We start from the raw sequence: 72,089 nt of genomic DNA on the forward strand, positions 1-72,089 counted from the left end.
ACTCTACGAGTAACGGGTATAACAACCACTTATCCATCTCACGTTTAGACCAGATAAAAATAACAATACTCAGACTTGGACACACCAAAATAACCCACATACACTACATCGATCCAAACCATACCAATACCTGCCCATTCTGCAACGACATTGTATCACTTACTTTCCACTTGCAACGCGCTAAACATGCAAAGACAAAAAATATTTGATAACACCGACCCACTTGAATCACTTTCCAATCCCACACCACCAAACATATCAAAAATTATACAATTTCTAAAAAACACAAATTTATACCACCGCATATAAGATGATTCTACCTAAGCTAAACAATAGAAATAAATACCTATAAGAAACCCTAAAAAATAATATTATGTACAATTCGAGCTGTAGGGCCACGTCGCCATTGCTCAACATCATTGCAGGCTCATAACTTTAATTATTTGTTAGCTCTTTATAAATAAAAAAAAATTCGGAAATAATAAAAAATTATACATTGTCTGAATTATTTTCTATATCACTGTGGACGGCAGTACACGTAGTGGCGAAGCGCGCAAGAGAGCGTGCGAAGACAACTACTATATATAGCCGCGGAATTGAAATTCTGCCATTATGGTCCTATCACAACGAGTGATACACCAATCGAAAGGTATTGCAAAAACTAAGAAGATTGCATACCAAGACTTTCGAAATATAGATTTTTTGGGAGAAAAAGCGGTGAAAGTGTAAAAGTAAAAATTAAGAAATTTGGAGCTGCTGGATACGGTGGGGATAAAAGCCCCCGGCTGTTTAGCTAGTTTTATTCTTACTGAGAATACGCGTCGAAAATCCTATGTTCCGTTCAAAAGTAATTCAAAAAACAAGAATTTCTTCTTCCCAAAACGAAAATGTTTGTCCCTTTGTTTGTGGGTTTGTATGCATCCCATCTTAGTTTTAGGGTCTTGGAAACCCTATGGGTGTATAAAGTAGCTTGAAATAGAATACGTTTGTTCTACGACTTTTGGAAAAACCCGCTAGTTTAGCGGAAAATAAAAAAAAGCCCGATTTAAAATGCTTATAGTATCTAAACAACTAATGCAACAGAAACGTGCTATATATCTCAGAAAAGATAATTTACTTTGCTAAATACCCTTAGTACAGTAAAATTGTCTGAATATAATAGATTTAGAGTTATGACAAAAATTTATTTCTTAAAACCACTTTTTGACTATTTTCTCAAAATCATATAGCCTTTGAGATTCCTAAGCTTTTGATATAACACTTTTTGCCCTAAAAAATTACCGTTTGGAAGATATTAAGCGATAAAAAGTGCAACTCGTTTCAGCTCCGTATACGAAATATTTCATACTTATTGGAATAAACAAGAAAAAACCCAATTTGATGAAAAATATTCTTATTAGATTTTTTCAAACGGAAAATCTGTTATGGTTTTAGGGTCCTTTACTTGAATGAAGCTAATCGAAATAGGAAACTTGATCTATTTGTTCTACCACTTTGGGAAAAACCGCTAGTTCGGCGGGAATCTGAAACTATACAGCCCTTGAGATTCCAAACTTGTGCTATTAAAATAGGTAATTGAAGCGATAAAACTTGTTATTAAAAAGTTTAATATTCATGGGGACGACTCCTAGTCATGGTATTGGGGTACTTAAACTCTTGTTTTTTTCCAGCTCGTCGCAGAGCTTGAGGTAGCTTTCCCCCTTGCTGTACCGAATCGCCAGTTTGAGTGCCTTCCTTGCACTCCTAAATCTCGAGTTGCAGGCTGAGAGGTTTGCGGTGCCTCTCGCCCTTTGGACTAACCTCCTGGCTCGAAGGCAGGTCCTGCGCAAGCTAGCGATTTCCTCACTCCACTGTCAGCAGGATGGCCTCATAGTCGCTGGCCGTGAACACCTCGCCTATCCTCCAGCGTGTGCTACGTGATAAGGAGCTGCTCGCGAACGATCGGTCGATGATTGAACCGGCCCCAGCTCTGTTGAAGGTGTGCTGGGAGCCCTCGTTCAACAGGACGATGTCCAGCGACGCAATAGCTTCAAGGATGATGCGCCCCCTGGCGTTTGTATGGAGGGAGCGCCATTCCTCAGCCCAGGCGTTAAAGTCGCCTCCGATCACCACACTGCTTCGTCCTCTCAGGTCGCTGCTCAGCTCGTCCAGGATCCTGCTAAAGTACGTCAGTGATAGACTGGGGGCCAGGTAGCAGCTGTAGAGCCATGTGCCGCCTACGATCGCTCGGACGAACCCCTCTGCTGCCCTCATGTCCCGCATGGGTGGTGCACCCACTCCGCAGAGCCACACTGCCGCTTTGCCTGTGCGATCCGTGACCCAATCGTTACTGCTTTTTACTCTGTAGGGCTCACTGAGTATCGCCACCTCAGAACGCAGTTCGCGCACCGTCTGCTTCAGGAGGTCCTGCGCGGCCCTGCAATGGTTCAGGTTTAGCTGGATCAACTGCATGGCGGTCGAGGTCTCCCTCTCCAGCTGGTTGTGGCTAAGCAGAATCTGCTTCCTGCCTGGAGCCTGGCCTCCTTCTTTCCTGCCGCAGAGCAGATGAAGCATGAGGGCTCCTTGCTGCACTTGGCTGCCTTGTGCCCTTGTTCACCACATCTTATGCAGTAATCTCTCCTATCCACTAGGCTCTTGCAGTTAACTACAATATGCCCGGGTTCCAAGCATTTGAAGCATCTTCGGGGACCTGTTCTTTCCCGGATTCTGCAGATGGTCCATACAATCCGCACTTCGCCACGATGAAGGACGGCTTTCGCCAGGGAGTAGGGCAAGCTGATCACTGCCGACTGCGACTCCGCGTAGCCTCGGCGCAGACTCCGGACTCTGATGCGTTCCGCATCGATGCCATACTGGCTCGCAATCGCAGCGCAGATTTCCAAAACGAGCAGTTTAGTCTCGTCCGACATGGCTCGCACTGATGCTGCGTCGCCTAGCACCCTCGCGATGCTCTCCTTCATGGCTTCTGCGCTTTCTGCGCTGCCTTTGGCCACCTAGAGCAGTAGGTTGCCGTTAATGGTGCGGCGTACCTTGGATACACAGCTTCCCAATTCCGACAACTGTTTGTCTTCCCTTCGAGTCACCATGGCTAACACCTCGCTGTATGATTTCCCGCTCGCCTGGACAACAAGCGTCGGGTCTGGCGTGACGAGTGGCCCTCGGCTTTTTCCTGACCATCTCCCACCCGGCGACCGGAATTGTGGGGCCCACGATCTTACTGGCGCCAGCGTTCGTCACCTCTCTTTCTTGTGCCCCTTTTGGAGGGTTCATTCGGGTTCTCCTGGGAGCTTTGGCACTTTTCTGCTGCGTTGGGCGCGTGGATGGTTTGGCCAGTTGAGCTGCGGATCCTCCAGCCACAGTCGGCTGGCTTATCCTTCGCCAAGGCTCCGTTTGCGCTGCAGCATCTCTCCTCTCCTGCAAGCTTCGAGAGCATTTCGAGCACACGATAGCAGCATCCTGGCCATTCTCCCTGCTGCTGTCGTCCTTGCCGCCCTCTCTGTTCGCCTCTAGGATGCTCGTGTGAAGCGCCTTCATGCGCACGAACGTCTCCCTCGTGGCGACAGTTATATGGCGAGCCGTCTTGTCCATTATCTTGGTGGATATCTCCTGCTAAAGCCTCCCCAGCTCCAAGAGATCCTCAAGGCAGGTTGCCTCGTGTGAGGCCTTGCTCCTTTTGGCCGGCATTGCTGAATGGTCCGTTATTATGATAAAATCGTGTACTTCGACATAGGCCCGAAAATTTTTTAAACAAACAATAGCTGCTAAACACTCGTGTTCCGTTACTGAGTAATTTTGTTGGGCCTTGTTTAATTTCTTGGAAACAAAAGCGATGGGACATTCATCTCCTTCATCAGATAGGTGAACCAAGACCCCTCCAACTCCTGTTTTGCTGGCATCGCAATGTATGAAAAATGGTTTTGAAAAATCAGCACTTTTAAGAATATGGGCTTCAGTTAACCTTGTCTTCAAGTCCTCGAAAGCTTTTAATGCTTGATTCAGCGGAGCTGTCAATGCCGCAAAGTCGCCTATAAACTTCCGCTACCATCCGCATAGTCCTAAGAAGCTGCTCAAAGTCCTGAGAGTCTTGGGCACGGGAAACTCAGTAATGGCGGCTATTTTCTCTGGATCCATTCGGATTCTGCCATCTTCCACTTTATGCCCCAGGTATTTCACCCTTTTGGAACAAAACTTACATTTACCGATGTTAATCGTAAGTCCAGCTGGCTTTATCTGAAACGCTTCATCGCGTAAAACCTCGAGATGCCTATCCAAAGTGTCTGAGACAATTAGCAAATCATCTAAGTGCACAAATACTTCGTAACGCAGCTGAGGGCGTATAACCTTGTCCATTAGTCTGGACATGGTCTTCGTGGCGTTATAAAGCCCAAATGGCATGACTTTAAAATGATAAAGCGGTCGTCCTGGCACCGTAAAAGCTGTCTTGTCCCTTGAATCTACCTCCAAGGGAACCTGCCAATAAGCTTCTTTCAAATAGGGGCTGGTTATAAATTCGTCCTTCGACTAAGTATTCCGATAATTTGTGGAAGTGGATAGGCATCCTTTTCAGTAAGTGCGTTTACCTTTCTACTATCCAGACAAAGGCGAAATTTTCCTGGTTTCTGCACTATGACTATGGGTGACGACCACGAATCAGGTTCTTCTATCACTTCTTACTCAATCATTCGGTCTATTTCCGCATAAATTAACTTTTCCATTACGGGTCACACAAGATAATGCCTCTGTTTGATAGGTTTAGCCGGACCTACATCTATTGAATGGGAAATTAAATTGGTCTTTCCCAGCCCTTCGTGAGCAAACGACGGAATCAAATTTACCACGTTTGATAACTGCCTTTTCTCTACCTTTGATAAGTCATGCTCTATAGCTTTCAAATCTAACTCAGACACATTTGGTAAATTCGGCAGCAAGTCAAATTTGCTCCAAAAATCAATCCCCAAATACAGATCTTGTTTTACCGTGGGGACAATATATATATATCTATATCCTCAGTCCTTCGGTCGTAGACCACTGGAAGACAAACTTTTCCCACAACTTCTTGCCTATTGCCGTCAGCGATGCTCACTTTGAAATATATTTTCTTAAATGGTATGCCCTCTTCTAAAAACTGCTAAGCTAAACTGCCGCCAAAGCAGCTAACAGCCGCTCCCGAATCCAAAAGCCCTTTCACGAAACGCTGAAGTAATTGCACTGCCACAAATGGCGGCGAATCCTTGGAACAATCTTCTAGGGAGTTTCTTTCCTGAATATGCCCTTTTAACTGCCTCATCTCATTCCAAAAGTCTTGCATTCGTTGAGCGCTACGGGACTTAGTTTTTGTAGCCTCGTCGAAATCTACTCCATAATTTTTTCTTCGATTTCATCGCCTTCGGACTATGATGAGTCAAGTTCCTCATCTGGTTGTTCTGGTCTGCAATCGTATTGCTCATCTGCAGGACTCCAAACGTTTTCGTTTTCGGTGAAATCTAAGCTGGAGATAGGGGACGGTTTGGGGATGGTTGCTGCTGCTGAGCACGCAAAGGCTTCTGTTTGTGTGCGTGCTCCCTGAGCGGCTTTTTGACAAGCACCTTGAACATTTAGGCCTAAGAGTATTTTGCAAACCGTACCCAAAGCCAAACGGTCGTTGTTTTTCAACTGGACAATTTTTATAAAGATGCCCTTCTTTATGGGAATTCCAGCAAATCACGTTCAACGCCTCTATTTCTCCATTAATATCTACTTCACTGACTTCTTCTGTGCCAAAATCCTCATCTAATTCCAACACATCTGTTTGTGCCCAACCGAAGTAGACACCTGCAGGACGATCGCGTCGCGGCAATGGTAACGATGGTTACTACAATGCCGGACCACAGGCAATGCTGAACTGCGCTGAGGGTGAGCTAACGTGGTTAGCTGCTAGTTGAGATAGTGTATTACGAGCCCTATTCCTAGAGGTAGGAAGTAGAACCGCGGAGTTATGAGGTGTGTTGATAACTGATTTATTCTTCATTTGTACATTATTATATACTACTTGGAACACGGAAGTTAAGTGTAATGATTAGTGAAGTAAGCTATATTCTAAAGTAGGCCAGGGAATTATGATTATGGTAGCAGTTGCGTAGTTGGCTCGGCTGACACCGCAAATGTGCTGACTGCATTGGCGGGTCAGCGTATCGTTGTAACGGTGAGATGGTGAGTTAGTGAGACATATAATATGCTGACCAGCAATTCTCATCTGCAGTGAGTGCTACTGAGCGCCTGGTACTGTTCCCAACTTGGCTACTGCTTGATTTGTTGGGTGTGGTTATGTTGAGTACCTTTGGGTACGAACATTCTCCCCCCCATTGAGGGGTACCCTCAATTAAAGGCGTGATGTTGGTCAGCCCTTGGCCGAATTGTATAGAAAGCACCTAACAAATCATTGACCAAGGGTGATCTTTCCTTCAACTGCGGCTGTTCCTGTTTGTGATTCAGGTCCTTCACATCTTCTTGATGTTGCTTAACACTCCCCTTTGCGATAAAATTTACATTACCGTGGGGACTGAAATTGTGCCCTCGTAGAATTTGATCATTTGGCACGTCTATGGTATGTGGACGTTCTGCAACAAAACTAAGATCTTTCTTGGTTAAGTTTAGAAATGTTGAACCAAAGTCAGCCTTCTTGTAGGTTTTGAATTGATGAGACGTCGGTTCTATATTCATCGGATTTTTATCTTTCGTTGGCTCATAAGCAGCGTTCGGTCCTGCAAATTCATCTCTGTTTTCTATTAGATTGGGGTTGATTTCCGTATCAGATGAGGTTTCTTTATTGAGATAACCTGTGATTACATAACCAAGCCTTGTGCCTTGTGCCAAAGGTTTATTAGGTCCTAGTTCAAGACGTTCACCGGTAATTACACGAGAAAATACTTCAGCCCTTAAAGTTAGGTCAATGGGTCCTGGTTGCCGAAAGTCAGGATCTGCTAACGGCAGTCCCTCGGGAATATTAAGATCGGTTGTAATCGGTACTGACGGTTGGTCTGTAATGACTGTGGGCATAATAAATACCTCTAATAGTTTTTCAAACCCTGATGTACAGGATGAGAGCTTTAGTGTTGATCTAATTGCTGTTGATATCTTTCCTCCGATTCCAGATATTTCAATCGGTGACCTTTGTTTAAGAGATAGCAGATCTGCCATTCTCCTTGAAATAAGATTCACCTGTGATCCACCATCTATTACAGCGCGACATGTTTGTAATTGACCGTTTGGCCCTTGTAATGAGACCTTGGCGGTCGCGAGCAAAGTATATCCTCCTTCGTGGTCGTAGCCTGCAACGGTTACTGCGCCGGCCACTGGATTGCTAGTCGGTCCTTGGTGTAACAGTGAATGATGCCGTTGCTGGCAGACTCGACAAGTGGTCGGTGATCCACAGTTTTCAACCTTATGAGCTGTAGACAAACAATTTGTGCATGCTCCTACTTGAATAATGGCTTGGCGCCGTGTTTTGGGGTCCATTTCCTGGAAACGGCTGCATGCTCTAATATGATGTGGTCCTAGATGACAAATCTTACAGCTCTCTTCGTTGTGAACTGACTGATAGCGGAGTGTTGCTGTGGGTTGAGCGCTTATCGTCTCCAGCATGCAAGCGCGCCGCTCAATAAACGTCAGTAGACTCCATAACGTTGGAATTTCCGTTGGTGCATCCGCTGAATTTTCAAGAGCAGCTAGAGACTGCTGGTCTAGTTTTCTTCTGATAAGAAAACATAGGATTGGATCCCAGGATTTTGTGCTGATATCAAGGTTTTTAAGAGTACTCATTGAATTTTTTATAGTGTCATGCAAGGCCCTTAGTTGGCGCGAGGAGCCGTCTATAGGCTTATGGTCAATAATTTTTGCAATGGCGGCGAATACTAGTATTTTTCCGTTCTGGTACCTGGCCTTTAAACGCAACCAGGTGTCGTCATAGCCACCCTGTGAGAAGGCTGTGTCTGTCAAGACGTTTCTCGCTTCACCACGAAGCGAACTCTGTAGAATATGTAGTTTTTGACTGGCCGAATATGGTTTGTTATGTACCAATTCCACAAAGAGATCATGGAACCGTGGCCAGTCTAGATACTCGCCGTTGAACTCCGGAATGCTAATTGGCGGAAGTGCCAAGTTTAGGCTCATTGGCGCGTCGTTTTCTCGTAGCAGGTTCATTTCGTATTCCTCGTATAATGTGTGGAATTGGGCTAGCTCTGCTTCTGCCAGAGCTGCGGCCCCAGGTGTGCTATCCAATTCGTCGTGGGCTTGCCTTAGTAACGCCCAATGGAGATCCAGGTGCCTTTGTAGGGCTGGGGTGACAGTTGGGGCGTTCGAGGCTAATGTTAATGATGACTCCAATTCGTTGCATCTTCTCTGCAACTGTCGGATCACCGTGTCAATTGTGGAATCTCCTTTGACTTGATCTCTTGTTGTGATCTTGATGTTGGCCGAAGTTCGTCTGGGGGCCTTCGGAAGCCCGCTTCCAGTCGGCGTTGTCCAGAAAGATATTCTGATATTTTTCGACCAGCTCCTTAAGTGCTACTAGTCGTGAAGAGTACTCACTTCCAGTGGGTAATGCCGCTTGTTGGACTTCTTCATCTAAGTCGCAAAACTGCTGCCAGAGATCGTTTAACTGAGTTAGCTTACCGGAATAATAGCCGTCTCGGTGGCGTCGGTCGACAGAATCCTTGCCATAATTCTTAATGAGCTGTTGGATTTTCCCTTGCAGCTCGTTTTGGGTGTCTAGTAATCGATTGTGTAAATCGATTCTTGTGTGACTTGTTTCCTCAATGAATGAAGTAGACATATTGTGTGTCTTGGAAACACAGAATCTTGTGAAGCTGGATGAAGCTGAGTATCCTGTGAAGCTGGAAGAAGCTGAGTATCCTGTTAAGCTGGATGAAGCTGAAGTTCCTGTGACGCTGGAAGAAGAAGCGAATCCTGTGAAGCTGGATTAAGCCGAGATCCTGTGACGCTGGAAGAAGAAGCGTATCCTGTGAAGCTGGAAGAAGCTGAAGTTCCTGTGACGCTGGAAGAAGAAGCGAATCCTGTGAAGCTGTATTAAGCTGAAGTTCCTGTGACGCTGGAAGAAGAAGCGTATCCTGTGAAGCTGGATGAAGCTGAAGTTCCTGTAACGCTGGAAGACGAAGCGTATCCTGTGAAGCTGGATGAAGCTGAAGTTCCTGTGACGCTGGAAGACGAAGCGTATCCTGTGAAGCTGGATGAAGCTGAAGTTCCTGTGACGCTGGAAGAAGAAGCGTATCCTGTGAAGCTGGATTAAGCTGAAGTTCCTGTGACGCTGGAAGAAGAAGCGTATCCTGTAAAGCTGGATTAAGCTGAAGTTCCTGTGACGCTGGAAGACGAAGCGTATCCTGTGAAGCTGGATTAAGCTGAGTTCCTGTGACGCTGGAAGAAGAAGCGTATCCTGTGAAGCTGGATTAAGCTGAGTTCCTGTGACGCTGGAAGAAGAAGCGTATCCTGTGAAGCTGGATAAAGCTGACGATCCTGTGACGCTGGATGACGAAGCGTATCCTGTGAAGCTGGATGAGCTAAGGTTTCCAGGGCGGGTGGATGTAGTGAACTTAACGGGTCTTCTCACCAGTCAGAGGTTCAGCTTTTGGTAGGAAGGGGGTTGCTGAAGTCTGATCCTTTGTTGGTAAAGGATCACGTCGGGGTCACCAATGTTTGTGCCTAACCGAAGTAGACACCTGCAGGACGATCGCGTCGCGGCAATGGTAACGATGGTTACTACAATGCCGGACCACAGGCAATGCTGAACTGCGCTGAGGGTGAGCTAACGTGGTTAGCTGCTAGTTGAGATAGTGTATTACGAGCCCTATTCCTAGAGGTAGGAAGTAGAACCGCGGAGTTATGAGGTGTGTTGATAACTGATTTATTCTTCATTTGTACATTATTATATACTACTTGGAACACGGAAGTTAAGTGTAATGATTAGTGAAGTAAGCTATATTCTAAAGTAGGCCAGGGAATTATGATTATGGTAGCAGTTGCGTAGTTGGCTCGGCTGACACCGCAAATGTGCTGACTGCATTGGCGGGTCAGCGTATCGTTGTAACGGTGAGATGGTGAGTTAGTGAGACATATAATATGCTGACCAGCAATTCTCATCTGCAGTGAGTGCTACTGAGCGCCTGGTACTGTTCCCAACTTGGCTACTGCTTGATTTGTTGGGTGTGGTTATGTTGAGTACCTTTGGGTACGAACAACATCTTTCTTGAACGGAACCCTTCTTCTAAAAATGTTTCCCTTTTGCGACATACTTCACGCAGGTGTTTTTTTTTTTTTTTGTTAAGGGTGGTTTAAAGCATCGAAAGCCAACTCGGAGCTGAGCTAGCTTGCCGAAGTCTGGGACTCTAACCCAGTAAAAACTCCACCCCGCTTCCCCGGCGGTACTGCCGTTAGGTATTACTTCGCAGGGGGGGAATGCCCTTAGGGCTCTCTAGGACTCTATCCTATTGGAATTTCGCGTCCCAGCCATCTCTGCAGTTCTGGGATAAGCGTATACGTCCATCGTCCTTTGCTACTATTTACCCACCTCTCTTGCCACTTAGCAATTGTAAGTTCTCTGCACCTTTTCCGTAGGGATTCAGCAGTTGCGACCCCTGTGCTGCCTGCGCGGATATCACGTGATTCCACTGCTAGCAGGTCAATCGGTTTGACTCCCGATATTACCAGCGCCGCGTCATGGGATACCGTGCGGAACGCACAGCATCTCTGTACGGAGTCGGCATCTTGCATATAACTTTCATTTTTTGAGGCTCGGGCCCATATGGGAGCAGCGTATATCAGCGTCGACAGCGTGACAACGCTAACCAGTAATCTACGTCCTGGTTGCCTCAGTCCCCGAGAGTTTGCCATAATTAGCGAATTTGCGGCTGCGGTCCTACCTGCCTTTCTCCTAGCGTACGCTAGATGTTCTTTGAAAGAAAGCCGGTGGTCGATCATGACACCCAAATATTTTAGGCTTGGGCGAGATTTAATTGTGGCCTCCCCAATGTTGATAGTAGCCGTCTCCACTATCTGCCTGCTTCTTATCAGGACTGCTTCAGTCTTGTGCGTTGCCAAGGCGAGTCCCTTGGAGTCGAGCCATGCGCTTGCTCGATTCCCAGCTTCGTTGCAGATCCGCGAAGCCAATGAGTCGTACCCCTTCGGGCATCGTGGTCCTAAGGATCCCATTGTACATGACATTCCATAACAAAGGGCCTAGGACTGATCCTTGGGGGACTCCCCCGCTGACCCTGTGGGTTGATTGCCCGGAATCAGTTTCGTACAGGAGCAGGCGGCCTTCGAAGTAGCTCGCTATTACTCTCTGTATATACACTGGTACATTAAGGTTTCTCAGTGCATTTAGTGTGTGGTGCCAGCTAGCGGAGTTGAATGCGTTTTTAACATCCAACGCTGCCGCTATGCAGTACTGCTTAGTGCCGTACAACCACATTTTCTCCTCGATGGCTTTGTCTGCGATTTCGCACAGTTTACCGACGGCGTCGATGGTGGACAGCCCCTTCCGAAAACCATAATGCATCTCTTACTGTGTTTATGCGATGCCGAATTCACGCTTTCATTTCGCGATTTCAGCCGATTCGTGTGTGCATAAACGCCATTTCGTGAATTCGGCAACACACGAAAGTTGACTATGAATTCAACCTCAAAGCGTGAATTGGTGACAATTAAACTCCGGTAACTCTATATAACTATCGGAGTTGCCACATCGATATAAATACATAAAATCACATTACATTTAACAAATTATTTGTTCATTTAGTGCCAATGGAAACTAGTTTTCATCTTATATTTTGACGGTAAAAAGATGTTATACTGGCTTGCACATACTTTATCTTTAATACTAGCAAGATTATTTCATGCGAATCGAGAAAAAATAATCGATTTAATAATCGCTAACACCTTTTTCCACCGGTCCGGCACCTCTGTCAGCTGAGATTGATAGAATGCATGAATTCGGCGGTGTCGCATAAGCAGGAGCAAATTTTATTTCACGCTTTTAAGAAATCATGAAACCCTTAGCATAAACATAGTATATGAATTCAACCTCAAAGCGTGAATTGGTGACAATTAAACTCCGGTAACTCTATATAATTATCGGAGTTGCCACATCGATATAAATACATAAATACACCTTACATTTAACAAATTATTTGTTCATTTAGTGCGAATGGAAACAAGATTTCATCTTTTATTTTGACGGTAAAAAGATGTTATACTGGCTTGCACATACTTTATCTTTAATATTAGCAAGATTATTTCATGCGAATCGAGAAAAAATAATCGGTTTAATAATCGCTAACACCTTTTTCCACCGGTCCGGCACCTCTGTCAGCTGAGATTGATAGAATGCATGAATTCGGCGGTGTCGCATAAACAGGAGCAAATTTTATTTCACGCTTTTAAGAAATCACGAAACCCTTAGCATAAACATAGTATCTGAGAGGCCGTTGGTTTCGACAAGGGCACCTTCTAGCCGGGAGTGGATTATTCTTTCGAGAATTTTACCCACCGTATCCAGCATGCAGAGTGGCCTATACGAAGAAGGCTCCTCCGCGGGTTTTTCCCCCTTTGGTATGAGTACCAGCCGCTGTGTTTTCCAGCGACTACGGAACGCACCTTCTGTTAGGCATGCATTATACATGTTAACATACTCTTTAGTATTTGCTTTTATGGCAATTTTAAGAACTTTATTCGGGATTCCATCTGGTCCCGGTGCCTTGTCGTCCAGTATTGTCTTCAATACCCGGAGGACTTCTTCGGCACTTGTGAGCTTTATGCTCGCCGTGTTCACGATCAGTGAGGTTCGCATCATACTCTCTTGCTCTGGGAATAATGTTTCCACTATCCTTTTTAGGCTGACTGGGCATGTCGGTGATGGCCTACTAAATGCCCGCAGCCGTTTATATGCGAAGCCCCATGGGTTGGAGTCTATTTCTTCGCATATATTTTTAAAGCACATGCGTTTGCTCCCTCTTATAGTTTTTTCCAGGGCTCGTTTTCTTTCCCTGAAATATATTTGAAGTGCCTCAAATTCGGGCCTTCCTCTTGAGCGTTGGTATGCGCGTCTTGCCCTGTGGCAGTTTTTCCTGACTTCCGCAATGGATTGGTTCCACCAGTATGCAGGTCTTCTTCTTGATGGGATTTTCCCCTTTCTCTGCATAGATGCATCACAGGCTACCTTGGTGTATTCTGCGATGTGGTTTGCCCTTTCTTCAGCTGAGTCGCTTATGGAGAGGTCCTCGAACAACATCTGTACCATCTCCACCTCTAGCGTTTCTATTTTGTACCCTGGCACGGTCTTAGAAACTCGTGGTGGGCCATTTCTAGATTTAATCGTGCAGATTATTGCTGCATGGTCACTACCCGAGTAGGTGTCACTAACCTTCCAGCTGGAGCCCTAGGCCAATCCAGCGTTCGGTTTTGTTCCAGAGTTCAGCAGCACTAGGTCAAGTGCAGCGAAGCTCTCAAGTAGCGCCTTTCCCCTCGAGTTGGTTCGTGGGGAGCCTCACTCCGTAGCCCAGGCATTAAAATCCCCAGCAATTACGGCAGGGCGATTTTCCCGGGCGTCTTCTGCAATCTCTTCGAGCGCAGATATTGCCTGGGGAAGGCTAAGGCTTGGCGGCAGATAACAGCTATAAAAAGCTATACCATTCACATGGGCCCTAGCGAAGCAATTTCCGCTTTTTTTCTTGCTAATCTGTCGCCTTGGATTTCCGCAGCTCCATATTGCCGATTTTTTGCTTTTATTTGCTACCCATTCTCCGGAGTTTTTATTCCTGTATTGCTCGCTTATGAGTGCCATGTCTACGTTTTTCTTGATGACATTTTGCTCCAGCAACGATTGGGCAACCTCGCAATGGTTTAGGTTTATCTGAAGGAACTTAATTTACCCCTAAGCCCTTGCATAGCCCTCCTGAAGTACGGGCATCTCCCACTCATTGCTGGGTGATCGCACTTTCTCCTTTTTGCGTTTGCATAGCATGCAGCAGGCCTTTGCTTTGAAGCCTCTTGCTTGGTGCTCCTTTGCGCTACAGTTGTAGCAGCATTTTGAGCAGTCCTTCTGGACCCTGCAATTCCCTGCTATTTTGTTAAACTCCATACACTTAAAACACCTTTAAGGTGTTAGCTTTGAGCGGACTCTACACCAGGTCCATCCCAGCCTTTCTCCATGAGTCGTCTCCCTAGGTCGGGCATGACTCTAGGTGTGGCGGTTTGGGTGCGTCTGTATGCCGCCCTTAGACTTACCACCGCGGATCCTGGCAGTTCCACATCGAACTGTGATTGAACGGCACATAAAATGTCCGCTTTATCGATGGTCCCATCGATGTCTTTTACCTCGATCAGCATTGTCTCAGTCAGCGCTCTGACGTCAACATTGTTGCCCAGGACAGCCTTCATTGTGGTCTGAAGCTCTGCGGTTTTAGGGTCAGAGACCTTATTTAGAAGGATTAAGTGTTCCCCTTAGCTGTGCGCCTAACAGCCTGTACTGCTTGTCCTAGCTCCTTAAGCTGCGGTTCTGCCTTAACCTTTATAGGCCAGTCAGCTGTTTCAGCACATCCCCCTGCTCTTCGTCAGCAGCTTTTGGGCTGCTTTTTTCTCCTGCGGGGGGTGCCAGGCTGCCTGCCGCTGCACTCCAGCCTTTTTTCTGGCGATCTCGCCTTTTTTTAAAAGGGTCAGCTTCCATGTTGGCCCAGTAAGGTAGACTGGACAATGGTGTGTGGAAGGCGTCGGCAGCAGCCGGCGCCGCCAGGCCTTTGTTTGCCGGCGTGCCTCCACTATTGATTGGCCCAGCCCCTAGGCTAGCGCCAGGGTGTACACAGGATATGTCGACATTTAAGATTTCGTGGCGAATTTTTTTCCTTAAATTATTTCTCAAAATCCTCACCAACTTGCTATTTGACAAGGGCCTTTCCATTTCATCGAGAAAGACATTGATGGCATTGAAGAAACTATCAAAAGATTCATAATTTTCCTGCTTCTTTTGCCTTAATAACTCTTTAATGTCTCCGTCATCCCTGTCATCCTTATCTTAAGCAAAGCTGAACTCAAAGAATCCCAATTTATTTGCTATTTTGTGGTGTTTTCAAAAGAAATCCTACGCCTTCCCTTCAAAAAGCGAGGAGACATTCTTGCACATTAGCTCAAAGTTTCCGTCTAGGGTTTCATTTGTCATGGCTTCTACCTAATAAATAAAATTATCTACTGACAAGCCCCTACACGAAAACTTTAATTTCCAACCGTTCATAATTGGACCAACCTTATCCGGCCGCCTTGAGAGTTCCGAAGATAGACTACCCGAATTTCTCTCAAATTAAAAATTATTGGGGCTGGTTTGCACTGGCTTGGGAGGCGTTTGAGCATCCTGGAATTTCCCTATCTGCTGTCGACAACCCGTTTCCGTCCATCTGACCTGGACTCTTTGGAAGCACTTTGGTGACGCAGACAAAGTTGCAAATGGGTCATCTGGGATTGGCCGCAAAATGTGTTCTAATGCAATTTTTGTGAAAAGTGTGTTTGCAAGGAGTTTTATAGGATTCCTCTTCTGATTTTATTGGACTATTACACAAGGGGCAGTTGGTTTTTCCTGGCCCTGGAGGTGGGTTATCATCCCGTTCTAATCCCATTTTAAATATAATAATATTAAATAATTATGGTATGATGGATATATAAGTGTTTAAAAAAAATTAATGAAGACAATTTCTAAATATATTTGTTTTTAAAAGATAATAGTATAAAAAGCATAAATTGTGCAAAGTAGTATTGTTATTAATGGTAAATAGATTTAAATTTGATAAATAAACATAAAATATAAAAATCTCACAAAAACTTTAAAATCGAAAATCAAAACATAAAGTTGAACTCGTAGCCTAGCTTAGCTACCAGAAAATAAGTGTCTTAAATGTGTATGGCAAATTTACGAGAGGAAAATGTAGTCAAGTTAAGCTGTATGCTTGAGGCCAGTCATCTATCACAGATACTGTTTTCATCAAACATTGCACTATACCCGATTTTAGTGGTTAATCCCAGTTCTGGAACATATAGGACCAAATTCCAAGAAGCGTATTTTGCAGTTGGATTTACTAGGTGTTGGGGCGATGCGGCTTGATCGTTGGAAATAGTTGAAGCCCCAAGACTGAATGGTACCCAAAAAACACGGGAGTACTTTTGGGGTTTTTTCGCGACGAGCGTAGGTGTTTATTAGTACACTTTGAAACATGAACTGCCTAAGCCTAACTTAACTTAAGCGCTCCAGAGCAGAACGGAGACTTAGGGGAGAGATGGAGAGGGAGAGCGGACGGCAGTGCGAGCGCGCGAGATGTAGACATCTGGATAAAACTGCCGCTCGACACTGCCTCCTGAAATTAAACGCCCTTTTGACGTGAACACTAGGTACTGTGAAAAGCTCGGAAGTTTTCGAGAGAATTCTAGGCAATTTAAATGTTGGACCTAAAGATGCTTACGGTCAAATACAAAATTCGAGAATTTCATATACTGAATTCCAATAAGTCTTTAGTCACACTTGAAAAAAAAAAAAATTTAAAAAAAAAGAACAGTTCGTAATTTTGTTAGTGAGTCTCGTCTATTAAATTAAATAATAAATAAGGCCTTAACGTTGGGCGCCAAACATAAGCTAACAACTATATACTCGACCACATTTCCAGCTCGTGCGAAGTATCCAATATTGTAGCAGTGGTTGAATAGTTTTGTTAGGTGGCAAAGGACTAGCATATTACATTTATTTAAAAGAAAATTGCTAGAGGCATCTGGTCCTAGCGTCTTCTTCCTATTGTCTTTTATAATCCAGTCTAGTAACTGTCTAGCATTTGTGAGCCCTAGTTGATCGGCTCCTCTCCAGTTACCATCTGCCCTTGAAATTGGTTAAAGTTTACTATGTTTGATGTGGTACTAGGATTCCTGTCAAATGCTCTGTAAACTGAGCTGTCAATAAGGCTCGCGTTCTGCCGTAATAGTGCGTTTTCGGATGATATGTTGTTATTTTGTTTGTGTATTTTTTCGAAAGACTTACTTTTTCAAACAGAGAGTGTATCACGTTAGGTGATGGAAAATCAATATTGTTTTTTTCGACAGCAGTGAGGTGGATGTCATGGCTTAGGTATTATATGGCTAATCCTGCGTTTGCTAAGTACTTCAAGCTAATGCTTTGGGGTTTAATATGTTTGATTCTATTTTCTGCAAATTTAAGGTGGCTTATTTCAAGAGCAATATTTATTTGTGTGGACAGTTCTCGAATTAGTGATTTAATTTGAATTTTTTCATAAGAAGGCAATGTTAATAGGCGTCTAAAGAGAAGTCGCCTTAGTTACTGGCGACTCTTGAGTAAATTAAGGCATCGGTGACTGAGTCTAATGGTCTTTTTCGGTTTGGTCGGGTCAGTTACTATTTTTGTTATGGCAGATGGAGAGCTAAGACCTTTATCCAGAGCTTGATTAAGATTTTCAATATGTGCATCAATATCAGCTATGCCTAGACTATTATGATTGGGTATTGGCTGTATGTTTTTAAGTATAAGTATAAGTCTTCTTTGAAAGATAATTTCTTTTGTCGAAGTTATGAATACACCTTGGGTCCAAGAGCGCTAGTCGAAAAGGTCCGAAACGAAATTTTAATTCCACACCAAAATGATCCGATGAGACGTCCTTAAGGACTTTGCAGGCAGTACCTAAGTTGGCGGGCAGCTCGGTCAAGCAAATGAAGTAATCAATGGATGTGTCTCTGTTATTTTGATTTGAGCAAGAGTGCTTTGCTGTGGGATGCAGCATGAGACCTGGTTGCTCCAAGAGCCAGTTAAATAGTATTCATCCATTGCGTTGAAGTGGGATGGGCTATGTGTTGGGACATGCCAGGATGAGTGCTAGCATTCAGATCACATCCTATTAAAATATGGCTATTGGGAGATTGAATTGAAATGAAATCTGTTATTTTATTTAGGTCTTCTATGCACAGTGGCTCACTAGGTCGATTGTATAGTGATACAATTACAATGCTTTGACACGGTCCGCCTGATATTCTATAATTTATTTCAATAGCTACTGCTTCTAAACGTCTGAATTTGGTTCCGTTTTTTATGCATATAGCAACCGAAGAACCCCGGTTTTCGGGTCGGTGAACCTGTCTTTGCTCTATTCTTGTGTCCGTCGCTCTTGTTGATTGGCGAACAGACTGATAATGGGTTAGCGTAGTTAGTGCCTGTGGCCTAGACGATGTTCTGCTATTAGCATGGCTTCCGGCCTGTGTTTCTTTAGTAATAGATTTAAATCGATCCTTTTCTGAAGAGAAACGAGGGAGTTCACTTTTTTAAATATACATTTAAGGTGGGTCATTAGTTCATAGATATTTGAAATAAGAAGTCTATGATGATCTCCTGTTTTCGTCGTTTTTGTTCATCCCCGCTGAGGCTCGCTGTCCCTGAATACTTTTTGTTACACTTTGCATGATTATAAAGCATGACATAATATCCTTTCCGAAGGCTTAAACCGTGGGTCTTTTGAAGAATTCGAAGGATTGTGTTGGATTCAGTCTCTTTCGTATGTATTACTGACAGTTACGACATTGCATCAAATAATTTGTTTTTTTTCAGACCTTCTAATGGTTTTCTACAATATAGCAAGATTTTTTGTTAGAAAACTGGTTTCTTCTCCTCAATGTTTGATACCTGCACTAGCCAGAATTTATTTATAAAGAGGCTTTACTGATATAAATTTTACAGTGGGTAGGCTTTCTTAAATGGCAGTTAGTATGTCGTCTACTTGGAAGACCTCATGAGGAAGTTTTTGGTGACTTTTGAGTGTGGTTTTAGCTCCTTAGGGGTGTATAAATAGAATTCGGCTTTGTTTTTTACAGTAATTCCTTAGTGTGTAGGTAGTGTTCTAGGCAATATACCTTTACGTGGAAACCACTGGTCGGCATAAGTATTTTGACAAAACAAAAGTTAAATATACTCATAATTTGAATTTACTTCTTGTAAACTTTAGCATCAATGGAAAGGTAATTTAAATGCCGTTTGAATGATACAATACATTTCTTAACCCATTCAGTAGTTATTGAAATTGACGAACTTTTTTCCTCGACTTGAAAACTGACATTTTTTGATACAAAAAGTTTCTTCAAACAAAAATAATAGTAACTGCAAAAAGAGTTTTTCAAAAATCATTTTGCTTATATTTTTTGTGATTTTTTTAAGGTGACAATGTCATTTTCAAAAAATCATAAAAAATTTAAGCAAAATGATTTTTGGAAAATTCTTTTTACAGTTATTATTATTTTTGTTTAAAGAAACTTTTTGCATCAAAAATTTTAAGTTTTCAAGTCGAGGAAAATAGCTTTAAAAGTAGATTTACACAAATTCGTCCTTTACAATAAATACTGAATGGGTTAAGAAATGTATTGTATCATCCAAACGGCATTTTAATTACCTTTCCATTGATGACACAGTTTATAAGAAGTAAGTTCAAATTATGAGTATATTTTACTATTGTTTTGTCAAAATACTTATGCCGACCAGTGTATATAACTGTATTACAAAATAAAATGAAAAAAATAGTTTACCCTTTTTTCTGGGAATGGGTGGAGCGGGTTAAAGTACAAAAGTTCTTCATTTGAGAATTAAGAAGTTCACTATCAAGAACTTGTTTCTCATTTTGAGCGTTTGAAATTTCTCAGGGTGTTTTTCATACCCGATTGATATGCACACATATCAAATTTGTGACAAAACTATGGTATTTTTAATACTAGTAAGGTAAGTTTCAATATCAAACTGATATGCTTTCATATCAAACTTATATTCTTTCTCATCAAACTAATATTCTTTCATATCATACCGATATCCTTTCATATCAGATTAATATGGTTGTAATATCAATATTAAACATTTCTGTTTTTACTTTTTTGCATCTTGTCACTGACGACGGCAGTTCACGTAGTGACGAGGCGTACCAGGAGAATGTGCGAAGGCGACTACTATATATACACGAAGAAATTAAAATTTACTGTGATCGTTCGATTCGATACATCATACGAAATGATACATCAATCGAAAGGTATCGCAAAAACTAAAAGGATTGCATACCAATTGCAATCAATTGGTTTGGGAGAAAGAGCGGTGAAAGTGTAAAAGTGATAATTTAAAAAATTTGATCGCTTGGGGCCGTTGGAGATAAATGCATAAGTTTATTAGTCTTATTGTATTCTCACTTAAAATACGCGTCGAATGACACCTTATTTGAAAAAGTCCGATGCTCCGTTAAAATTGTATTATACACGAAACAAGATTTTGGCGGACTTCTCAAAATGAAAATTTTATTTTAATTGTCAGTTTGTCCCAAAACGTTATTTTAGGGCCCTGAAAATTCTAGACGATGTTAAACAGCTTAAAATATGAAACTTAAGTTTTACAACTTTTGGCGATTTTTGTTTAAAAAAAATTTTTCCTGCGGCGCTTTACTTTCTCGGGTCTTCGTACTATCTTCGGCATGTACAGTTGCGGCAACAAAAATAGCACCATTGCGTGGGTAGTTCTTAAATGTGATATAAAATTCTTGGAATATATATACCCTTGCAGAGGGTATATTGATTTCAGTCAGAAGTTTGCAACGCAGTGAAGGAGACGTTTCCGACCCCATAAAGTATATATATTCTTGATCAGCATGACTAGACGAGTCGATCTAGCCATGTCTGTCTGTCCGTCTGTCCATCCGTTTCAACGCAAACTAGTCTCTCAGTTTTAAAGCTATCGGCCTGATACTTTCCCAAAAGTCTTATATCTTTTGCAGGTAGTATATAAGTCGGGACCAGCCGGATCGGACAACTATATCTCATAGCTCCCATAGGAATAATCGGAAAAAAAACTTTAAAAAATTATATCTTTGGTGTTTTTTAGCATATAACCTCCTTAGCTTGGAAATAACATTTTTAAATTAGTATTGAGTTTCGAATTAAATTTTATCGAAATCGGACGACTATATCATATAGCTGCCATAGGAACTATCGTAAAATTGGTGGGAAAATAATATGAAACAAATTACAGCTTCGGTGTTCCTTAGCATATAACCTCCTACGCTTGGAAATAACATTTTTTAATTAGTTCTGAACTTCGAATTTAATTTTATCAAAATCGGACGACTATGTCATATTGCTGCCATAGGAACGATCGCAAAATTGGTAGGAAAATAATATGAAACAAATTATAGCTTCGGTGTTTTTTGACATATTATCTTATACTATTGGGAATATCATTTTTTGTATTTTTAAATTTATTAATTATAGCTGCAAGGGTATACAAACTTCGGCTTGCCGAAGTTAACTTTCTTTCTTGTTCCATTCTGATTTTGGTTATAATTAGTGAAACCTATGTACTTACTAAAATAACACTGATAACTGTTACTGTTGTTATTACGTTCGAATTTGTATGGAGAGAGAGTCAAAATAAAGCGGCAACAAAAATAGCACTATTAACACTTCTTCTACGAAAGCTTTACTTGTTCGAAGCTTTATGGAGTTTTTTCTTTTTAGATGCATTTGATATCAGTGCACTTAATTTATTTGCTAAAGTGAGTCGCATATTTCGGTAGTTATGGGTCGTAAGAAGCATTGTTCTGTGGAAAAACGAAAAACAATAAAAAGGTCATTTTCGAAGGCAATACCTATGCCCTCGTTGGGCGAATCATCGGTTGCTCTAACAAAATGATTTGTAATACCCTGGAGGCGACCAAGCGGGTCGCAGGTTGCGGATAGCGAACGGCCTATAAGGCCAGCTGTGAATAGCAGTAGGCTAGGTCAAACGGATTCCGCCAGACCGAAACCTCTGCAATAAACAGCCCCGGACAGCCAGCGGGTATCTGTCGCTGTTTAGCGGCAGTACCGTCGATGCGAATTGTTCAGCCGCATTTAAATAGTTGCTCTACACAACCCCTTTTCCCCAAACGCACAACCTACCTCCTTCCTATCCCATACAACATCTCACCTCGGGCCGGACTAAGGTGTAAATCGGACCGTGCCGAGAGTCAGCCTGGCTGAGGGCCCGGGCTAAAAACTAGCTCAGTCTCTAACGGTGGGCTCAGGGAGATGGCGGCCCCCTACACTATTTATCGCCTTACCCGGGCATCGCGGATGTCTGCCCGGGTGGACCTTCCCTTTCTCCGCAACTCGTGGGAATCAATTATGAATGCCAATAAATATAAAAACAAAAACACAATGGAGCCGGGCACTCCTAAGAAACCCGTGACGGAAGAGAAAATGGGTGCGACAGGATCTTCGAGCGTTGGCTCCGCCTGTGCTGGCACCAGCTCGGGGGCTATCCCAAAAGGGCCCCACCCCAAACTGGGGGTGATAGGTGGAAGACAGTCGGCCGCCAGCACCTCTGCAAAGTGCGCGCCGGCGCCAAAAACTGCAGGAGGTATGACGAAGACGGTCGCTCCAACCACCGAGCAAAACAAACACACCTATGCGGAGAAGCGGACTGCCGCGCAGACACTCCGCTCACACAAAAGGAGCAAGATTGCCAACCCCTCAGCTGAATGGCTGAAGAAGGTGGAATGGGCGAAGACGGTGCTCCCCAACTACGGGCAAGAGAAGCCTAATGCTGTAAGTACACAGCCAAAGAGACAACGATCTCTAGAGTTGCCTGGACCTGCGGCAAAGAGATCTAGGGCCCAACAGAACCTATCATTTGCGGAGATAGCGCGGAACAAGGTTCTGATTGGACTGGTTGACAAGGGAAACCCCGGAGGCCGGATCCCAAGAAACCAGTGGAAGGCGGTCGAGGAGCAGCTAGCGGTCATCTGCATGGCTTTGCTCCGGGACTTCCCCCAACCGACGCCATGTTGCAAGGACGCAGGCTGGTTCCAGGGCAGCGTCAAGGTGGTGTCTTGCGATAGTCAGAGATCAGCTGACCTCTACAAGAAGGCGACGGAGAAGCTCGGAGAGGTGTATCCTGGGGCGAAAATCGTTGCACTAGATTGGTGCGACGTCCCCAGCAGACCACGAGCGAGGATATGGCTGCCGTCGTCCATCAAAGCACCGGAGGACATCCTCTTTATGTTGCAAAGATGCATCCCAAATTTGCCCACGCACGACTGGAAAGTCGTAAAGGTGGAACCTCACGAGGGGCCGATCAGCCAGGCCATCGTGGTACTGAATAAGGAGTCAGTATCCCCAATAGAGGCCGCTCACGGGGAGCTGAACTTCGGATTCAGTGCCATCCGCATCAAAGTCTACAAGGGAGACTCTAACTCGAAGGAGGACCCGACCGGCAACCCAGCCGAGCAGGTCTTTCCCGAGGAGATAGAGGCTCCTGGAGATGATGAACCGGAAGATGGCTACTCAACCGACGCGTCGCTAAGCAGAGGGATGCAGGCGATGAACCCGGCGGACGAAGACGACGGCGACCTCAGCGGCAGCGAGGAAGCGGACGTCACAGTGGTGGAGGGGAACTCGGCAAATGTCGCTAAGACTACTGCAAGTGAACCTCCATCACAGTAAAGCAGCGTCGGCTGCCCTCCTGCTCCGCCTGGCTGACGGCGGGCAGACCTAATACTCATACAGGAGCCTTGGGTGGTAGGAGGCAAGGTTGCTGGACTGGGTACCAAAGATTTCAAGCTGCTGCTTGATACAAAAGAAGGTAAAATTCGAACCTGCATTTTAGCCAAAAGGCACCTTAGCATATTTCTGCTTCATAATTACAGCAACGGAGACAACACCGTAGCAAGTCTGGAGCTTCCAGCGGCTACAATCAGGGTGGCTTCAGCTTACATGGCCTTCGAGAAGGAAGACCCCCCAGACGAGCTTGTCCGGACACTGGTCAAAGATAGCGAGGCGCTCAAAATAGGACTGGTAATCGGCTGCGACGCAAACGCTCACCACACTCAGTGGGGAAGCCCAACAAGCAACAACAGGGGTGAGTCTCTTTTTAACTTCATCCTTGGCTCAAATCTATTTCTATGCAACAGGGGTAATACCCCCACCTTTATCACAAAAAATAGCCAAACAGTCATTGACCTTACCATGGTGTCAGGTAATCTGCTAGAAGCAGTCAGAAACTCGGAAGTCTCAAACGAACACTCTTTCTCTGACCATAGATTTATAGAAACCACTTTATCACTAGACCCTCCTACTCCAGCTGAATTGGTCAACTATAGACGTACCAACTGGCGCGCTTATAGGGAAGCCCTACTAAACATTCTTCCAATAGAACCCCCAAGTGACAACAGTGATATACTCAGTCTTGATAACATAGTAGGGATGTTCACGAATGCCTGCAACTCGGCTTTCGAAGCAGCCCACCCTAAACGCAAACCGAGAGGAACCAAAAAGCCTCCTTGGTGGACACAGAAACTTTCAGAACTCAGATCCAGCTGCAGATCCCTTTTTAACAGGGCAAAAGCAGGAAATGAGGATCTAAAATGGCGACAGTACAAGTTAGAACTAGCCTCCTACAAGAAGGCCATTAGGAAAGAAAAAAGATCAGCTTGGCAGACCTTCTGCTCAAACATAGAGGAAACAGCCGATGCAGCTCGGCTTAGGAAGATCCTCTCCAAAACAACTCCCTCCTTGGGGTACCTTCAAAAACCAGATGGCTCGTGGACAGACTCTAGTGAGGAGTCCCTAAGCCTACTACTAGACACCCACTTTCCGGGTAGTCTCCCGGTAGAACGTCTCCCAGAAAATCATGCAGGTCTAAGCATTGACTTGGAAACGCTTCTTTCCGAACGCAACATAAGTTGGGCCATAAAAAGCTTCAAACCCTTCAAATCACCAGGACCCGATCATCGCTCACCTGCGCACATCCAACACGCAGGTCAACTTGCCATCAACTGGCTAAAGACAATTTTCCGTACCATTCTTAGGATAGGAACGTTGCCATCAACATGGAGGGAAACAAAGGTAGTCTTTATACCCAAAGCGGGCAAAGCCTCGCACACGACGACGAAAGATTTTAGGCCCATAAGTCTGACATCCTTTCTCCTTAAGAGCTTCGAGCGACTGATTGGACTGCACATCAGGTCAGTCATGGACTCGAAACCGTTATCAGCAGCGCAGCATGCATATTCAAAAGGCAAGTCCACCGAATCAGCTCTACACGCGGTAGTCAGCCAAATCGAAAAGTCACTCAATCACAAGGAATACGCACTTGCTGCATTCCTGGACATAGAGGGCGCTTTCAACAATGTTCTCCCTACAGCCATAACCGAATCCCTCACCGACCTGGGTGTTGAGATCCAAATCGTGGAGTTAATCCATAAATTGCTGATGAGCAGAATGGTAACCTCCACGCTAGAAATCTCAACACAAACAAGGTTTGTGAACAGGGGAACCCCTCAGGGTGGTGTACTCTCCCCCTGCTATGGAACATCGCAGTAAATAAGCTGTTGTGCTACATGGAAGGGGGTGGATGCAAGGTTGTGGCATATGCGGACGATGTAGCCATTATTTTCTCAGGAAAATTTCCTCAGACACTATGCGATCTAATGACCGCCAAACTTAAAATACTCTCTGACTGGACAACAGAAAGAGGTCTAGGGGTAAACCCCTCGAAAACGGAACTGGTGCTGTTTACAAACAGATACAAAATTCCTCAACTAAACCAACCAATATTAAATAACTGCTCTCTCTCCTTCAGTGACAACGCCAGGTATTTGGGGTTAATATTAGATAAGCGTCTGACATGGAGACTAAACAGCCAAGAGAGAACGAGGAAGGCAACAATTGCCCTCTACTCCTGCAAAAAGGCCATCGGAACGAAATGGGGCATGTCCCCAAAAATCGTCAACTGGATACACACAGCGATAGTTAAGCCTATTCTGCTCTACGGAGTGTCAATATGGTGGCCCGCGCTAATGAAGCAGACAACCACAACAAACCTAAACAAGGTACAACGAATGGCATCCTTATGCATAAGCGGAGCCCTTCGCACCACCCCCAACGAGGCGCTAAATGCTATTCTGAACCTTCCAAGTCTGGACTTAGCCGGCATGGAACGAGCTAAGATAGCTGCGGTTCGGATGAGGGACTTAGGGCAGTGGAAACCCCAAATATACGGTCATGCCAGGATACTCCAGCAAGACACAATGATCCCACCCAGTACAGATCTATGTAAACCAATTGAATACATCCACACCCCCTTTGAAGCATTGCTCCCAACCAGAGAAGACTGGGAACAAGGCCAGCCGGGCCCTACAGAGGCAGTCAATTTCTACACTGACGGCTCAAAATTAAATAATCAAGTCGGAGGAGGTATATACTCCGAACAACTTAATATCAGGAAATCCTTCAGACTTCCGGATCACTGTAGCGTCTTCCAGGCGGAAGTATTTGCCATAATTGAAGCTTTGATGCTTCTGAACGATGCAAACTGTCAGAATAAACTGATTAACATCTATAGTGATAGTCAAGCGGCTATCAGGTCGATTATCTCGACCAACACAAACTCCCACACCATATCAAACTGCCGCAAATCTCTGCACGAGATGGCTCTGCAGTTTAAAATTTACCTGATATGGGTCCCGGGTCACCGGAACATTACAGGCAATTGTATTGCAGATGAGCTGGCCAGGCATGGCACTACCGTTCCTCTCCTTCCGGACAAGGAGAACATTGGTATGCCGATGGCCACCTGCAAGCTTAACATTAGAAATCAATACAAGAAACTTGCGAGCCTAGCATGGACACATGTTAAGCACTGTCGCATCTCTCGCCAGACATGGCCAATCATCGACGCGAAGAGAACTTCGGAACTATTAAGACTAAGCCGTACCGAGTGCGGAATGGTAATACGAGTGTTAACAGGCCACTGGTTGGTTGGCACACACGCAAGCAGATTGGGCGCGCCCCGAAACGATTTCTGCAGAAGCTGCAGGGACGAGGAGGAAGAGGAAACGGTGGAACACCTGTTCTGTTCCTGCCCGGCCCTGTGCAGATCTAGACTGTACCACTTAGGGAATCCCTTCATGAGCAGTCTATCCGAACTGGCGAACATAAGCCTAAAACGAATAATAAAATTCATTAAAGCAACCGGATGGGAATTATGCTAAGCCAGCTGCAATAATGGCAGCAGATTTTTAAGAAAGGGGATACAGATCCACGCGGTACCACAATGGACCTTTTAAGGACTAAGTGTGTCAATGATTTGGCAGGCGCTCTAACCTAACCTAACCTACCCTAAAATATGATACCAAACCAGAAACACGCGGGAGAAAACTTGCAATGACACCAAAAATGGTAACTCGCCTGGTGCGCGAAAGTAAGAAGGACCCTTTTAAGCCGGCTAGCGAGCTTAAAAAGGATCTATACATATCAGCAGCTATTACAACTGGTATATCCTATTTACGTGAAAACAAATTATACTCACGTAGTCAAAGAAAAGTACCGTTATTGACTAAAAAGAACATCGCAAAAAGAATAAAGTTTGCAAATCAGTACGTAAATTGGTCCCAAGAAAAGTGGCGGAACATATTGTGGTCTGATGAGAGCAAGATTGTTTTATTCGGTGGAAAAGGGTCTCCGTCTTACGTTACACGACCTCCCAATACAGAATATAACCCCCGCTTCACTTGCAAAACAATTAAACATGGAGGGTCCAGCATCATGGTGTGGGGTTGCTCTTCGTATTACGGAGTCGGCCCAATACATTGGATTGGACCTATCATGGATCAAAATGTCTACGTCGATATTTTGGAAACAGTTATGCTACTATACGCGGAGTACAAAATGCCTTTGTTTTGGGTCTTCCAGCAGGATAATGACCCAAAGCATACGAGCAGGAAAGCTCGATCCTGGTTTGAGACCAACCGTGTAAAAGTCATGGAGTGGCCGGCACAGTCGCCAGACTTGAACCCGATAGAAAATCTTTGGAGTGACGTTAAAAAAGATGTTTCTAAGGCAAAGCCCAAACATAATATGGACCTCTGGGCCACTGTGCAGGTGTCGTTTAAAAATATACCCAAGGAAAGATGTCAGGGTCTGGTGAACTCCATGCCAAGACGATGTGCTGCTGTCCTTGCAGCCAAAGGCTTCACAACAAAATATTAATTTTTAAAGACACTATCACGCAGATATCTGGATAATTTTTTTTTTTGATATTGTTGTATTTTTAAGTTTTTCACTCATTTTTCAATTTTGGTGCTATTTTTGTTGCCGACCAAATTTCCTTAAAATTTCGTATTTTGTGAAATACTTTCGAGTAAAGCCTAGTACTCACATCGACGAGAACCGCGAGCTAACCATAGGAGTGAGCGAGAGGCAAACAGGCGGCTAAAGCTTTTCGTCGGTTCTGTATTTCAGCGCGGTACTCAGATGAGCTAAGGAAATACCAGAAAAAATACCAGATGTCGCGAGTGAATTTTAGATAAACGCCGTTGGCCGCGGCCCAAAGAATAGGAAATTTAATCTTTGGCGGTGTTCGTGCAGAAGCGGTGGGGAATTTTTAAAATTAAAAATGGAAGAAAAACACCCAAAACGGCCAAAGGAGGTCAGTGCAGATTAAAAAGGACGCCTAATCCAAGCTGTTGCCCATTATTGTGGGACTTGACCGACAGGAAGCAAAACCACAACAGGGCAAGTCCGCAGAATAGTTGAAGCGCTGGAGGAGATCCACTAGAGAATCCCAGTGGGAGGAACATGGGACATCGCTCGATCTCCGACGAGCTCTCCATTGAGGACTCCTCCTTCACCAGCTGGTGATGGAGCGTAGATAGCGGTTGCGCCGGCTTCTATAGGGAGGAGGAAATAAGGTCGCCCGCTAAGGAACAGCTGGAGGAGCCATCACCAGCCATTATTGGCCAGCTCGGAGCTGGACTACAGATGGCGCGGGAAAGATGGCGAAGCATGTGGGACGAGAAGGAAGCCTTAAGCTTCTAATTTACATAAATAAAAACATTCGTTGAAAATTTCATTTACTTTTATTTAAATTTCTTTGTGCACCAGCAGACTCTTCTTTTTTAAATTGCACCAATTGATTTGTTTTCCGTTTGACAACAAGCCCAGCTGCTTGACAGTAAGACCATAACACATGCATGGCGGGTCAACTTTGAAAACTTCGGACACACAACAAAAAATAAAACTTTTCGACTAGTGAAACTCTTAGCCGATCTGAGTACTAGGCTTAAAGTATCAAATGCATAAAATTGCCTTCAATTTCAAAAATAATATGTTATAGTAATAAAATAAGTGGTTACCCACTCGCTTAAGCCATTATTCTTAATAAAATTTCGATATAAAGCCAAGCTTATGTCATGGTGCTATTTTTTTTGCCGCAGCTGTATGTGTGTACCTTATTTTTTTGTACTTGTATATTTTGCTAAATGGGAAAAAGGAATATAAACACAATATATCGTAAAAAAAAAGTCGAAAAAGGTCCATCACCTAAAATGTTGTTATCGTTTAATCGAAACTATCTGACGCCTTTTTTATGACGGGATATTGCAATATTTTTAAATGTTCACCTCCTATTTAAAATATTTCTTTTAGGTTTTTATCGAAAACCATTAAGTTTTCGGGAAAAATGATTATAACAAAAAAGATCCGTTTTATAAATATCTTTTGTTTTTGTCTTAATTTTTTTTTTGATTTTCCTTATATTTTCGGAAAAAACAGCAAAAAACCAAAAATGTTACGGTTTTACCGTTATTTTCCAAGATCCCGTTATTTGCGCCAACTTTGACTATTTTTCCCGTAATCAAGACCCAAAAACACGTCGATATGAAAAGTTTGAACAAAATCGGGCGTTGGAGCTAAACTGAAGTTTATCCATTAAAAGTTTTTATGCAAGTTCTAAACGTTCTTCGCTAACTGCCGAGCTAATTGCCCTGGAGAAAGCCATCGACTTTGCAAATACAGAAAATTGTATCAAAGTACCCATCCTGACTAACAGTTTGGGTGCGCTGCAACCACTGAAGAAAAGCTGTGTATCCAATTGTATAGCGTTAGATATCCTTAAAAAAATAGAAAACAGTCAAAGTATCCTTTACTTCGAATTGCACCACATACCAAGCCATCTTAATATTCCATTGAAGACGTATCTCACATATTACTAAAATGCTCTAAATATGGATCTATCCGAAGAAATTACCCGCTTTTACTTAAATACAGCGATATTCATCGGTTCTTTGCTCAAGAAGCAATTACAAATTTCACATCTATAACACTGTTCATACGCTCAGCTAAAATAGACTTATGATTAACATATTATAACATTTTGTTAATACATCACATCAAAATTCACATACATCTTCATAAACACATCTCACGACATCTCACATTTATATTTGCTATGAACGATTTCTAACCAGTGTCTTGAAATTTAATTTCACACGTTGGAGTTTACCCGTTTTATTTTGTACGGTACGGCAAAATAAATCTTCCTTAACTTTTGGTTGGTCTGGAAGTAACTTAATACTCAAAGAAAACAAGAAAGGAAGTTAACTTCGGCAAGCCGAAGTTTGTATGCCCTTGCAGTTATAATTATTAAATTTAAAAATACAAAAAATGATATTCCCAATAGTCCCAATAGATAAAATGTCAAAAAACATCGAAGCTTTAAATTGTTTCATATTATTTTCCCAGCAATTTTTCGATCGTTCCTATGGCAGCTATATGATATAGTCGTCCGATTTCGATAAAATGTAATTCGAAATTCAAAACTAATTAAAAAATGTTATTTCCAAGCTGATGAGGTTATATGTTAAAAAACACCAAAGATATAATTTTTTTAAAAATTGTTTTCCAATTATTCCTATGGGAGCTATAAGATATAGTTGTCCGATCCGGCTGGTTCCGACTTATATACTACCTGCAAAAGATATAAGACTTTTGGGAAAGTTTCAGCCCGATAGCTTTAAAACTGAGAGAAAAGTTTGCTTAGAAACGTACGGACAGACGGACATGGCTAGATCGACTAGTCATGCTGATCAAGAATATATATACTTTATGGGGTCGGAAACGTCTCCTTCACTGCGTTGCAAACTTCTGACTGAAATCAATATACCCTCTGCAAGGGTATAAAAGGGGGTAACGGAAAATTACCGCGACCCCCTTTTATTGCCTGTTTTTCCCCACTAATTTTCTTTTGTCTCAGTGTCTCAGAAGTTATTTCTATGCAATCCCGACCCTTTTTGTTTTTGTAAAATGTGTACTACGTCTTCCTATCGTCCAGAAGTGACTTATACGCGATATATGAATGTATATTTGGGTGAACTTCCATTTAGCTCCAACGCCCGAATCGTTCAAACTTTCAATATCCACGTTATTTGGGGTTCTAATTACGGGAAAAATAGTCAAAAATGGCGCAAATAACGGGATCATGGAAAATAACGGTAAGAACAGTTTTTCGTAAATATCTAGATTATATTAACTTAATCAAAAAGTTTGCCAGGGAGAAATTAAAATTATTAAAGAAATGAGTAACTTATGTCTTATAAAGTTTTTCTGTAAAACGTATAATTTTCGTTAAAAACGATTAATAAGATTAAATTTTCACAATGTTTAAAAATAATAAACCGTTGGAGCACACTTGCGTCATTTAGCCCGATATATCGCACGAATGCTTGTTGTTATATCGACGTGTCGATATCGATATCGATGTCACTCGTTGTTTTAGTGATGGTACATTAAGAGCATTTCAGTTGTCGTAGTTAAAAACTAAAAGTAAGAAAACAAAATAAAATTCAAATTATAAAACGGAAATAAAATGTATTAACAAAAACTATATAATACCCATTTCTAATGTCGCAAGCAAAAAATTTTTGTCTGCGGCGCTTTACTTTTTCGGGCCATAGTACTATCTTCGGTATGTATGTGTGTACCTTATTTTATTTTTTTACTTGTCTATTTCGCTAAATGGGAAAAAAGAACATAAATCATAAAAAGTCGAAAAAGGTCCATCACCTAAAATGCTGTTATCGATTAATCGAAACAATCTGTAGCCACTTTTATGGAGGGATATTGCAATATTTTTAAATGTTCACCTATTTAAAATATTTTGTCTGAAACATTTTTTGATTTTCCTTATATTTTCGGAAAAAACCGAAACTAAACCAAACATTTTACGGATTTTACCGTTATTTTCCAAGATTCCGCTATTTGCGCCAACTTTGACTATTTTTCTCGTAATCAGGACCCAAAAACCCGTCGATATGGAAGGTTTGAACAAAATCGGGCGTTGGAACTAATCGGAAGTTTATCCGAAAGTTTTAAAAGCTTTGAACATTTAAAAAAGCTTGTTCAAGCTACTTGAATTATAACGTTTGAAGTTAACGTTCAAATGCTAATGTGACCACGCCTTCTTAACCAAGCAAATCCCAGTAAATGTTATATTTTTGTCGCTTTCTAAGGCTCTAATGAATAAGCCGAGCAATGCCGTGGAATAGCCGCTTTAGTAATATGCGTCAAATTAGCGTCGGCCTGTTAGCAACGAAAACGGGAACGGTGGAAAATGGAACATGGGGGCTCTTTTTATTTTTAAATTTTCTCGCTATTTGGGGACCAAATCGAAAAATCTGAAATGCTAGATTGTTAAGAAAGAAAAGATCTATCGAGCTAGGTAGGTTTGGGACACATCCGAGGCCTATTAATGTTTTTCCCCTCACAGAGGTTGTGCCAATATGCACGATAAGCCAAGCTATTGGGGGTTAATTCAAGCTCCTTGTCTGAAAGTTTCATCAAAATCAAACCCACAGTTTTCGAGGAAATAGCCTAACAGTGACGCAACCTCGGATTTTCCCCATACAAAAAAGGGGGCCAAAAATGAAATTACCTACGGCTCCACTCCTAGAGGTTGTGCCAACATGCTCGGTATGTCGGTAGATAGGGGATAATCTAAGGAGTGTTCTGTGAAAGTTTTATCAAAATCAAACCCACAGATTTTGAGAAAATTGCTTAACAGTTGGGGGTGTTAAAAAGGTTAATAAAAGGCCGTTTAATCCAGAAACGGAACCATTGGATACTAAGACATGAACCACAATGTAAATAGCGTAGCCATGACAATCATTCGACGCTAACTTTCTATAACTTTATACAACTCTCACAGAGGTTGTGCCAACTTGCACGGTATCGCATTCGAAGGGGCATCATTATAGCTAATTTCTGAATAAATTACAGGCAATTCAAACCCACAGTTTTCGAGAAATTCAAGTTTTTTCAATTATAGCTTTTGCCACGCGGTCACACTGTCAAGGCCTGCGATAAATCGTATGCACCCGTGACATCAACCATCAACATATATATGCAAACTTTTATTAATTCATACAACTCTCACAGAGGTTGTGCCAACTTGCACGGTATCGCATTCGAAGGGGCATCATTATAGCTAGTTTCTGAATAAATTGCAGGCAATTCAAACCTACAGTTTTCGAGAAATTCAAGTCTTTTCAATTATGGCTTTTGCCACGCGGTCTTACTGTCAAGGCCTGCGATAAATCGTATGCACCCGTGACATCAACCATCAAAATCTATATGCAAACTTTAATTAATTCAAACAACTCTCACAGAGGTTGTGCCAACTTGCACGGTATCGCATTCGAAGGGGCATCATTATAGCTAATTTCTGAATAAATTACAGGCAATTCAAACCCACAGTTTTCGAGAAATTCAAGTCTTTTCAATTATGGCTTTTGCCACGCGGTTACACTGTCAAGGCCTGCGATAAATCGTATGCACCCGTGACATCAACCATCAAAATATATATGCAAACTTTAATTTATTCATACAACTCTCACAGAGGTTGTGCCAACTTGCACGGTATCGCATTCGAAAGGGCATCATTATAGCTAATTTCTGAATAAATTACAGGCAATTCAAACCCACAGTTTTCGAGAAATTCAAGTCTTTTCAATTATGGCTTTTGCCACGCGGTCACACTGTCAAGGCCTGCGATAAATCGTATGCACCCGTGACATCAACCATCAAAATATATATGCAAACTTTTATTAATTCATACAACTCTCACAGAGGTTGTGCCAACTTGCACGGTATCGCATTCGAAGGGGCATCATTATAGCTAGTTTCTGAATAAATTGCAGGCAATTCAAACCTACAGTTTTCGAGAAATTCAAGTCTTTTCAATTATGGCTTTTGCCACGCGGTCTTACTGTCAAGGCCTGCGATAAATCGTATGCACCCGTGACATCAACCATCAAAATCTATATGCAAACTTTAATTAATATAAACAACTCTCACAGAGGTTGTGCCAACTTGCACGGTATCGCATTCGAAGGGGCATCATTATAGCTAATTTCTAAATAAATTACAGGCAATTCAAACCCACAATTTTCGAGAAATTCAAGTCTTTTCAATTATGGCTTTTGCCGCGCGGTCACACTGTCAAGGCCTGCGATAAATCGTATGCACCCGTGACATCAACCATCAAAATATATATGCAAACTTTAATTAATTCATACAACTCTCACAGAGGTTGTGCCAACTTGCACGGTATCGCATTCGAAGGGGCATCATTATAGCTAATTTCTAAATAAATTACAGGCAATTCAAACCCACCGTTTTCGAGAAATTCAAGTCTTTTCAATTATGGCTTTTGCCACGCGGTCACACTGTCAAGGCCTGCGATAAATCGTTTGCACCCGTGACATCAACCATCAAAATATATATGCAAACTTTAATTAATTCATACAACTCTCACAGAGGTTGTGCCAACTTGCACGGTATCGCATTCGAAGGGGCATCATTATAGCTAATTTCTGAATAAATTACAGGCAATTCAAAGACCAGCGAGAAAGCGAATTCAGCCAAGACATTTACCACAAAAAGGTACTTATCGATATATCGCCAAGTGCCAGGCTACGACCTACAACACTTAATTGAGTCAATCGAATACTTTTGGCCGCCAAATATTCAAAAATATATATTTTTAATATCAAATCTTCATTGTTATATGTATGCACCCCCTAATTGGTATTTATTTCCTGATTATTTTAATATATAATTCATCGAAATCGATCCAGTGGTTTGGTAGAATTTAACATTTTACTGATCTTAGAAAAATATAAAAATTCCCTAGTAGCTATTGTGGAGTTGCCATACTGCCGAATAGAATCCCCGTTACTTTGAATGAGAAGCTCGTGCAGAGAAGTGAAGTGATAGGAAAACAAAAGCTGAAAGCATTGTGTAGCTGACCCCGTTTAAGGAACTCAGAATTTGTACAAAATACACGAATTTGTCATACCCTACAAAAAATAAAATTAAAAAAACTCAATATTTCCCTTAGTGTATTTTATAAAAAAACAATTGTAATGAAAATCGGTGGGAAACAGCATTGTGTAGCTGACCCCGTTTAAGGAACTCAGAATTTGTACAAAATACACGAATTTGTCATACCCTACAAAAAATAAAATTAAAATTCAAACAAGTACCAAATAATTATATACAATTATAGAGTATTTGAAACTTTTACAGTGCATTCTATACACATTAAACAATGAAGAATAAAATATTTGACATTACTAATTTCGTATTATCTTCTCATTCGATTTCAGGTCAAGAAGCTCTTCCTGTCTCTTGTGGAGCCCAAGAACCCCACCGATCTGCCAAAGCTGGCGTAGGGTCTGAAGCGCCTGACCAAGTCCAATGATGCATATTATACCATCCAGAATCGAAACCTATGCTCGCCGATCATACACAGCGCCTGCAGAGTGCCGACATCCTGGTTAAGGATCTGTAGGTGGAGCGGTGGTAGCAGCAACGGGCTAGGGTGAACCTTACCCAGGAGACATCGAACTTGCGATTATTTATAAATCGTTATAAATGCTGAGCCATTTACATACAACACTCGGTAGATTAAGCTTACATACTTATCGTAATCTTAAGTTCAATAACCATTGTGACTTTAACTTAAACTCACCTACGCGCAAATACGGAAAAATCCTCACTAGTTTACCAATTTGTAACACATCTAGTAATCGACTAACTTATATGAACGGAAAAACTATATACACACTTTTAAAGTATCTACTCTAAAATAATACATCTGCTCGGAAGTATATATATATAAATAATAAAATATAATTAGAACACCAGCTACGACTAGGTAGAACTAGAACACTTCCCAACACATGCCCATTCTGCCACCACTCCCCAATATCCAACATATCATTATACACTGTCCTTCCTTATCCCAACCCAGATCAGAATCCTTCCATTCGCTTAACCCCATCAACACTATCTAAACCCAACCCCCGACAACGTCATGAAAATCATCACATTCCATAAAAAAACCAAAATTAAGTTTAAAATTTAAATGTTCTTAATTTAGTTCGCCCATAGTTTTAAATTTCGGCTAGCTTTATATAAATAAATAAATAAATAATTACAACAAACAGAATTTTAAATGTTGAATCTTTTTTATTGTTATGTATGTGTACATGTAATTGTTTTTATTTGTTTTGGGCGGCTTTGGCGGCTTCCTTCTGCAGCCTGATCTCCATCTCTCCATCGGCGACTTCCCTCGGTTGCTCTACGGCTTCCTCCTGCCGCGTTGCTCCGCCATTGGCGCGGTGGTCGCCGCTGGCGTCGCCCTCGGCGCCGACGTCGTCCTGGTGACCAGGAGCAGATTGGCGATTGCGTCGTCGGCGCCGGCGTTGTGACTCCTCGCCATCGCCATTCCGATCCTCGTCACCAGGACGACGTCGGCGCCGACTGGCCGGCTCCCCTCCATCGGCGGAGCGCTCCTGCTGCCGCCGACATTCCAACTCCTCGCCATCCCGCTCCTGGTCTCCAGGACTACGTCGGCGCCGACTTGCCGGCTCCCCTCCATCGGCGGAGCGCTCCTGCTCCCGCCGACGTGCCAACTCTTCGCCATCCCGCTCCTGGTCTTCAGGACGACGTCGGCGCCGACTTGCCGACTCCTCTCTGTCGGCGGAGCGCTCCTTCTGGGAATCCCCCAGATAAAAATTGTTGATTGTCTGAAAAATAAATTTTTATTGTTAATATAATTAATAAGTAAAATCAAAAATAAACTTACGCATTTTATCATAGAAATTTGGCGTGCCATCTTTTATGTACTTCCCGTTTTCCTTTCACTTTACTTCTCTGCACGAGCTTCTCATTCAAAGTAACGGGGATTCTATTCGGCTACACTAGGGAATTTTTACATTTTTCTAAAATCAGTAAAATGTTAAATTCTACCAAACCACTGGATCGATTTCGATGAATTATATATTAAAATAATCAGGAAATAAATACCAATTAGGGGGTGCATACATATAACAATGAAGATTTGATATTAAAAATATATATTTTTGAATATTTGGCGGCCAAAAGTATTCGATTGGCTCAATTAAGTGTTGTAGGTCGTAGCCTGGCACTTGGCGATATATCGATAAGTACCTTTTTGTGGTAAATGTCTTGGCTGAATTTGCTTTCTCGCTGGTCTTTGAATTGCCTGTAATTTATTCAGAAATTAGCTATAATGATGCCCCTTTGAATGCGATACCGTGCAAGTTGGCACAACCTCTGTGAGAGTTGTATGAATTAATTAAAGTTTGCATATATATTTTGATGGTTAATGTCACGGGTGCATACGATTTATCGCAGGCCTTGACAGTGTGACCGCGTGGCAAAAGCCATAATTGAAAAGACTTGAATTTCTCGAAAACTGTGGGTTTGAATTGCCTGTAATTAACTCAGAAATTAGCTATAATGATGCCCCTTCGAATGCGATACCGTGCAAGTTGGCACAACCTCTGTGAGAGTTGTATGAATTAATTAAAGTTTGCAAATATATTTTGATGGTTGATGTCACGGGTGCATACGATTTATCGCTGGTCTGGACAGTGTGACCGCGTGGCAAAAGCCATAATTGAAAATACTTGAATTTCTCGAAAACTGTGGGTTTGAATTGCCTGTAATTAACTCAGAAATTAGCTATAATGATGCCCCTTCGAATGCGATACCGTGCAAGTTGGCACAACCTCTGTGAGAGTTGTATGAATTAATTAAAGTTTGCATATATATTTTGATGGTTGATGTCACGGGTGCATACGATTTATCTCTGGCCTTGAGAGTGTGACCGCGTGGCAAAAGCCATAATTGAAAAGACTTGAATTTCTCGAAAACTGTGGGTTTGAATTGCCTGTAATTTATTTAGAAATTAGCTATAATGATGCCCCTTCGAATGCGATACCGTGCAAGTTGGCACAACCCCTGTGAGAGTTGTATAAAGCTATAGAAAGTTAGCGTCGAATGATTGTCATGGCTAAGCTATTTACATTGTGGTTCATGTCTTAGTATCCAATGGTTCCGTTTCTGGATTACACGGCCTTTTATTAACCTTTTTAACACCCCCAACTGTTAAGCAATTTTCTCAAAATCTGTGGGTTTGATTTTGATAAAACTTGCACAGAACACTCCTTAAATTATCCCCTATCTACCCATATACCGTGCATGTTGGCACAACCTCTAGGAGTGGAGCCGTAGGTAATTACATTTTTGCCCCCCTTTTTTGTATGGGGAAAATCCGATGATGCGTCACTGTTAGGCTATTTTCTCGAAAACTGTGGGTTTGATTTTGATGAAACTTTCAGACAAGGAGCTTGAATTAACCCTCAATAGCGTGGCTTATCGTGCATATTGGCACAACCTCTGTGAGGGGAGCAGTTAACAAAATTGTGGGGACACGATTTTTCAAATGCATTTTTGAAACATTAATAGGCCTCGGGTGTGGCCCAAACCTACCTAGATCGATAGATCTTTTCTTTCTTAGCAATTTAGCATTTTAGATTTTTCGATTTGGTCCCCAAATAGCGAGAAAATTTAAAAGTATAAAGAGCCCCCATGTTCCATATTCCACCGTTCCCGTTTTCGTTGCTAACAGGCTGACGCTAATTTGACGCACATTCTCAATTGAAGGGGTTACATTTACGGCACGCCCACAACAACGGCAGCGAATCTAAAATGAAATTTAATTAATGCTTTTTGTATTTAAATCCCTGACTTTTATTTCAATTCTAATAAATTATTACTCCACGTTATGTCCAAAAGTTTTTTATTTTAATTTTTATTGATAAAGCTATAACATGATTAAAGTCTAGCATTCGTCCTTGCAAGTACTGCCGCACGTTCCGATGGGTAATTTCGGACAGTCTCGTGTACCGTGGCCTGACTGTCGGCAGTCATTCTCCTTGTATATAATGTATAGATCACAACCTTATAGCATTGCTGGATGACTAAAATTTCTTCAAAATTTTGGAAAGAATGTCTAAGAGGCTTATTGGCCTGTAGGACCCCAGTTCAGTATCTGGCTTGCCTCGTTTCGGGATAAATATGACTGCGCATTTCCACTGAGATTTTTTTTTTTTATATGATATAGTTTTTATTTTATGGTAACATAGGGTGAGTTAAGAAATTAAGTAATAATTCTTAGGCGCCGAGGCTGCTCGTCCAACACACTGGAGGGAAGTGGGTTAACATGAACTTCTAATTTGTCCAGCTGTCTCCTACTGTGCCTCGCCACTTCTTCATTCACAGAGGGAAGCTCAAGGTCTCGATGGTCGTGTTGCGCACGTAGAAAGGCGCGTTGAAGATTTGCCGAAGAATTCTGTTTTCAGCCCTTTCCGTTTTTTGATGTGTGTACTTGCGAAAGTGCACTACAGCTCAATTCCGTAAGTCCAAGCTGGTTTTATAATCGTTTTATATAAAAGGAGTTTATTTCTTGTGGACAGTTTTCTTCTCCTTTGGATCAGCCACCGCAGTTGACGTTCATAAGCTTGGCTTTACCAACTATGTTCGTTGTTGATCCTCAAGTGACCATTCGCGCCGTTACAAATTGACTTTCGTTCGGACCTCCAAGGGCATGCGTTTACCGTTACTATGTTCTGAATACCTGGGCCCGAAATTTAATTTCTTTCGAGATTCTCTGGTGTATCCGATTTTGGGACAGATCTAACATTCAAAGTTGATCTCACATGCCAGCAGAAGTACACAATCTTAGAGCACTGCTGGGGTATTAGATCCATGCTGTCCTCGTCGATAAAAAGTTCAATCTCGTTTGGACAGAGGTCTGCCACGAGATCTCCGTTGGGATCATCGCAGGGATCCACAGTGGGAATCGGATCCCTCCGCTTTTATTTAACGTGGCATGTTCCGCAATGAAGGGATTACAACCACGGCATTCTAATATACCCACAAGCGAGTATATAATGCACGGGTCTAGATTAAGCGCCAAACCAACGCCCCGGACTAGAAGCTATAGCTATATACATAGCAACCATCCCAGTAGCAATTCGAGTGCTTACTTGTTGGGCAAGCACTCCCCCTTGCGTAGGGGCGAGATCTATCTAAAATCTCTACCGTTCTGTGGGTCACAGCACCCGAGTTGTATAACGCAACATCCACGTCGAGCCCGAGGACTCTACCCGCGATATAGGTGTCAACCACAGCCACCACGATACTCCCACAAGGGGGCCAACCTCAATGAGCAGCCTTGGAGCTGCTCAACCCGTGGTACCGAAATTACAGGCTCGGTGAGCCTCACCCCTTCAGCTCCGACAAGCTCGGATGGGGCAACCATTTGCCATATTAGTCGCCTCCTACGACAAGCTATGACAGGCTGTGGCAGTATTCTTCGCCACTACCACACGGCAGGGGTTTTGGACTAAAAGTCCCTCCTCCTGCGGAACGCCTCGTCAGCAAACGTGTTGAGTCGTCGAGTCCTGTCCTCATCCTCCAGAATCCTTCCAAACGTCCAGTTTTCACCATCTCGCTGCACTCCAAGTCCATCAAGGTCGCGCAAATCTGCATAGAGGGGGCAGTCACACAAGACGTGCTGCCAATCCTCAACTGGATCGCCACATGATCATGCGGCAGAGTCCGAGAGCGCTCTATTATGCAGAAATGCGTTTAACGATCCGTGTCCAGTGATCAGGAATCCGGTGCGCATCGGAAATCCGAAGTGTGGATTCCGAAATGCCAGAGTGACATCTGGGATGAACTTGTAGGTCACCCGTCCAGATGCATCTACGTCATCCCATCTGTCCTGCCATCTGTGCAGTAAGCACTGCTCCATACGCACCATCTTCTCTTCCCAGCTCAGACTCGTGAGGTCTTCGCCATACAGCAGATCGTATTTCCCAGCGGGTATCCACGCTTTAGTTTGTATTTAACTGCCATTTGCATGGCAGCTAAATCAAACGGGGGAACGCCAGCAAGAACCTGCAGTGCCGCAGTGGACACTGTTCGGCATACCGGAAGGCTTCCCATAAGGATTAGCCTCTGGCAAGCAAGGAGTCGCCTCTTGGCCACAACTTGCTGCGTCGTAGTGACATACCATACCGAGGCACCAAATAGCGCACAGGGCACCATGAGTCCGGCATAGATGGTCCGCCTGGCTCGAGGACTGAAACCCCAGTCTACTCGAAGCACACGCGCCAATGCTGCAACGACTCCAGCCATACGCTGTCGAAGGTTCCCGACGTGCTCGAGAAATCTCAAGCCTTCGCTGACTGTGATGCCAAGGTACCGGCAGCTGCTTACATACGGCAAGTTTGCTCCAGCAAATTTTACCGCAGGGGGGCGACTTGGTACACGCGAAGGGCCACGCGTAAAGTGTTCGCTTCCTTTAAGCAGCATAATTACCGTCTTACTGGTGGAAACGGCAACGCCGACTTCCATCCCCCACGTTTCAACGATGGACATTAGTTGCGCTCCTTTTGTCTCCAGCGCGAGTCGGGAGTTTCCCTCGACGAGAAGCAGCAAATCATCCGCATACGCACTCAGTGTGCAGTACGACTCAAGGCGCCGGATCAGTACATCCATCAGCAGATCCCAAATGAATGGGCCGCTGATTGACCCCTGCGGACAGCCTCTAGTTACGGGGACATCAACTTCCTCGTAACTGCTTCGGATGACTGCTCTTCTGCCTGAGAAGAAGCTCTGCCACAAGCCCATCTCTCGGCATCCCAACTCCGCCAATCGACGCAGTGCAGCACTCCATTCCACATTGTCAGAGGCTCCCTTGAAGTCCACGAAAATGCCGAGCACGTATTTCGCCGGGCTGGCGTGAATACTGCTCTTCACGTGCATCCAAGCATCCTCCACACAACGTCCTTGGCGAAAACCGAACTGCCACCTGCAGCCTTCCGGAAGAACTTCTCTCACACGATCTACCATGATGGCCTCCAGCACCTTTCCGAAAACCGGAAGCAGGCAAATGCCGCGGTACGACGATGGCTCACACCTGTCCTTGTCGGGTCCCTTGAGCAGAGCTACCACACGAGGGCATTTCCACTCAGCAGGGAAGTACCCCGACCGGATGCAGCTGGAATACATCGCCGTAAGATGCTGAGGTATGGCGCGCCACACAGCCTTGCAAATCGTACCGTTGATGCCGTCCATGCCAGGCGAGCGTTTGCTCTTCAACCTAGCGACACAAGCACCAATCTCAGAAACTTCCAGGGGCGGTGGGAATTCCTCCGCTGAGGCAATCGGTGCATCGGACTCCGCAACTGGGAAAAAGTTGCGGAGGAGCACACGCGCACAGTCACTCCAGTTGGTGATTAGCTCGCCATTTACGCGAAGGCACCCAATCTCCGTCCGTTTCTTGCGACCTCGGCACATCTTGTAGACGCGCCCCCAGGGATCGTGTGAATTTTCTCCCACGAAGCGTCTCCAGCTGTCCTCCTTCGTCCTCAGGATGAGCTTTTTGTAGGCGGCCGAGGTAAGTCTCAGCTCGCGCACAATAAGCTCGGCCACGTCGTCATGGCGACGACGTCTGGCATCCTGAAGTCGGCGCCTAAGTCTCCTGACTTCGCGGCGCATCGCACTAAGGTCAGCGGTCCACCAACCTGGTCTCGATCTTGGCGATCCTTCAGTCCTCCTACCCAGAACAAGGTCACGGCTTCCTTCTCCACAATCCACTGAGACAGCAGCTCACCCCGATTATAGTTTGCAAGTCCCTCAGCGTGAGGAGGGAGCTTGCTAAACCACATGGGGGATGCTGCGTTCGCATCAAGGCCAAGGATTGCGGGGGTTCTGCTGGCCAGCAGCAGGACCGCATCCAAGTACGCGAGGTACGGTGGTAAATCGGCATCAAACTGACAATATGCGGAGCATAGAAAGATTAAGCCAAATCTTCCTTTAATGCTCACACATACGCCGTACTCCGTGGTGAGGGGCTCCACTTGCATGCAGGTGACATCCTGGTGATAAACTAGGATGGCCGCCTTTCCTCCTCGATCGGTAAAACTCCTTATACCGTCAGGCAGCTCATCCATCTTCCCGTCGTTCACATATGGCTCCTGGACCAGTGCGAACAGACTCTTGCTTTCAAGCAACCGGACTCCGAGCTATATGGTCGCAGCTCGTCCTCGACCACAGTTAGCTTGGATGAACCTAAACATTAATGTCTAGAGTTCACCCTTGCAAGCACCGCCGCGTATACAGGACATCCAGAGGACAGCATGTGGTGCCCCGACTGGTAGCCCTTAAAACGCCAATTCCGGCAGTCCACCGGGTTCTGACATGCGCGCGCACTGTGGCCAGTCTGTCCGCACTGCCGGCAGACATTCTCCTTATACCGGCAGTCCTTGATCTTGTGGTCAAATCCAACGCATCTGTGGCACCAACGCCCGGCAATTATAGGCGAACCAGCCAATGTAGGCCTTTCCGCCATCGAGCACGTCGAGGGCCGTGGTGCTGACTTCCAGCGTCACATTAACTGTGGCGCCGTCCGCCTGCGACCACGACTTCTCCAGTCGAACCTGCTTTTTGAACAACTCCAGACTCATCTTATCAGCGAAGTTGTTTTTGTACAACTCGCTCATAAACTCATCCGGCGGCGTCGCAGTGTCCACGTTGCTGACAACGATTTTTGGCGTTTGCGCTGGGCTTTGTTTAACTTCTAGGCCAGCCTCTACAAACTTCTTGTTGGCGACCACCTTTTGTATCTCGCCGGACGATGGGGTGCGGATGATGGCACCGCCACGCGCCAGCCCTCTCACCTCATGCAGACGCACTCCTAGCGAGGGAGCAAGCTCCTTACCCGAAATTTTCGGGTCGGAGCTGTGGACAATGGCCGACCAGGTCTCGCGCGGTTTTCGCGGCATCGGGACCGGAACGGCGGATGGCATCGGGAGGCTTGGATACGCAGAGGCATATGCAGAGGGCATCCGCGGGGCAGCAGGTTGGGTAGTCGGCGGCGGCGGCGGTGGTGCGTTCTTGGACTGCCGATATCGGTCCTCCAGGACCGCGTTACGCAGCGTGAGCGCCGAAATAAGGGCCTCATATTTGGCCACGACGAGTAGCAGCTCCCTGGTGGAGCTCCTCACGATAACGCTGGTGTCAAGTATAACCTCGGTGCGAATCTTCGCGACTTCCGCGGAAATTCGTCCGGGGCCACCCCTCACCACCTCCATGGCGTGGTCATACTTCACGACGTCTCCAGCAGCGGCGGCAGTAGCGGCGTCAGCAGCGGCGGCAGTAGCGGCGTCAGCAGCGGCGTCAGCGCTAGTAGCGACGTCAGCACTGGCAGCGCGAGCAGCGCTAGCAGCGACGTCAGCGTCGGCAGATGCAGCGGTAGCGGCGGGAGCACCGCGAGCAGCGGGAGCGGCCGGCGGCGGCATCTCCAGAGAAGAGAGCGTCTCCTCTACTAGGGGCTCTGGCCCGCCTCCAACTCCATCGACGGCAACAATTTTCGCCTGCGAAGCATCCCGTGCGGCAGCACCTCGTCCTCGCTTCCTCTTCGGGCGGCCTTTTCGTCCAACGCTGACGCTTCCGCGACTGCTGGCAGATTCACTGCCCGAGCATCCACCCTCCGTCTCCATCGGAGATGGAGCCATCGCACACCTACCCTCTAAACTTTCTCGAGCAAGCTCACTTACCCGATAACAGAAAGCTTAGGCAGTACACGCACAGCTGATGCGCGAGAGAAATCACGCGCGGGTGAGGGAACACCTGCGCTCTCGCGAAAGCTCTCTCACGAAAGCGCTCTCTCGAAAGCGCTCTCTCGAAAGCGCTCTCCTAAGCACACGCGGCGCGCGCACGTGTGGAATTTTCCCAAAAGGAAAACGCCGATTTCCGCGTTCGTCGCTGACTTTCGGCATATATTTTTGCACCACCGTATTCCTTTCACTAAGGCACGCATTTCAACGCAAAATTTGGCTTTGTACACCAAGTACTTCTCGAGATATGACGAACTGATTGGGACCACGAAAAAACACACGTCCGTCGTTAATCCATTCATGCGCGTCACTGCGCAGGGATCCACAGTGCGATTAACCACACTCCACCTGTCGGCTACCAGATCTTCTTTCTGCTTTTCCATCAGTGCAAATATGCTGCACAAGGACTCCGCGGGTCGCACCAAGGGAGAACGAAGGAGCATCGAAGAAGATCGAAGAATTTTATGAAGGGCAAGCAGGAATGGGGTGGGCACAGTATTTCCAGCGCGTAAATCACCCAATTGGCGGTTTCATCATGCACTCGATCAAGAGGTTCGAACAGAGCAACATAATGGCAAAACCCGCCAGACTAGCGGGTTTTGTCAATTTCTATTGTACTGAGAGGAATTATAATTACTTATTGAAAAATACCAAAATTAACGAATAATGGAAATCGGACTACTGTATACTAAATACCGAGTAATGAAAATCGGGCCTCACTCTATAATCCACTATCCGGTGTTTTAGGGATTTTTTGATAGGCAAGGCGAAGGTGTTTTCATTGGTGAACGGTCACTCCATTCGACCTGTTTTCATCTGCGCAATCGAAATCGGATCTCTCCTGTGGCATGTTCTCAATTGAAGAGGTTACATCCACGGCACGCTCACAACAGCGGCAGCGAAACTGAATTGGAATATAATTAATGCTTATTGCATTTAGATCACAGATTTGTATTTCAAATTTAATAAATTAATGGCGCAGGGTACATCCAGGAGTTGCATCGTTTCTTCCAAGTCTTCCGGGTCCCACAAGTCGAAGGGGATGGCTGCACCGTTTAATGTGACCGATGGGGAGATTACTGGTCTCAGGAAGAAAGTTGTGTGTGTGGACTTTTCGGCATTGATGATGATGTTCGACAATCTTAACCATGGTTCAAGATTTACAAGTGGTTGCTGCAGGCCTTGCGCTGCCAGTACCAGGGTGTCCGCAGAGACCAGGAACGCTGTGTCGTCCGCGTAGGTGCTTGTCATGCTGAAGTTACCCGTAAGCATGGACATGTCCGCGGTGTTCATGGAGTACAGGATTGGGCTTCCTTGAGAGACTACTGATGATTGCACCTAACATAGAACCTCCTATTTTCAAGGTATGTCTTTAGTGCCAGAAAAAATGGTTTAGGCCATGGTACAACTATACAAGATAGTCCCGTCGGCAAAATATAGTCCGTTAACGATACTCGCAATACGGGCAGGGGAAAGGGATAGCCATATCTTTGAAACACGTTAACGAACTGAAAGCCGAACGATTAGGCAGCCGACGGGACTACCTTCTGTAATTGTACCATGGTGTAGGCAGGCTGCGCTTGATCTTGTAGAGTAGGCCTTGGTGACAGACTCACTCGAAGGCTTGTCTCACGTCTAAGAAGAAGGCTGCAGAGCATAACCTTTTAGCTTCAAAAGAGCCCAAGATGCATCTGACACTCTACGGCACTGTTGAATAGTTCCATGAGCTCTTCTAGCGCCAAACTGGTGATCGGGTATGATTTGCCTCTCCTCCAGTACAGGGATCAACCTCCTCTAGAACAATTTTTCCAAAATTTTGGAAACAATTGCCAAAAGGCTAATTGACCTGTATGTATTTTGGACCATTTCCAGTGAGTTGGGAAATGGCCGAATCTAAGGCTTTGGTTCATAATAGTTTTCGAATTTTCGATACAATTTGGCGGCATAAGTTTCAGGGCAGCGCCATATTGTCGGTCGTACACAGGGGACTTGGATGTTTTTAGGGATTGTATCTCCTCCTTTATTTCCTCGCTTACAATTTCTGGTATGGGCAAGTCCATAGAACATGCCACATCCAGCGATGGTGATTTTGCCTTGCGATGTAATTAGGTGGGTTCTTGCACACTGCACTCAAGCTGTACGGGCTCAAGCTCCTCGTACAGAATGCCGCGTCTGAGATTAATTTAGGCTCCTCCACGAATTCGGTCGCCAGGGTGTATTGCGTTGATTGTGTCATAGCCGATGATGGGGAAGTGGGATCTGACGGTGAAATGGGCCTCGGACACGAGCAGAATGTCGACTTGGCTTGTCTTTATGGACTGTTCCACCTCAGGCTTGCTCCTTCTCAAGCCGTTCGCGTTCCATATTAGTAACTGGGTGTTTTTGGACATTGGCGGTTATTCTGGCTAGAAAACATTGCCATCGGCACGCTCCAATTCAATATGCCTGTGCTTAGCTGTACGATTTTGATAAAGCGTGTCGAATGAGAAAAATGTAGAATGTGTATTTATTTAGTAGATCATATAAAACATTTTCGTCACAAAACTTGATATCAGAACTTTTGTTTGTCGAAGGTGCGACCTTCACTAGATTTGTACCTCGTTATGAGGAGTTATTGCTTGATATCAGAAGTTTTGGTTTTAAACATCAATCATTGAATTCATGTACTTTCATAAAAGCCGTAGAGTTCAAGTGTGATCGTGTTTTTGTTTGATCGTAAAAACTTGAAACAAACCCGTTCAAAAATCATAATGGCTTCTAACTTGAAGTTTATATCCAATCGAAAAAAACAAGCGGTATATGGCCAAAATAACCCAAAAATTTGATTTATAGAGTACTTTTAAAGTTCCGTTTTTTCAACTTTTTTTGGCCGATAGAGAGAAAAAGAGAAAAGGATATTACTTATTAAAAATATTAATTTTATATATCATTACGCAAGCAATTTTATAACTTGTAAAGAATTTATAAATATTTAAATTCATTTGTGTACTACTTTTATATCTATTAACCTTTTTAATATCTGATTTAGCTTGTTTTGACACAACTAAATTTGGAGTCTATCGGCCAAGGACAGTTGAAAAAACAAAACTTTCAAAGTTCAGTAAAAAATAAATTTGCCATGAACTTTGGGCATATACGGCTTGATTTATTCGCTAGGATGTAAACTTCAAGTAAAAATGCAACGGATTTTATCGCATTCTTGGCTGGCATTATGATCTATTGACTTTGAAATGAAACAGAAACTGGCCTGATTGGGTGGATAAGAATCGAAATAAAAGATAAAATTTGAAAAGCCAGAAATGTCACATTTTGAACTTTAAAAAATCTTTTAAAAATATGTGGCATCGAAAAAAATGATAGTGGCATTTTTGTGATCCAGGGTCCAACACTAACAGAATTTGCCATCAACCACTTGGGCTTGCTTCAGGGATGTAGTTTTGAAAACATCTCTAGCACTAGCTGCAGTACAAATGGAATCCAGAATAAAAATTTAAATTACGCCTTTTGCTTGATTATTTCAGCTCCTTGCTGCCAATTTAGTGCTGGATACAAATAAAAACAACATATGTAATATTTTAGAGCCTTTATTAGTCCGTTGCGACCAAAAAAGGCATTCAGTAATAAAACTCGAATGGTTCATAAAGAAATGACTACTACTATAAGATTTGTTCAGCACCAAAATGTTTTAAAGTCGTATTAAAAGTGTCTGATTTAGCGCCCAAATAAACTCTTAATTGCCTAAAATTTTATTCCCATATAGAAGTTAATTTTAAAAGCTTCGAACATTTAAAAAACCTAGTTTAAGACTTTTGAGTTATAAAGTTTGAAGTTAACGTTCAAATGCTAAACTGGCCATGCCTTCTTAACCAAGCAAGACCCAGTAAATGTCAAATATATTTGTCTCTTTCTAAGGCTCTAATGAATGAGCCGAACAATGCCGTGGAATAGTACTTGTTCCTGCTAAAAATACCAAAACTAGCGAGTAATGGAAATCGGACTACTGTACATTAAATACCGAATACTGAAAATCTGCTTTCACTTTACAGATCCATTACTTGGTATTTTAGGAATTTTTCGATAGGCAAGGCGAAGGTATTTTCATTGGTGAATGGCCACTCCTTTCGACCTGCTTCCATCTGCGCAATCGGAATCGGATATCTTCCGTGGCATGTTCTCAATTGAAGGGGTTACATTCACGGCACGCCCACAACAACGGCAGCGAATCTAAAATGAAATTTTATTAATGCTTTTTGTATTTAAATCACTGAGTTTTATTTCAATTCTAATTAATTTTTACTCTACGTTATGTCCAAAAGTTTTTATACCCTTGCAGAGGGTATAATGATTTCAGTCAGAAGTTTGCAACGTAGTGAAGGAGACGTTTCCGACCCCATAAAATATATGTATTCTTGATCAGCTTGACTAGACGAGTCGATCTAGCCATGTCCGTCTGTCCGTCTGTCCGTCCGTTTCTACGCAAACTAGTCTCTCAGTTTTAAAGCTATCGGGCTGAAACTTTCCCAAAAGTCTTATATCTTTTGCAGGTAGTATATAAGTCAGAACCAGCCGGGTATTTAACCTCCTAAGCTTGGAAATAACATTTTTTAATTAGTTTTGAATTTTGAATACAATTTTATTGAAATCGGACGACTATATCATATAGCTGCCATAGGAACCATTGGTAAATTGGTGGAAAATTAATATGAAACAAATTATAGCTTCGGTGTTTTTCAACATATAACCTCCAACGCTTGGAAATAACATTTTTTAATTAGTTATGAATTTCGAATTTAATTTTATCATAATCGGACGACTATATCATATAGCTGCCATAGGAACGATCGGAAAATTGGTAGGAAAATAATATGAAACAAACTATAGCTTCGGTGTTCCTCAACATATAACCTCCTACGCTTGGAAATAACATTTTTTAATTAGTTCTGAATATTGAATTTAATTTTATCAAAATCGGACGACCAGATCGGACGATCGTTCCATAGGAACGATCGGAAAATTGGTAGGAAAATAATATGAAACAAATTATAGCTTCGGTGTTTTTTGACATATTATCTTATACTATTGGGAATATCATTTTTTGTGTTTTTAAATTTAATAATTATAGCTGCAAGGGTATATAAGCTTCGGCTTGCCGAAGTTAACTTCCTTTCTTGTTTTATTTTGTTTTTTCTATTATTCCTATGGGAGCTATAAGATATAGTTGTCCGATCCGGCTGGTTCCGACTTATATACTACCTGCAAAAGATATAAGACTTTTGGGAAAGTTTCAGCCCGATAGCTTTAAAACTGAGAGACTAGTTTGCGTAGAAACGGACGGACAGACGGACATGGCTAGATCGACTCGTCTAGTCATGCTGATCAAGAATATATATACTTTATGGGGTCGGAAACGTCTCCTTCACTGCGTTGCAAACTTCTGACTGAAATCAATATACCCTCTGCAAGGGTATAAAAAGAAGATATAACAAAAATTTCGGAGTTTCTTTTAAATATGAAAGATTATTGGTCAGCAAAATTTGAAAAAAAAACCGAGATCTCTAGAAGAACTGCCACGCTGAGGGCAATTGAGCACAGGCAATTCCTTTTATATTTGAGAATGGTTGTATTGAAAGATAAAGTTTCGGATGATTATCTATTATCACATTTTGCTTTTAATGTGTGTGTACATATCACTAATAAGCTCAAATTATTATTCAACCCTCGAAACTATCAGCGAATTGATAAGATACTTCTTCCAAGACTACCAATATAAATCCTAAAGAAACATTAACATAAAATGTTCATAATATGTTTCATTTAACCGATTGCGTCCGACATCTTGGCCATATTAACTCGATCACGGCCTACAAATTTGAAAATTTTCTGCAGCAAGTAAAGCACTGCGTAAAGAAACCTTATAAGATTTTAGAACAAGTAGAAAAGAAAATGTCTGTGTATAATACTAATGAAAAACATTTACTGGGGAAAAACTGTCAGATTTGAAAATATAATTAAATACACTTTTAGTAATTTTATCTTAACTTCTGAGATGCCTTACAACATTTGTTGTGTACAACAAAATATACTTTTTAAACTATGTAAATTTTTAAGAAAAAATGTTGCCTGTCTTAATTGTTGGGCATATATTTTCCAATTTTGGCAGTTGTTTTGACTCACCAGTTTTAAGTTCATCTTTGGGCATTTTGCTCACTGATGGTAATTGGAACAGTGAGGAAGAATCATTTTCTATTAGTGAGATACCATTTAAATATGTTAGCATTCAATTTAAAAACAAGGAAGAACGCTATAGTCGAGTACCTCGACTATCAGATACCCGTTACTCAGCTAAAGGGACCAAAGGGAAATGGAGATATGCAAGCAGCAAAGCGAGATTGAAATGCGCCACCTATCGGCGGTAGACAGACTTAAGCGTTATGGGCGTTAGAGTGGGCGTGGCAAATTTTTTTGGGTCAATCGATAGGTATTGACGAGACCAATACAGTTCAGTTAAAATTTTGTATCTAGCATGAAAATTGTGGGCGCCACAGGATTGGGCGGTTTGTGGGCGTTAGAGTGGGCGTGGCATATTTGCGTAAGAAACTTGCGCTGCGGACAAGGCTACGGAATCTAAATCTGAGATCCCAATTCTCGAACCTAAATAGTTTCCGAGATATCCACGTTCATATTTACGATTTTTTAAAGTTTTTGGGCGGTTTGTGGGCGTAAAAGTGGGCGTGGCAAACTTTTGTTTTATCAATCGATATGTATTGATGAGGACAATACATTTCAGTTAAAATTTTTATTCTAGCATCAAAACTGTAGGAGCCACAGTTTGGGCGGTTTGTGGGCGTTAGAGTGGGCGTGGCACTCTACTGAAACAAACTTGCGCTGAGTAAGAAGCTCAGGAATCTTCACGCCAAATCTCAATAGCCTAGTTTCCGAGATCTCAGCGTTCATTCGGACAGGCAGACATACGGACAGACGGACAGACGGACAGACGGACATGGCTAGATCGACTCGGCTAGTGATTCTGATCAAGAATATATATACTTTATGGGGTCGGAAACGCTTCATTCTGCCTGTTACATACTTTCCGTCGAATCTAGTATACCCTTTTACTCTACGAGTAACGGGTATAATAAAGTGGTATTGACTCCGTTATTACACACTGTAAATTTATTTTAAAATTTACCTCGAGACCTTCCATTTATTCGTTTTTCAACTTTTCTTTTCGTTTTCGTGTCGTGCGATATACGGTTTGGCGGGAGGTAGTTTTCTTTCGCGCGGGATTCGCGCGAGCTAAAAATTTTGCCAAACCGTATAAGACAATTTTGTTACAATCTCAGAAAAATATAGTGTGAGAAAGAGAAAAATCATATATAAGCATATTCAAAAAATTATGCATAGAGATTTTTGAACATTTTTTTTTGCTTTACTATTAGTTCTTTTTTGAGAAACTTTAAGAGTCCAAAATTTGTCTGCTCAAGCTTAGGAAACAAGTAAAAAAGGAGGACTTTTACAAAAAATTGTCATTTTGAATGAGACAATTTTCTAACATATTTCTTCCCTTTTTTGAGAAAAATAAATTACAATTTACACTAGTTGCAAAGTGTCCCGATGCCCTTGGAGGAGTGAAGGTCCTCGGGGCTGGAAGGTCGGATCCAACACCTGGAAGAGCAAGTTCGCGGTATGGGGAGTAAAGTTCGCAAGATGCGGGCTGATCTAGAGTTGAAAGCAGTGAACTCTGCTATACTAGACTCCACTGCCCAGATGTTGACTATCTGAATAAAAAATGGGACCAGCCGAGCCAATTTTAAAGGCGGAAAAAAGGTCATACAAAAGGTAAATAGAATAACAGACTCCAAAACTAATACAAAGGGTTAGCCATAAATCTCTCGCCAGCACTAACATAATTTAAAGACCTGATCGCTGCTTGATAACCCAGTCAGAATGCCTCGCGCTGGTAGAGCGCCAGGAGCAAAACATGCTTAATTACGAAGCGTGGATGGCGACCCACCAGAGAATGAGGAAAGAGGCGGACTGGTTTGTTCCGGGATCCAGTGTTCCCGGTCCTTCCCGTCACCAGGAGGAGGAGCATCCGCCTAGGTCTGGCCTTATTCCCGACTGAGAAGCGAAGACAGCAGACGGTTGATACAGAGGCGAAGGAGCCGCTCTTCCCGGGAGAAGGCGCAGTTCGGCGATTTTTGATTCTAGGAAATAAAGTACCTGCCCGATTCTACGTTTTGTCTTTTCCTGGTTGATAAGATTACAAAATCAAAAACAGTTCAAATTTTGAATCGAAAGTCTAAAGATGTCTGAAATAAACAGCCAAATCAACCACTGTGACTTTCAACTAAATGAAGATTTGTTGACTGAGATACGAATCTTTAAGGAAATTTTAAAAGTTTCCAAGGAGTCGCGGCGGGAATTCGGTGGTATCTATTAGGATACTATAGAAGAGCTGGACATCCCGAAATGGCTCTTGGTGGATTTGGAGAGCGATAACAACATCGGTTCCCATCTCTTTGATATTGAATACGTGGAAAATCGATTCACCGAGCTGATGATGGAGATAACAAAGTTTCAACACCAAATTGATCTTCTCGATGCGGAAATCGAAAAAATCCGCTGTCACGACTGCTACTGGAAGTTAAGGAGATCATTTTCCGAATAAGGGACTCAATTTCAGACTTAGAATGTCTTAAATTTAATGGTGAGGCAGATCAATGTGAGTTGGTCAGCGGTATGTCTCGCGAGGATGATCCTAGCTTATTATTTAATCTTAAAAATTGATATAACGCAATATCATTTATTATTAATAATTGGAAAACTCTATTGGTAAATGTAAGAAAATGTAAAATATATTATGAAAATTATTTGAATGCGATTAATGAATAATTTTCTGAAATAAATAATTTTGAAAATATGCAAATAAGAATTATGTATTATTCTTGGGATACTACCACAAAACAAAATGATAATATATTTCTCTCTGTTGGCTTAATGATTCTCCTAATTTAATTATAAGAATAAAATTTTAGAGTTAATTAACCAGTTTAATAACCAGTTTTTGAAATTTGTTAGCATTGATTAGAATGAAAGAGACGGAAATATATTGTGCTTTACAGATACCTTGAAAGTCAGTTTTGAATTTAGGAGAAAATGTGCCTGAATGGGATGTAGTTGGCAGCCATCTTGTTAAAAATTGGTATTCACCGTCGGGAGTCTGTGAAATCAATAAATTAGAAAATGCAAATATTATACGGTTCTCCTATAAATGCAGATGGGAAATTAAATTGTAGGTTAATCTGGTCTTTAAGAGAATGATATCTTTGATTACATTTTGCTAGCTACATGTTATGAGTGAGTGTCTGGGATTTGGAGTGCTCAATAATCCCATTAAATTAAAAGTATACTTGACTGCTTTAAATTTAACACGCAGGCGAGAAAATTTATATTTTATTTAAGGTATCTTTACCATGTCTGCACTTACATAAAAAACATGACTTGGTAAAATGGCTAAGACTAACAATTTAAATACATAAACAGTACCAAATATTATATTATTTAATATATATTATTGAACAAATCAAATAATTTGAAATGTGCTTTATATCTTTGCAGAAGGGAAGGGAAAAAGCGCACTAAGAAAGGCCAATCCGGAACCAGGAGCCGAAACACAGAGCTATTCCGATCAAAATAATATGTGCTTAGAATTAGAAAAATAAAAGAAAAATTATGAAATTGAAATCCTGCTTTATTTTTTGGGAAAGTTAACAGATATTTCCTTTTTGAAGGTGTATAGGTGTATTCCTGGGAACAGCTTACAGGGGCATTCTAAATTAATCCCTACAGAATTCATTTATTTGATGCATATAGGTGCACTCCTAGGGACAGCTAACAGGTGCATTGTAAAAGAGTGCGTACACAATGTGTTTGGTTGAGCATATAGGTGCATTCCTGGGTACAGAGTACAGACGCATTCTGAATTAATGCGTGCCAGAGTGTGTTGAGTTGGTGCATACAGGCGCATTCCAAATATATGCATCTAGATGCTTGCAACAGATACCTTCTTTTTTTGTCCTGCTCCTGTGTTAAAGGAATGGAAAGGGTCTTCACTTTCGGAACACCTCTTTGGTGACCATTTCATAATGAAAGAACGGGTGCTGGAATGGAGTCATTTTCGACGGGGATACCCTTCACTTTTGAACTCTAAGCTAATATTGACTTCTATGTTGATAACATTTATTTTGTACTGTCTTTATATGATAATTATACGAATCAAGTATATTTTATAGTAATGAGCAAACATATGTACAGTGTACATTGTTCACGTTATGATAAATAATTCGACGTGTGAAGAACATGCGAATACAACGATTCTTGGGTTCTTATGCACGCAAGTCCAGCCGCAAGAAGGTTAATTTTGTGGTTGAACGGGTTGAATAATCTTAAACTTACTTTACTTTGTATATATTGAATTAAAATGATGTATTATTATTATTATATATGTATTATAATATTGTACTTCATAGTAAAATTAATTATATATGTATTTGAATATTAACTATTTTAATTATGTGGTATTTTTTATTTACCCATTAGCCACTTAAAGTATTTGATATGAAAATGAAACTTGGCTAAATGATTTTGCGCCATTTACATTAGATTTGATTTAAAAAGCCCGCGCTTCTGGGTGGGAAAAGAAACGCGCGTTTTCTTAAAGCCAAAAATTACATAGAGCTCCCCAATGGCTACTGTTTAAAGATTTTAAATATTTAAACGTTTTTCCATCGACTATAAGTTTATAACTGCATCAGTGAGATATAAAAATAGAAGTGCGTGTATTAGTTGGGCTAAATGGTGCAAATATAAGACAATTTCAATTGCTGACGTCGTTTTGTAATTTCGAGCGCCAATTTTACTTCCTGCTGGTGCTGTTGCTTATTGACACAGGTTTGAGTTCCAATAGATTATTTCTAGAAAGTTATAATTAGCCCATTTAAATACCCTTATGGTCATTGCCGAGAATAAAGATGCACAGATCAGTGGAAACAAGCAGCCTGTCCCATTGCCAAAAATCTAGGCGCGATTTCCCCAGCCTTAAATTGTTTAGGGTTCCAAAAAAGGATCCAACAACTTTTATGAAATGGGCGGAAAAGTGCATATTTTCGGAAGACTTTGTTGCGAGCAGTTCATCACTGTTGTTATGCCTAGATCATTTCTCCCCAGAGGATATTGATGTAAAATATCCGAGGAACAATCCCAGATCGAAACCTAATAAAAGATTACAGTCCACAAAGTCACATAAACATTAAGTCTTTAAAAAAAAATATTTAACTCAAAAAAGGTTGGCTGATGAAAGACAAATAAGAGAGAGGAGAAGACTGAGGAGGGTCTGGCAGGTCAGCAGAAGGCGGACCGAAAAGACTGCATTAAACAGGGCATGCAATGATATCAACAGAATGCTTTTACACTTTAGTAAATCGCTGAAAGCTTACCTGGCGTCATCACTGTTGTTATGCCTAGATCATTTCTCCCCAGAGGATATTGATGTAAAATATCCGAGGAACAATCCCAGATCGAAACCTAATAAAAGATTACAGTCCACAAAGTCACATAAACATTAAGTCTTTAAAAAAAAATATTTAACTCAAAAAAGGTTGGCTGATGAAAGACAAATAAGAGAGAGGAGAAGACTGAGGAGGGTCTGGCAGGTCAGCAGAAGGCGGACCGAAAAGACTGCATTAAACAGGGCATGCAATGATATCAACAGAATGCTTTTACACTTTAGTAAATCGCTGAAAGCTTACCTGGCGTACCTCCAGCCCTGTAGCCCTGAACACAATCTTTGAATAGCCACCAAATACTTCTCCACGAAGTGGCCGCCGGAGTCCCCCAAGGCAGCGTACTTAGCCCAATCTTATACTCTGTGTACACCGCGGACATGCCCATTCCCACGGGTAGCCACAACATGACATGCACATACGCGGACGACACGGCGTTCCTAGTCTCTGCGGATTCCCTGACACTGGCAGCGCAAGGCCTGCAACAAGCTCTTTCAAATATCGAACCATGGCTAAAAAGATGGAACGTCATCATCAATGCAGAAAAGTCAACGCATATTACCTTCTCCTTGCGACCAGGAATATCCCCATCGGTTATGCTAAACGGTGCAGCCATCCCACAACAGCTTACGGCTAAAAGCCTGGGCTTAACCCTGGATCCCAGATTAACGTGGAAAGAGCACGTAGTGCGTAAAACAAAACTCATGAAATCAAAAAACCGACAAATGTGGTGCCTACTCCAACGAACAATTGTCCATAAAGAACAAACTACTTCTTTACAAAAGCATTATAAAGCCTGCGTGGATATATGTCATCGAGTTATGGGGCACTGCAGCTAGTACAAACATCAAGAAACTAGAAAAAGCTGTGCTGAAACTTTCCCAAAAGTCTTATATCTTTTGCAGGTAGTATATAAGTCGGAACCAGCCGGATCGGACAAATATATCTTATAGCTCCCATAGGAATAATCGGAAAAAAAATTTTTAAAAATTATATCTTTGGTGTTTTTTAGCATATAACCTCCTAAGCTAGGAAATAACATTTTTTAATTAGTTTTGAATTTTGAACTAAATTTTATCGAAATCGGACGACTATATCGTATAGCTGCCATAGGAACGATCGGAAAGTTGGTGGAAAAATAATATGAAACAAATTATAGCTTCGGTGTTTTTCAACTTATAACCTCCAACGCTTGGAAATAACTTCGGTGTTTTTTGACATATTATCTTATACCATTGGGAATATCATTTTTTGTGTTTTTAAATTTAATAATTATAGCTGCAAGGGTATACAAGCTTCGGCTTGCCGAAGCTAACTTCCTTTCTTGTTTTTATTTGTTTCCAGCACTAAATTGGCCGTAAGGAGCTGAAAAAATTAAGCAAAAAGCGTAAAATAATTTTGTATTCTGAATTCCATTTTTACTGCAGCTAGTGCTAAAGATGTTTTTAAAACTACATCCATGAAGCAAGCCCAAGTGATCGATGGCAAATTCTGTTAGTTTTGGACCCCGGAGCAGAAAAATGCCACCATAATTTTTTTCGATGCCACATTTTTTTAAAGATTTTTAGAAGTAGGAAATGTGACATTTCTGGCTTTTCGAATTTCATCTTTAATTTCGACTCTTAACACCCAATCAGGCCAGTTTCTGTTTCATTTCAAAGTTAATAGATCAGGGCAAAACTTTGCCATAGATCAAAATGATTGGTTAAATAATGCCAGCCAAGAATGCGATAAAATCCGTTGAAAATAATGCATTTTTACTTGAAGCTTACATCCTAGCGAATAAATCAAGCCATATATGCCCAAAATTCTTGGCAAATTTATTTTTTACTGAACTTTGAAAATTTCATTTTTCAACTGTCCTTGGCCGATAGACTCCAAATTTAGTTGTGTCAAAAATAGCTAAATCAGATATTAAAAAGGTAAATAGATATAAAAGTAGTACACAAATGAATTTAAACATTTATAAATTCTTTACAAGTTATAAAATTGCTTGCGTAATGATATATAAAACTAATATTTTTAATAAGTAATATCCTTTTCTCTTTTTCTCTCTATCGGCCAAAAAAAGTTGAAAAAACGGATCTTTAAAAGTGCACTATAAATCAAATTTTTGGGTTATTTTGGCCATATACCGATTGTTTTATTCGATTGGATGAAAACTTCAAGTTAGAAGCCATTATGATTTTTGAACGGATTTGTTTCAAGTTTTTACGATCAAACAAAAACACGATTAAACTTGAATTCTACGGCTTTTATGAAAGTACATGACTTCAATGATTGATGTTTAAAACAAAAACTTCTGATATCAAGCAATAACTCCTCATAACGGGGTACAAATCTAGTGAAGGTCGCACCTTCGACAAACAAAAGTTCTGACATCAACTTGCCCATACCAGAAATTGTAAGCGAGGAAATAAAGGAGGAGATACAAACCCTAAAGACTTCCAAGTCCCCTGGGTACGACCGACAATATGGCGCTGCCCTGAAACTCATGCCGCCAAATTGTATCGAAATTCGAAAACCATTATGAACCAAAGCCTTAGACTCGGCCATTTCCCAACCCACTGAAAATGGTCCAAAATACATACAGGTCAATTAGCCTCTTGGCAATTGTTTCCAAAATTATGAAAAAATTGTTCTTGAGGAGGTTGATCCCTGTACTGGAGGAGAGGCAAATCATACCCGATCACCAGTTTGGCGCTAGAAGAGCTCATGGAACTATTCAACAGTGCCGTAGAGTGTCAGATGCATCTTGGGCTCTTTTGAAGCTAAAAGGTTATGCTCTGCAGCCTTCTTAGACGTGAGACAAGCCTTCGAGTGAGTCTGTCACCAAGGCCTACTCTACAAGATCAAGCGCAGCCTGCCTACACCATGGTACAATTACAGAAGGTGGTCCCGTCGGCTGCCTAATCTTTCGGCTTTCAGTTCGTTAACGTGTTTCAAAGATATGGCTATCCCTTTCCCCTGCCCGTATTGCGAGTATCGTTAACGGACTATCTTGTATAGTTGTACCATGGCCTAAACCATTTTTTCTGGCACTAAAGACATACCTTGAAAATAGGAGGTTCTATGTTAGGTGCAATCATCAGTAGTCTCTCAAGGAAGCCCAATCCTGTACTCCATGAACACCGCGGACATGTCCATGCTTACGGGTAACTTCAGCATGACAAGCACCTACGCGGACGACACAGCGTTCCTGGTCTCTGCGGACACCCTGGTACTGGCAGCGCAAGGCCTGCAGCAACCACTTGTAAATCTTGAACCATGGTTAAGATTGTCTATATCGATTTAGCGTCGCTTGTGAACGGTTGTGTTTACTCTTGTGCTCTGAATTTTTGTCTATTCTGTGATTTTTTGCGAGTGTTTTGTGTTTGTTTATTAACAAAGCTCAGTCTAACCGCTGGGTAAGTGTGTTTAGTGTTTTTTACTAGATCTCCCAGTGATTATAGTTATTTTAACATTTATATTAGATTTGTTTAATCTCCTAGCTTTGTTAGTGTAATTTTATACTCACTAAACTCTTTGATTTTCACTCTCTCTCCCGCTCTATATTACAACTGTAACTTAAACTCTCTCTGAACCTGCCAAATTTCTGGTAGACTTTTAGTGTGCTATTCTCTTGTCTCTCTCTCTCTCTCTCTCTCTTGCTTGCTTTACATTGTAACTGTTCCTGCGTAAAGTTGTCAGTGTCCCACAAGCAACGCTCAATCGATAAAAGATTTATTCTCTCGTGCTCTCTTACATTTAAAATAATACGCGATCTCGCGCTCTTATTTGTTTTCGTGTTTTGTGCCTTTGTGGTTTTGGAATTTGATCCCAGTGCCAAATTTACTTGAGGTATTTTTCATATATTACTTTATTTTATTTCATTTCCTTTAAATGGCTCTTGTTTGCTCAAAGAAAAATTGTACTCTTTCGTGTTCAACTAAAGACCCTTTTATTTTCTGCTGGCTCTGTGAATCGATGATGCACGTTAAATGCGCAGGATTTACTGGTAGAGTCAAAGACTTCATTGATCAGAATTCTGGACTCATGTGGTCATGCGGATCCTGCAAGGAAATGGTTGTTGAGATGAGCGGCTTTATGAAGCAGACTCGAGACAGCCTTTTGAATCTCTCTGGTGCTTTTAAACAGCTCAATGAGGGGTTCAATTCCGTTTGTGCCCAATTTAATAATAAAAAATTACTAACTGAGTCGCCTAAACGTAAAAAAACCAGCTTAGCGGCAGTTAATACGGTCACGGTATCCACCCCAAATCCGAACTTGGTGGCTGCAGCAGTCTCTGTTAACACTGTGGTAAGTGAACCTACTGCGCCTAGGGATACAGCTGTTTCAGGTGAAGTCACTGCTTCTCGAAGTCGGGTGGTAAAGAAACCTTCAGTGCCGGCTACGGTGCCGACCGTACCTATAGGTACAGAAGTTACTGTTTCTGGCTCTCAGCTTAGTGAGGTGCAATCTGCTGCTGGGGGACGTAAGAAATTATCAGTTGTTCCACATAGAAAACAATTATTTGTTTCGAGATTAACCCCAGATACCACATCTGAGGATGTTTTGGAATTTATTCGTGAAAAATTCCCATCCGAGAATATTTCAGTTGAACAATTTAGATTTTCTTATTCTCGTAGTATATCGTCTTTTAAAATATTTGCTCCGCCTGATGTGTTTAAGGTACTACTTTCTGAAAGCTTTTGGCTTAATGATGATTTAGTAATAAAAGAATTTGTTCCCAATAAACCGAGAACAAACAACAGACCTTCCACTGCGCCAAAAAACTAAAAAGTTTATTTTTGGCTTATCAAAATGTTAGGGGACTAAATATGAAGCTACCCAAGCTTTATGCTGACTCCTCTGCATTTACTGCTGATATTTTGGCTTTTACGGAAACTTGGCTGAAACCAGAGATATCTGACAATGAAGTTCTGTCTAACAATTTTAATGCCTAAATCGCTCCTCACGTAGGGGAGGCGGTGTGCTGATTGCCGTTAGCACTAGCCTAACATCCGAGAGAATTCACTCTGATACTCCTAATGAAATTGAATTTGTTAGTGTGAAAGTTTCCTTGCAATCATTTTCAATATTTGTTACATGTTCCTATATTCCACCTGGCTCTGATATAATAATTTATGAGCACCACCTGTCTGCGATAAAATCTGTTCTATCCCTTCTTTCTAACAGTGACCTTTTGATTGTTTTGGGTGACTTTAATCTCCCGGATATTTCTTGGTCTCCTCCTACTGACTCACTAGTCGCTATACCTCTATCCGCCCATGATTTTGTAGATGGTCTTCTAGAATTATCGTTACAGCAAGTAAGCTTTATACGGAATTCATTAAATAGACAACTAGATCTCGTGTTTGTTTCAGACCCGTCTGAAGTCACGGTATCTAGAATTGACGCTCTTGTTGTACCTGAAGACCGATATCATCCAACAATGGAATTGACAATCTGCCTCCCATGCGTTGATACCCTCTCTCCTTTAGTTTCTCAAACTAAAGTGAGATGTTTCCGAAAATGTAACTATAAAAAACTTAACGACATGATTTCTCAATATAATTGGACAGAATTGTACAATTGTATGGATATTGAAAGTGCCACTGAACACTTCTATATAGTGTTAAATACCTTTTTTAATGAATGCGTTCCTGATAGGTTTCCTTCAAAGACAAACAGGCCACCTTGGTTTACCAATGCGCTTCAAAGACTTAAAAACCTTAAGACAAACACTTATAAAAAGTATAAGAAATCGGGTAAGCCATCTGATTTTTCGAAATATGTGGTGGCTCGATCGGATTTTAATGTTCTCAATAGTCATTGCTATTCTATGTATTTAAGTCGATGTAAATTTGAATTTTCAAATGATCCGAAGCAGTTTTATAACTTTGTCAATGCCAAGCGTAAGTCGTCAGCATTGCCTTCATCGGTACGTTTTAACTCAATGGAGGCATCGACGGATTCTGAAATTGCTGATTTATTTGCCGAGTTTTTCCAAACTACTTATAGTTCGGCTGCTTGGTCAAATTCTAACTACCCTAATCCCTTAAATAAGGCAAATTGTATCTTTACCCCTGAAATTACGGAAATTTCTCTCGTAAGAGACTTAGAAAAAACAACGCCAACTTATTCTCCCGGTCCTGATGGACTCCCCGGGTGTGTGCTTAAGTTTTGTGCGTCAACCATATGTAAACCGATTCTTAAACTTTTTAATTTGTCTATTTAATCGTCAGTTTTTCCTACTATCTGGAAGGACTCTTTTATCATTCCACTTCACAAAAAGGGTGCGAAGGCGGATGCCCAGAATTACAGAGGTATTTCTAAATTGTCGGCAATTCCTAAAGCATTTGAACGTATTATTACTTCTCATTTGCAACATTTATGTTCCTCGCTAATATCACCGTGTCAGCATGGTTTTGTTAAGCGAAGATCGACCACCACCAATCTTCTGGAATTGTCATCTATTGTAATTAATGGATTTAAGAATAAAATGCAGACTGACGTTATATACACAGATTTTAGTAAGGCCTTTGACTCTGTCAACCACTCTCTTCTCTTATTTAAATTAAATCAGCTTGGGTTTCCATGTAATCTATTAACTTGGATTTCAAGTTATTTGAATGGTAGGACTCAGAGGGTTATATTCAAGAACTTTGCCTCAAAACTGATCTATGTGACATCTGGAGTGCCTCAGGGTAGTCATTTGGGCCCTTTGCTGTTTACTTTGTTTATTAACGATCTTCCCTCTATCATAACACACTCTCGTGTACTAATGTATGCTGATGATGTTAAGCTTTGTTTATCACATAATGATATAGCGTCGAGTTTCAACTTACAGTCAGATATTGATTGTTTTCAGGGATGGTGTGAGTATAACCTTTTAAATTTGAACTGCCTTAAATGCAACGTTATGACTTTTCATAGGGGTACTCCTACTTTTGTTAGTTACTCTCTTAAAAATACGCCACTCGACCGCATATATTCAGTTAATGACTTAGGCGTTCTTCTGGACCCAAAACTTAAATTTGACTGCCACATAATGTCCACTGTCAGCAAGGCCATGAGTGTTCTTGGGTTTATAAAGCGTTGGTCAAAAGAATTTGATGACCCTTATACAACCAAATTATTATTTACCTCCCTTGTCCGTCCTATTTTGGAATACTGTTCTTCAGTTTGGAGTCCACAATATCAAGTGCACATTGACCGTATTGAGTCGGTACAAAAAAAATTTCTTCTTTTTGCCCTTCGTAGTTTGAACTGGGATCAAAACGTAAGGCTACCTTCCTATCAGAGTAGATTACTATTGCTTAATTTACCTACCCTTGCAAATCGTAGAACAATGCTTGGTACTATTTTTATGCAAAATCTTATAAGAGGTGATATTGATTCTGTAGAACTTGTAAACCGCCTAACTTTCAATGTTCCTGTTAGACTTACACGAAATTATTATCCCCTAAATTTGCCACGATGTACATCTAATTTTTGTCTGCACGAGCCCTTTCGCGTTCTATGTAATAATTATAATAACCTTTATCATTTACTTTGCACTTCAACTTCTATCCCGGTATTAAAAACTAATATTTTAACTCATTTGCTTCTTTCTTAGATGCTTCTTTTATTTTCATTTGTGTTCCGTCTCTATTTGTTTATTGTATCTTCCTCGCGAACTCGTATTTTTGCCCAAATTGATAAAAGGGCCCCCCGCGTAACAAGCACGTGCTTGGTGTCGTTGGGCCACTTGTATCTACTGCTCGTAGTGCATCAACGTCCATCAATAATAATATAACATCATCATCAATGCCGAAAAGTCCACACACACAACTTTCTTCCTGAGACCAGTAATCTCCCCATCGGTCACATTAAACGGTGCAGCCATCCCCTTCGACTTGTGGGACCCGGAAGACTTGGAAGAAACGATGCAACTCCTGGATGTACCCTGCGCCATTTATTTATTAAATTTGAAATACAAATCTGTGATCTAAATGCAATAAGCATTAATTATATTCCATTTCAGTTTCGCTGCCGCTGTTGTGAGCGTGCCGTGGATGTAACCTCTTCAATTGAGAACATGCCACAGGAGAGATCCGATTTCGATTGCGCAGATGAAAACAGGTCGAATGGAGTGACCGTTCACCAATGAAAACACCTTCGCCTTGCCTATCAAAAAATCCCTAAAACACCGGATAGTGGATTATAGAGTGAGGCCCGATTTTCATTACTCGGTATTTAGTATACAGTAGTCCGATTTCCATTATTCGTTAATTTTGGTATTTTTCAATAAGTAATTATAATTCCTCTCACTACAATAGAAATTGACAAAACCCGCTAGTCTGGCGGGTTTTGCCATTATGTTGCTCTGTTCGAACCTCTTGATCGAGTGCATGATGAAACCGCCAATTGGGTGATTTACGCGCTGGAAATACTGTGCCCACCCCATTCCTGCTTGCCCTTCATAAAATTCTTCGATCTTCTTCGATGCTCCTTCGTTCTCCCTTGGTGCGACCCGCGGAGTCCTTGTGCAGCATATTTGCACTGATGGAAAAGCAGAAAGAAGATCTGGTAGCCGACAGGTGGAGTGTGGTTAATCGCACTGTGGATCCCTGCGCAGTGACGCGCATGAATGGATTAACGACGGACGTGTGTTTTTTCGTGGTCCCAATCAGTTCGTCATATCTCGAGAAGTACTTGGTGTACAAAGCCAAATTTTGCGTTGAAATGCGTGCCTTAGTGAAAGGAATACGGTGGTGCAAAAATATATGCCGAAAGTCAGCGACGAACGCGGAAATCGGCGTTTTCCTTTTGGGAAAATTCCACACGTGCGCGCGCCGCGTGTGCTTAGGAGAGCGCTTTCGAGAGAGCGCTTTCGAGAGAGCGCTTTCGTGAGAGAGCTTTCGCGAGAGCGCAGGTGTTCCCTCACCCGCGCGTGATTTCTCTCGCGCATCAGCTGTGCGTGTACTGCCTAAGCTTTCTGTTATCGGGTAAGTGAGCTTGCTCGAGAAAGTTTAGAGGGTAGGTGTGCGATGGCTCCATCTCCGATGGAGACGGAGGGTGGATGCTCGGGCAGTGAATCTGCCAGCAGTCGCGGAAGCGTCAGCGTTGGACGAAAAGGCCGCCCGAAGAGGAAGCGAGGACGAGGTGCTGCCGCACGGGATGCCTCGCAGGCGAAAATTGTTGCCGTCGATGGAGTTGGAGGCGGGCCAGAGCCCCTAGTAGAGGAGACGCTCTCTTCTCTGGAGATGCCGCCGCCGGCCGCTCCCGCTGCTCGCGGTGCTCCCGCCGCTACCGCTGCATCTGCCGACGCTGACGTCGCTGCTAGCGCTGCTCGCGCTGCTAGCGCTGCTCGCGCTGCCAGTGCTGACGTCGCTACTAGCGCTGACGCCGCTGCTGACGCCGCTACTGCCGCCGCTGCTGACGCCGCTACTGCCGCCGCTGCTGGAGACGTCGTGAAGTATGACCACGCCATGGAGGTGGTGAGGGGTGGCCCCGGACGGATTTCCGCGGAAGTCGCGAAGATTCGCACCGAGGTTATACTTGACACCAGCGTTATCGTGAGGAGCTCCACCAGGGAGCTGCTACTCGTCGTGGCCAAATATGAGGCCCTTATTTCGGCGCTCACGCTGCGTAACGCGGTCCTGGAGGACCGATATCGGCAGTCCAAGAAGGCACCACCGCCGCCGCCGCCGCCGACTACCCAACCTGCTGCCCCGCGGATGCCCTCTGCATATGCCTCTGCGTATCCAAGCCTCCCGATGCCATCCGCCGTTCCGGTCCCGATGCCGCGAAAACCGCGCGAGACCTGGTCGGCCATTGTCCACAGCTCCGACCCGAAAATTTCGGGTAAGGAGCTTGCTCCCTCGCTAGGAGTGCGTCTGCATGAGGTGAGAGGGCTGGCGCGTGGCGGTGCCATCATCCGCACCCCATCGTCCGGCGAGATACAAAAGGTGGTCGCCAACAAGAAGTTTGTAGAGGCTGGCCTAGAAGTTAAACAAAGCCCAGCGCAAACGCCAAAAATCGTTGTCAGCAACGTGGACACTGCGACGCCGCCGGATGAGTTTATGAGCGAGTTGTACAAAAACAACTTCGCTGATAAGATGAGTCTGGAGTTGTTCAAAAAGCAGGTTCGACTGGAGAAGTCGTGGTCGCAGGCGGACGGCGCCACAGTTAATGTGACGCTGGAAGTCAGCACCACGGCCCTCGACGTGCTCGATGGCGGAAAGGCCTACATTGGCTGGTTCGCCTATAATTGCCGGGCGTTGGTGCCACAGATGCGTTGGATTTGACCACAAGATCAAGGACTGCCGGTATAAGGAGAATGTCTGCCGGCAGTGCGGACAGACTGGCCACAGTGCGCGCGCATGTCAGAACCCGGTGGACTGCCGGAATTGGCGTTTTAAGGGCTACCAGTCGGGGCACCACATGCTGTCCTCTGGATGTCCTGTATACGCGGCGGTGCTTGCAAGGGTGAACTCTAGACATTAATGTTTAGGTTCATCCAAGCTAACTGTGGTCGAGGACGAGCTGCGACCATATAGCTCGGAGTCCGGTTGCTTGAAAGCAAGAGTCTGTTCGCACTGGTCCAGGAGCCATATGTGAACGACGGGAGGATGGATGAGCTGCCTGACGGTATAAGGAGTTTTACCGATCGAGGAGGAAAGGCGGCCATCCTAGTTTATCACCAGGATGTCACCTGCATGCAAGTGGAGCCCCTCACCACGGAGTACGGCGTATGTGTGAGCATTAAAGGAAGATTTGGCTTAATCTTTCTATGCTCCGCATATTGTCAGTTTGATGCCGATTTACCACCGTACCTCGCGTACTTGGATGCGGTCCTGCTGCTGGCCAGCAGAACCCCCGCAATCCTTGGCCTTGATGCGAACGCAGCATCCCCCATGTGGTTTAGCAAGCTCCCTCCTCACGCTGAGGGACTTGCAAACTATAATCGGGGTGAGCTGCTGTCTCAGTGGATTGTGGAGAAGGAAGCCGTGACCTTGTTCTGGGTAGGAGGACTGCAGGATCGCCAAGATCGAGACCAGGTTGGTGGACCGCTGACCTTAGTGCGATGCGCCGCGAAGTCAGGAGACTTAGGCGCCGACTTCAGGATGCCAGACGTCGTCGCCATGACGACGTGGCCGAGCTTATTGTGCGCGAGCTGAGACTTACCTCGGCCGCCTACAAAAAGCTCATCCTGAGGACGAAGGAGGACAGCTGGAGACGCTTCGTGGGAGAAAATTCACACGATCCCTGGGGGCGCGTCTACAAGATGTGCCGAGGTCGCAAGAAACGGACGGAGATTGGGTGCCTTCGCGTAAATGGCGAGCTAGTCACCAACTGGAGTGACTGTGCGCGTGTGCTCCTCCGCAACTTTTTCCCAGTTGCGGAGTCCGATGCACCGATTGCCTCAGCGGAGGAATTCCCACCGCCCCTGGAAGTTTCTGAGGTTGGTGCTTGTGTCGCTAGGTTGAAGAGCAAACGCTCGCCTGGCATGGACGGCATCAACGGTACGATTTGCAAGGCTGTGTGGCGCGCCATACCTCAGCATCTTACGGCGATGTATTCCAGCTGCATCCGGTCGGGGTACTTCCCTGCTGAGTGGAAATGCCCTCGTGTGGTAGCTCTGCTCAAGGGACCCGACAAGGACAGGTGTGAGCCATCGTCGTACCGCGGCATTTGCGTGCTTCCGGTTTTCGGAAAGGTGCTGGAGGCCATCATGGTAGATCGTGTGAGAGAAGTTCTTCCGGAAGGCTGCAGGTGGCAGTTCGGTTTTCGCCAAGGACGTTGTGTGGAGGATGCTTGGATGCACGTGAAGAGCAGTATTCACGCCAGCCCGGCGAAATACGTGCTCGGCATTTTCGTGGACTTCAAGGGAGCCTCTGACAATGTGGAATGGAGTGCTGCACTGCGTCGATTGGCGGAGTTGGGATGCCGAGAGATGGGCTTGTGGCAGAGCTTCTTCTCAGGCAGAAGAGCAGTCATCCGAAGCAGTTACGAGGAAGTTGATGTCCCCGTAACTAGAGGCTGTCCGCAGGGGTCAATCAGCGGCCCATTCATTTGGGATCTGCTGATGGATGTACTGATCCGGCGCCTTGAGTCGTACTGCACACTGAGTGCGTATGCGGATGATTTGCTGCTTCTCGTCGAGGGAAACTCCCGACTCGCGCTGGAGACAAAAGGAGCGCAACTAATGTCCATCGTTGAAACGTGGGGGATGGAAGTCGGCGTTGCCGTTTCCACCAGTAAGACGGTAATTATGCTGCTTAAAGGAAGCGAACACTTTACGCGTGGCCCTTCGCGTGTACCCAGTCGCCCCCTGCGGTAAAATTTGCTGGAGCAAACTTGCCGAATGTAAGCAGCTGCCGGTACCTTGGCATCACAGTCAGCGAAGGCTTGAGATTTCTCGAGCACGTCGGGAACCTTCGACAGCGTATGGCTGGAGTCGTTGCAGCATTGGCGCGTGTGCTTCGAGTAGACTGGGGTTTCAGTCCTCGAGCCAGGCGGACCATCTATGCCGGACTCATGGTGCCCTGTGCGCTATTTGGTGCCTCGGTATGGTATGTCACTACGACGCAGCAAGTTGTGGCCAAGAGGCGACTCCTTGCTTGCCAGAGGCTAATCCTTATGGGAAGCCTTCCGGTATGCCGAACAGTGTCCACTGCGGCACTGCAGGTTCTTGCTGGCGTTCCCCCGTTTGATTTAGCTGCCATGCAAATGGCAGTTAAATACAAACTAAAGCGTGGATACCCGCTGGGAAATACGATCTGCTGTATGGCGAAGACCTCACGAGTCTGAGCTGGGAAGAGAAGATGGTGCGTATGGAGCAGTGCTTACTGCACAGATGGCAGGACAGATGGGATGACGTAGATGCATCTGGACGGGTGACCTACAAGTTCATCCCAGATGTCACTCTGGCATTTCGGAATCCACACTTCGGATTTCCGATGCGCACCGGATTCCTGATCACTGGACACGGATCGTTAAACGCATTTCTGCATAATAGAGCGCTCTCGGACTCTGCCGCATGATCATGTGGCGATCCAGTTGAGGATTGGCAGCACGTCTTGTGTGACTGCCCCCTCTATGCAGATTTGCGCGACCTTGATGGACTTGGAGTGCAGCGAGATGGTGAAAACTGGACGTTTGGAAGGATTCTGGAGGATGAGGACAGGACTCGACGACTCAACACGTTTGCTGACGAGGCGTTCCGCAGGAGGAGGGACTTTTAGTCCAAAACCCCTGCCGTGTGGTAGTGGCGAAGAATACTGCCACAGCCTGTCATAGCTTGTCGTAGGAGGCGACTAATATGGCAAATGGTTGCCCCATCCGAGCTTGTCGGAGCTGAAGGGGTGAGGCTCACCGAGCCTGTAATTTCGGTACCACGGGTTGAGCAGCTCCAAGGCTGCTCATTGAGGTTGGCCCCCTTGTGGGAGTATCGTGGTGGCTGTGGTTGACACCTATATCGCGGGTAGAGTCCTCGGGCTCGACGTGGATGTTGCGTTATACAACTCGGGTGCTGTGACCCACAGAACGGTAGAGATTTTAGATAGATCTCGCCCCTACGCAAGGGGGAGTGCTTGCCCGACAAGTAAGCACTTGAATTGCTACTGGGATGGTTGCTATGTATATAGCTATAGCTTCTAGTCCGGGGCGTTGGTTTGGCGCTTAATCTAGACCCGTGCATTATACAGCTGCGAAAAAAAAATAGCACCACCTACTCGAGCAATGTTTGGATAGCCACCCTACCTATATTTTTAGCTCTGTCAAAACATGCAATACCTTTTTGGAATCGAATTGCAACATAGAATCAGAAAATGAAAAAATAATGTAGATTTTTTTTTTAGTTTTTAAATTATTTAAGAAACTTTATAAAAACTCGAAAAACTTAACGAAAAAAAAAATAGCACCACTTTTCAAAAATGGATTTAAAATTATAGGAACTACCAATATTCATGAGATAAGAATATGGAACTATTAAATCGATGTTTATATTCTTCATTTAATAGTTTGTGGTGTATCCTTTATTGGAAATAACAGCTGCGCAGCGTTTTAGGATGGAGTCAACTAGGTCCTGGCATCGCTTTATGGAAATTTGAGTCCAGGACTCCTTAATTACTCCGCAAAGGGATCCCATGGATGTTGGCGACTGCCTTCTTGACGTCCGACCACAGATTCTCTATTGGATTAAGGTCTGGAGACTGCGGAGGCCACTCCATAACGTTTACAGAGTTGTCCCCAAACCATTTCTTTGCCTTCTTGCTGCTATGTTTTTGGTCATTACCTTGTTGGAAGACCCACACGAGCGGCATTTCATTCTCTGCGAAAGGTAGCATAATGGTATCCATGATATCCACGTATACGTGCTGATCCATGATGGCCTTGATCCACTGTATCGGGCCTACTCCGTAATAGGAAAAGCAGGCCCATACCATCACACTACGCCCTACATGCTTTATGGTCTACTGGGGCTTAAATTCCGAGTTCTTTGGACGTCAGACACACGATCCTGATCCTTTTCCACCAAACATAATTACATAATCACCTTGCTCTGACCTGACCATAAAAAATTCCTCCACTGTTTGGGTGACCAATTTGCATGATCCTTGGCAAACTTCATTCGCCTAGAAATATGTCTGGCATTTAAAAGGGGTACCTTTCTCGGGCTGCAGGCTTTCAGGTTATATTCCCTGAGATATGTACGCAGAGTTTGCACCGTCGCATTTATTTTAAGCTCCTTTTTAAGCTCAGTAGCAGATTTAAAAGGATCCTTCTTGTTCTGACGAATCAATCGATTGACGTGAAGGGGGGTCATAGACAGTTTTCTTCATCGTGTTTCAGGTTTTTCTTTTAAGTTTAGAGCGTTCTTAATCATTTTACTTAAATATCCGACCAATCGACCAACTTCTCTGTAAGATTTTCCATCCTTTATCGACTTTTGGATGATATCACGCTTTTTCTCAGTGCATTGCCTTCCATGCCCCATTTTATTATAAAACTTTTTATGTTCAAAATATTTAAATTATAGATAAATCTAATTGACCCGTGCTTAGAAAGAATACTAAAGAGTACAAAAAAATTTTGTGTTCAAAAAAAAACAAACACTGAAAACAATTTTATGTTACCCAGAAGAAAATGTATTGAAGTGGTGCTATTATTTTTTTCGCCACTGTATACTCACTTGTGGGCATATAAGAATGCCGTGGTTGTAATCCCTTCATTGCGGAACATGCCACGTTAAATAAAAGCGGAGGGATCCGATTCCCACTGTGGATCCCTGCGATGATCCCAACGGAGATCTCGTGGCAGACCTCTGTCCAAACGAGATGATTGAACTTTTTATCGACGAGGACAGCATGGATCTAATACCCCAGCAGTGCTCTAAGATTGTGTACTTCTGCTGGCATGTGAGATCAACTTTGAATGTTAGATCTTTCCCAAAATCGGATACACCAGAGAATCTCGAAAGAAATTAAATTTCGGGCCCAGGTATTCAGAATATAGTAACGGTAAACGCATGCCCTTGGAGGTCCGAACGAAAGTCAATTTGTAACGGCGCGAATGGTCACTTGAGGATCAACAACGAACATAGTTGGTAAAGCCAAGCTTATGAACGTCAACT

The sequence above is a fragment of the Drosophila subpulchrella genome, unplaced genomic scaffold (assembly GCF_014743375.2).
Source record: "Drosophila subpulchrella strain 33 F10 #4 breed RU33 unplaced genomic scaffold, RU_Dsub_v1.1 Primary Assembly Seq15, whole genome shotgun sequence".
Taxonomy (NCBI): domain Eukaryota; kingdom Metazoa; phylum Arthropoda; class Insecta; order Diptera; family Drosophilidae; genus Drosophila; species Drosophila subpulchrella.